Raw genomic sequence first — 72,089 nt, forward strand, 5'->3', positions numbered from 1 at the left:
CGAATTATAATCCCCTATAACCAACTCTGGAAGCTAGTTCAGGAAGAACATAATAAAACTCATTGAGGTAGCAACTCTTTGTATAAATACTTAGATGAACAAATTGAAGGAAGGAATCTGTATAACATAGTTCAATTAGTGACAATGTCAGCTCTGTCTCAAGAATAACCCTAAAATTGAAAGTAGAAATCAAATTGGTACAATTGGGGAGGAAGTTATCTGGGACAGCACTGACAAATAATTTTTTTCTGAATTATTGAGACCAATATTTGTTGGTGTTAATGAATACTTTTTCAGGGTGGCCAGAAGCATTCCCTTGTAGAATAAATAATGCAAGACAAGTAATTGGAACATTGTTAAACAGTGTAATACCTTGTTCTGGAGTACCAGAGGCAATTTCTTCTGACCGAGGCTCAACCTTTAGTACAAGAAATTAGCAAAAATTAGAAATTCATTGGCAACTACATGTTCCATACAGGCCAGTGGGCAAGTTGGAAAGATAATAAAACAACAGATTAGTATGTCAAGATACTGATACCAAGCCTTACCACTGGCTTTATTAAGAATTTGAACTAAACCTCGGTCGAAAGAAGAGGCTATCCCATGTAAAATTTTATATGGAAGACAATATCAGTCCCAGTTTAAAGGAGAAAGTCTTCTGGAAGTGGGAGAAGGTTATCTCCTAAAGTTTCTGATCAATCTGGGAAAAGCAATTAGAAGAAAGAAGAAAATACTGAGGACAAGAGCGAGAGGCGTGGATTATCAGACTCACCCTTTTAGATCCAGAGACTGGGTTTAAGAATTTTTCAGGAGATCCTCTACGGGAAAAGTGGAGCGGACCGTACCAGATAATATTGACCACCTTTACAGCAGTGAAGATAAAGGAACAAAGAAAGCACCAGAACCAGAGAAGACATGGCGGATCGAATCTTCAGGACCCTCGCATATGAAATCATACCAGTCATAATTTGGATTTATGTGATAACTGACATACCACCTTGGGACTAATACTTATACCTGAAATTAATGCAGAATGTTACTAAAGTTGTTAATTGTAGTGACTGTTGTGTGTGTGCACGGTTGCCTGAATCAGGGGAAGATCAGGGCCTTCCATTAATTGGCATTCCAGTTTCCAACACTATCTCATGGAAAGATGTACTACACCAGGAACCAGAATAAGAGACTATGTTTGTTTAAATGCCACAGGTGTAGGTCACTATTCACATTGTAATCACACTATTAATAGAGATGGTATTGTGGTTTAGTGGTGGCCTGTTCCTGAAGGGAAAGGATGGTATTGGTTAAGTGGGGGTTTAACCCTATTGCTGAACAGAGTACTGCATTTCATAGTTTTGTGAGATGGCTAATTCCATCTTTGGGAATAAGTGAATTAGAGAAGGCAATCATAAATATCGCAGCAACCATAGGAAATAGAAAGTAAAACCATTGATATAATCCCAGTGGAACAAGGATCAATGAGAACTCTTGTTCCTGAAACAGATCTGGAGGAAATCTGGAAACCAACAAAAATATTTAATAAAATGGCCAAGGATGATACCTCCTGAGGTTTGAAGAAGTTACCTTCATGGTTACCTGATCTCCCCTGGTTAAGGCAACTGGTTGCAGGAATATTAATGTTAATTGTTTTAATATTGACTACTTCTGGTATAATTTTCTTCCTGGAATTATAAATGATCTATGATAAATTATGAAGATTGAAAAAGAAATGAAATGTAAATATCAAGTAGAAACAGGAAACTATTTCAAAAGACTCTGGATGGTAATAGCAGTATATAACATGTTGCAACAGAATTTTCAAAAGGACAGAAAAAGGGGTATAGACATTTGTTGGTACTAACAGACACCTTTTCAGGTTGGCCAGAAGCCTTTCCAAGTAGAAGCGCACAAGCCAGGGAGGTAACAAAGATATTGTTACAGGATGGTTGTGAGGATTTTGAAGGTATGTGCTCCGTAAATTTATCTGACCATTCTGAATCAATTCATGCTAAGCTGTGAAAATCACAGGAAAACATGCAAGAGCTTAGAGTTGTTGGAGGCGGATTGGATGAATGGCTAAATAACCTAGGAGTTACTGGATGGTTCAGGGAAATACTTAAACAAGGCCTTCTAATGTTGGTTATAGTACTACTCATTTTAATGACTGTACCTTGCATAATACAATGTATATCAAGATCACTTCAGAAATCGATAGAAGGAACATGGATAACTCTGTCATAAATAACATAGTAAAAGAATTTACTCACTTTATAGAAAAAGGGGGGATTGATGCAGAGGGTTGACCAATGTACAGGGGGTTGTACAGGGGGGTTAGAGGAATTTGCTTGCGTTAGAGGAATTTACTTGTGTTAGAGGAATTTACTTGCCTAGACAAGGTATTGTCTGTTGTAAGTGCTTACTAAGCAGAACAAAGACACCAAGTCCTATTGATAAGCAAAAGCAGGCACCTGGTCATATTGATAAGCAGACACCTGATTATAATGATAAGTAGCTATTGATAAGGAAAAGCAGGCGCCGGATACAGGAAGAAGCAGATGGTTTATGGCTGGGGCACCGACCAAACCCTAAGGCCATATGTGTAAAGACTAAAAGGTGACAAGTTCAAGAAGAGGAAGACTCATTTACTTCATCTTGAAGACCCCTACCCACAGGAGGAAGACTCATTTACTTCATCTTGAGACCCCTGCCCATGACCAGAGGGGGCACTGCGCAGGCGCAGAGGACTTTCTAGGTCATTATAATACGAAGCGGGGATAGAATATGAATATGTATAGGCGTATTGTGCAACCTTGTAACTTTAGAGGATAAATGTAGAGGGAAACAACACTGAGGCACGCATGACTTTTGGAGGACCAATCCCCCGTGCGTCTTCAGCTGAATAAAGCATACCTACTTTACAACTTTAACGAAGTTGTGGAGTCTATTCCGTTATCAAGGTAAGCATAATACATAGCATTATTCAGGCAGAGATTTATAAATTCAAAAAAGTGCTGTGAATTCAGTGATCAAAACTTAGATAAGGTCTTTAGAAGTATTAAATTCTTGTTCCTGTATATTACCTATATGCACATAGGAGTAAGCATTTTCACTTCTATGTGTGAGTGCAACTCAATACATTTGATGGGTGGCATCTCAGCTCTGAAGTAGCTCAAACATGCTATGTTCTGAAAATGCAGATATCACAGTTTGTGTGGGATTTGACAAATTAAATTCTGTACAAATCAATGAATATATTATAACTTAAACCCACATGGAAACTTCAGCATTTGCTTTATGAATTTGCAAACCCTCTTGGGAGCATTCAGACAGGCTGCAGATTTCAGTCACTTCTGAAATCTGTCATGTAAACAGAGTTTCTTAAAATCCTTGTAAACCGGAGTAAGTATTTTAATTCTAGTAAAACAGGTGGGAATGGACAAGGAGGGCTACAAGGTAAAAGATAAGGTTTTAAAATAATTCAATTATAAAAAGAGCATGGTACCAAAATTGCATTTGTTGTATTTCTAAATGTAAACAGAATCCAAACTTATTTAATGATTTTATTATTGTAATCAGTCTGTTCAGTATTCATCTTCCAAGAACTTTGTCACCTGTCTTCCTACACCATGCAGGCATTACTTTTTTTTTTTTAAAGAAAATTGCACTTCTAAGTCGTAAAATTAAGTGTTCTTATCCATTGTACCAAAATAGAATGCTTTGTCATTTTAGTGAATCACATAGAATAGCGACAGAGTGCGAACAAATTGTCCCTAGCCAGAGATTTGTAAAAGTTCCCTTCTTCTGATCTCATACACATCTGCTTCTCCAGGTATTAGGATTATATCTTACCATAAGGAGTTAAAAATTTTTGCAATGCTTCAAGTAAAAGGCTGTGAGTTAGAACAACTTTAAAAGAGAATTTGATGCAGTGTAGAAAATTTATCTAAAATAATAAGAAAAGCAGTCTCTTATAGTGAAGGGAACGGTTTTGCTACTATAAAATTTGAAAATATCTAAGTATATGAAACTGAGATAAGGGCACCCAAAATCTCATTGAGAATTTTTATTTTGTCTTTGCAATATCTGTCATTATCAAAAAGAAGTTCAACAGTCATAACTGTATTCCCTGTTGTTAAGGGAAAAAAAAAGTTGCTTTGTACATTTCAGTATGGCAGTAAAAAATTCCTGTGGGGAATTTAATTTGGATCCTTTATAGCAGAAGCATGAACTAATACATTCCAAGAAAGTCAGATTTTCTGTGACTGTTCCAACAGTACATTAGATAAATTTCTTTCCATAAGAAATCCGTGCACAACGGTCTGTGTAATTATTTTTCTGCCTTGCAATTCTCTCTTATCAGACTTCCTGGGCTTTTCCCTGTGCCTCATGTTCATACTCTATGATGCAACTGGTGATGTCTGTGTTTTAAATGGCAGTGGCAATTGTAGAAATCTTTTTTCCAAATCAAAGTTTCACGTATGGCAGATGTCATTGTGTCAACTGAAGACTTAAAGACAGTCCAAAGCCATTGCACTTGATAAAAACTTGGAAATAAACCCTTTTTTTTTTTTTAATGAATAGGCTGATAAATGTGTGATTTAAGGGAAGATGAAGTGTAGGCAGCCACCAGTGGCCATTCCATGTATGCACTTTGCTGGTTGATTTTCTTTTTAATACTTAAGAGTCTGAATGTTTTGCTGAAAAAACAAGATATATTTGGTAGTTCCAAACTATTTTTTCTTATTTTTTAAATGTATCAAATTTAATTTTGATTACAGTCTGTGTTTTGAAAATTATTTTTAATTATATTTAACCGTATCAATATACAGTGAGGCATTTACAGCTTTTATTGTGTCAATAAATTTTAGAATTGTTTTGAAGAGTAAATTTAAAAGAAAACTTTTCTGACAATAAGCCAGGATTCCAGATTTAACTGAAAGCCTTCATTAGGTATCAGAACCCATGAAATAATACAGAGTAGAATCCAGTGAAAGACCATTTATCCCCAAGTCTTCCAAATACAAGGATTTATATATTGTATCAACTTTATTCATAGGGAACATTTACTGGCAAATGAGAAGTGTTGCAGTGGATTTTTCAGTATTTTTTAATGGTATATTACAGTCGGAGATGTTGAAGCATGGATGTCCATTAAGAAGTAAATGAGAAATGGCCACTCTAACACAATACTTTCTGGAACATTACTATAGCTGTGGTTTTATTGATATAGCTGAGGAAGTGTATTTACAAAAAACACTACTTTGCCATATAAATCCTATTTTATAGTAACTGGCAGCACAGGAGAAAGTTCTATTGACTTGGCTGCTAAAGCTCCAGATGTGGTCCTCCTTTCTAGATTTAGGAAACGAGGTGGCCCATATTATTTTTTAGATTTTGAATGTATTTATAGATTTTCTCACAATATATTTTCATCAGAAGAAATGACACAGTCAATTAAAATAGTGTCTGTTTCTTTCCTCCTTTCCTCCCCTTGTCCTGTCCTTGAAAAAATGGCTGTGATTTTTTTTCTATTTTTTCTTTTTAGTATGTTATTTTGTGTCTTAATGAACAGTGGTTTAGTTTGGAGGAAAAAAACTCACCACAAACAAACAAAACAACAAAGAAAACTTTCCCTATTTTGCTATTAAGTTTGTTTTAAAATCCCAGGTAAAAAAATAGTTTTTATGAACCTAGGGTATACTTGGGATTTGCTTGCTGATTGCAATTTCTAAAGTAATGGAGCCTTGTGAGCAAGAACTTTCCTGCAGATGTTGATAGGTTGTGACACATCCATTGCAGAAGCCTATTTTAGCAAACAAATCAAAGATCAGAACAGAAGTACCCAACTCCAGCAATTTGGAAGTTGTCTGCCTGTGTTGTGGAATACAAGTTTGAACCTCACTGCCCTCTGAAACACAGGCTGGCACTGACTGTGTCCACTGGCAGCCCTTCAGAAATGTGACAGTTCCCTTTGCTGTAGACTAAATAAATAGATAAAATGGAACAGCAAGCAACATTTCATAACAAAAGGACCTATTCAATCATTAACTGGTGAAACTTCCAAAGGCATTAAAATAAATGAACTGTAGCTTGAACTGAAAAGGCAAACATTGTAACTTGGGGCTTACACTTTCTAAGTTTAATTAAATATAAATGGATTTCTGAATCAGCATATGACTTCCTATACTGTTATTGCTAAAAATAAATTTAGTGATTTAAAGATAGAAATTTAATCAGAGGTTTGACTGTATCTTACCTAATTCCATTATTCTGTGCTACTTTCCAACAACTAAATAGCATCAGTTGTCACTTTAAATTTCACTCTCTGCAGACTGCAAAAGCAATTCTCAATTTAGAGCATTTTCCAGCTGTTTATACGTATATAAAACCCTGTGTGGGTTATAGAAGCATTTCATTGTTATTGCTTTGTAAAGACTTTCATTAGCATGGAATTAATAAGGAAATAAATTTTGAAGCAATTAGAAGAAATGGAGTAAACATCTTCAAATTTAGCATTTTGCATCTTGGAGGCTCCATTGAACTGCTGTTGGATTGTGGTACTTTGTGCTGCTTTGTTAACCACAAGCAAACTTCTAAGCCATACTGAGAAGTTTTGTTTCTGACATTTCGCCACTTGAACTTTATACGTCCTTGAGTCCTTGAGTAAACTTCTGAACCTGATTAAAGCTGGACAGTCATAATTCCCTCTCCATTCCTATTCATGTATATACTTCCAACAGCAAAAACCTCTGTGAAAGGTGGCACTGAGGTCAGGTAACTAATCATTTGGCATGCCGGCTGGATAAGATGGGTGAAGAGACCTCAAAATTCCCACCTCTTCCCCTTGCATGCACAAATAGCTGCCCACACATCTCTAAAATCACTAGAAAATGCAGGTGACAAGGAGAGACTTCTAATCAGAAAAACATCAGAGAAAGCAAATCCAAGGTGTTTCTATGAGACACAAATTGTTCCATTGATTTTCATGAGTTTTTAATGTTTTTAATTATTCTTGCCTTTAATTCTCATACTGATTGGAAAGGAAAACTAAGCTCCATCAAACTCTAAGTGATGAAGGCTGGCGGTCCATCTAGTCCCTACATACAAACCAAAGTCAAATGCAACAAATGAAGACAGTTTTCCTGAAAGAGCCAAGAGATGGCATAAATTGAAAAGTACAATGAAGTTAACCCTTATTCTAAGAAGTTGTGCAAAAAGGTAGAAGGGAAAAGGTAATCCTTCATGCTTCCCAAGAAACAAACATGTTTGCATGATATTCCCCCAAACAGTTACTGAAACTATTCAAGTATGAAAGATTTCACTTAACCTAAGTGAATAGGTAAAAAATAAGCATTCCCATCTATTTATTTTATCAGAATTGGATGAAAATAAGGGCCCAGTAAAAGCTGTGATATTTTTCTTTGTGTTTGTTATGAACATGGTCTATTTTTGCGTTCCTTGCACATTCAAATTCCCACTGAAGCCAATAGAATTTCTAGATGAAAAATATATCTGAATCGACCTCATAATTTAATAAAAATGTTGAAGTGTGAGTGTTTCCCAAAGTATGCTGTGAGTCAATGTGACAAAAGGAAAAGAATGTACTAAAAGCATAGTGGTGTGGTAGAGAATATGGATGGGCAATCAGAGCAGAAATAGCATGGCTTCAGTTACAAAGACAAAATCTGAAACGTAACCTAGATTGTACTAAATTAATTCTAAATCAACATTATCAACTAAATTGAAAACTGAAATATGTTGTTAGAAGTGTTTTATAATTCCTGATTTTGTCCTGATTATTAAGAATGACAAATACATTTAACAATAACATGGACGGTCACTTTAATGTAGCTCCTGTATGTAGATAAGAGGATAAGGGGTTTCAGATTGAGCAGAATCAAGTATATTGATGAAAAATGTCGGTAGGAGGAAGACAAAATCTGGGGTATTCTGCTGTTGTACTTTGTACGTTACGGACTGTGATTACTTCAATTCTGAAGTAAGGGACTGCAAACTAGCATCATGCTTGCAGATTTAATGCTTCTGCACTGAGTTATGATGAATAAAATCCTTGCTCTGAGTGGACACAAAGGTTTACCCCAGTGGGCTGTCAATAAGTATGCAGTTCATATATCATCATCATCATCATCATGGCTTGACTTCGCGAATGAAAATTTGGGAAGGGCATTTACCCACGCTTACTACAAGCGCGCTGATGACTAAGAAGGCCAATGTGGGATAGGCAAATCCGGCTACAAAAAGCACAGCAGAAGGTCTCCTTGGGTGGAACAGGTGGGACACGATTCTTCCTGCGTTGTCTTTTCTCCTCGAAACTAGTTCTTCGTGAACTCTCAAAGGAGTCAGCGGCATTATGTATGGTGTGCCTCCAAGCCTCCCGATTGGAGGCCGAGGTGGACCACTGATGGTAGTCAATATGGCCAAGGCTAAGGTATTGTTTCAGGGAGTCCTTGTATCTCTTCTTTGGGGCACCTCTCTTGCGGCTACCAGTGGCAAGTTCACCGTAAAACACGATCTTGGGGAGGCGGTGATCCTTCATTCTAGAGACGTGCCCTGCCCAGCGCAGCTGCAGTTTCAGCAATGTGGCCTCGATGCTGGTGACCCCTGCCTGTTTGAGGACAGTGACATTAGACACATAGTCAGTCCAATGGATGTTTAGAATTGTACGGAGGCAGCGCTGATGAAAGCGTTCCAGGAGTCGCAGGTGATGACGGTAGATGACCCATGATTCAGACCCATATAAAAGAGTAGACAATACGATGGCTCTGTAGACACTGATCTTTGTACTTTTCTTCAGGTGTTTATTACACCAGACTCTTTTATGGAGTTTTCCAAAGGCTCTATATGCCTTTGCTATTCTGTTGTCTATCTCTTTGTCGATCGTGGCATCCGAGGAAATGATGCTTCCCAGATAGCTGAACTGCTGAACTGTCTTAAGCTCTGACTCGCCAATGGTAATATGGGGATGGCGATAATCTTCTTGTGGTGCAGGTTGGTAGAGGACTACTGTCTTATTCAAGCTGACTTCCAGCCCAAAAACCTCAGCCACCTCCGCAAAGCAAGATGTTAAACACTGCAGAGCTGCTTCTGTGTGGGCAACAAGGGCGGCATCATCAGCAAAGAGCAGTTCACAGACAAGATGGTTTAGGGTCTTTGTGTGGGCCTTCAGTCGCCTTAGATTGAATAGGCTACCATCGGTACGATATTGAATATAAATGCCGTCTTGTTCGTCGAGGTCTGCTGTAGCCCTTTGGAGCATCATGCTGAAGAAGATTGTGAATAAGGTCGGTGCGAGAACGCAACCTTGTTTCACACCATTGGTTATTGGGAAAGGCTCAGAGAGTGAATCACCATACCTGACTTGGCCTTGCTGATCCTCATGTAACAGAATAATCATTTTGAGGAACTTGGGGGGACAACCTAATCGTTCTAAGATCAGCCACAAGCCTTTCCTGCTCACAGTGTCAAAAGCTTTGGTGAGGTCAACGAAAGTTACGTATAACCCCTTATTCTGTTCTCTACACTTTTCTTGCAATTATCTGAGAACAAATACCATGTCTGTGGTACTTCTATTAGCCCTGAAACCACACTGACTTTCAGTTAGAAGTTCTTCTGCGATAGCAGGTACTAGTCTGTTCAATAGTATTCTTGCAAGAATTTTACCAGCAATGGAGAGCAGAGTTATACCACGGTAGTTTGAGCAGTCTGACTTGGCACCTTTTTTCTTATACAGAGTGACGATGATTGCGTCACGAAAGTCTGACGGTATTTTGCCTTGTTCCCAACAGCACACAACTAGCTCATGAAATTTAGCGTGGAGTGCTTGGCCTCCATGCTTCCATACTTCAGGTGGGACTCCGTCAACCCCAGCTGCCTTGCCAGTTTTCACCTGCTGTATGGCCTTAAGAGTCTCTCCCATGGTAGGGGCTAATTCCAATTCGTTTTTCACCGGATGTTGCAGAATGTGCTGGATTCCTTCGCCTTGGACTACACGATTAGCACTAAAGAGGGTTTGAAAATGTTCAGACCAACGATTCAGGATGGAGATTTTATCTGTAAGAAGCGTTTGGCCATCTGCACCAAGTAAGGGGCTTTGAACCTGGAATGTGGGTCCATACACTGCCTTCAGAGCCGCATAGAATCCTCTGTGGTCACCCAAATCTGCACATAGTTGAGTCTTTTCTGCTAGGTTGACCCACCACTTGTTCTGGATGTCTCTAAGTTTCTGTTGGAGTTTGCTACATGCAAGACGAAAGGCTGCTTTTCTTACATGGCAGAGTGGCTGAGCGAGGTGTGCTTGATGAGCAGATCTCTTTTTTGTCAGCAATTCCTGGACCTCCTGGTTGATATCGTCAAACCAGTCTTTGTTTTTCTTTGAGGAGAACCCAATGGATTCTACGGAGGACTGGAGGATGCTGTTTTTGATATGTTGCCAAAGCGCTTCAGGAGAATATAAGTTGGTCTTCAAGCCTAGTTTGAAGGTTAGCCTGAAAGCTGTCCCTCACTGCAGCTATTTGAAGATTATCAACATTGAGCCTCCTCCTTGGAATGCCGCCCCTCTTAGGTTTGGGCTTGAAGTGGAAATTAAGTTTGCAACGCACAAGGCGGTGGTCTGTTTGGCATTCTGCACTAGGCATCACTCTGGTCTGGCAGACATCACGAATATTTCTCTGGCGCACTAAAACATAATCAATAAGGTGCCAATGTTTAGATCGTGGATGCATCCAGGTTGTCTTCCAGCTGTCTTTCTGCTGGAAGATAGTGTTGGTGATGGTAAGCTGGTGCTCTGCACAGAACTCTAGTAAGAGACGACCGTTATCATTGCAGCTGCCAACACCGTGCTTGCCTAGTACTCCTTTCCAGGCTTCAAAGTTCTTTCCTACTCGGGCGTTGAAGTCACCAAGGATTATGATCTTATCTTCTATAGGAACTTTCTGAGTGAGGTGACGCAGGTCGGAGTAGAATTTTTCTTTTTCTGCAGGGTCAGCTTGCAGAGTTGGAGCATATATGCTGAAAAGAACAACGTGTTGCTTATTATGTAGTGGAAGACGTAAGGAGATAATACGGTCGGAATGACCTATCGGCAGATTTTCAAGTTTGGAGGCTATGGAGTTTTTAATCATGAAGCCGACTCCAGAAAGATGACTTTCAGTTTTGGGTTTGCCTGACCAGTAGAGTGTATAGCCAGCACCATGTTCTTTGAGGCTACCTTCCTCATGAAGGCGAACTTCACTGAGTGCAGTGATATCGATGTTAAGACGTGACGATTCATGGGCAATTAGCGCAGAACGCTGTGCCTCACCTAAAATAAATCCACTGCGCAGGCCCGAAGGGTTTACCCACACTTGCAAAGCCCTGCAGCGACAGGCGAGGGACGAAACGGCAGGTGATAAGGTGCACTGGAAGTCGCAGACCCAACCCTGCATGCAGGCGATTCAGGACATTGGTCGCTCAAGTCTGACCCAGGAGATGACAGTCTTGTTCGGCAGCATCCTGAATGACCAAGCAGCCTTTTTCAAGGACAGCACTGCTTGCTCCATATGGAGAGAGGCCTAGAAAAGGTGGCCTAACCAAAGCTCATCTCCCCCTCCACCTGGTTGGCTAGCCGCGGCCAACGGGCATCTTGTATTGCGGTCAATTAAAAACAAAGAGACAAAGGCATACACCTGCCTCCAAAGGTGTGTCCAGATTGACACTTGCATGTTGGAACATCAGAACCATGCTTGATACAGTGAACAGTGGGCGTCCTGAGCGCAGTTCATATATACATCAGTATAGATGAAGTTTAATGGAAATAATTTTCAGTATAAATTAGCATAGAGCTTTCAAGTCTAGGTTTGAGTTTTGGCAAATGTGTTTTTCAAAATACAAGGAGACATGATGCAAACGTTCAACATTAATACTGACTGTCCTGGGTTTAGCAGTAGCAGTCATTTTTCTCTTTCTTGGTACCTGGTGCAGTGCTGTGTTTTGACTTTTGAGCTGGGAACAGAGCTGATAAAAATGATGTTTTGGTTTGGCCAAGGGCTTTGTGAGCCTCATGCTCTGCCAGGGAGGAGGGGAAGTCGGGAGGAAGCAGAGACAGGACACCTGACCCAAACTGACCAAGGAGGTATTCCATACCACAGCACGTCATGCCCAGGAGGTCACTGGGAGTTACCCGGAAGGGCTAGGTGGATGGCAGGGTTAGAGCAGGTATCAGTCGGTTCTTGGTCGGGCTGGGGGGAGCAAGTTATCGGTCAGCTGGTGATGAGGTGTTGTATTCTCTTCCCTTGTTATTTCCTTTATCATTACTATTATTGTTGGTAGCAGTAGTGATTTGTGTTATACCTTAGTTACTAAACTGTTCTTATCTCAACCCGTGGGAGTTGCATTCTTTCCGATTCTGCTCTCCGTCCCTCCAGGAGTAGGGGGAGGGCAGGAAGCGGGGGGAGTGAGTGAAAAGCTGTCTGGCTGGGTTTAAACCACGACACTGACACAAGTAGTTTTTGAAGTACTGGATACTGCCTGTAAAATTTCTCAGTGACAGAGATGTTAATAAGTTGAAGCATAAGGTTCACTCAGTCTTTGAAAAGGAGCTAGAAGATGTGTGTAAATCCTAACATGTATGGTGAACCACCTTATAGTTGGTTCTTACTCTCTAAAACACAGTAAGCAGCATGAAAGTCTGATTTTGTGGCATCCCTCTACGCTCATTTTTCAGAGATTGCCTACAGTGAAAGGTAAAAAGGTGTTCCTTGAAACGCACACACAAATAGTGATTTGGTTTAATTTGTTTAATACGCTTTTTGTTTTATTTAGTTTTGGAGGGGTTCTGATTATTGTTGTTGTTTGAAACATACATTCAATTTTTTACAACCTTTAGGTCTCCACATTTTTGCTTGCTTCTTTATTAATATTAAAAAGCTGCAAAGCTTGCTTGCCTGACCATGGAGTTTTCTATGCTATCAATGTTCCAATTTAAACTTCAAAATCAAGATAAAAACATGCTGCTTTTGCTAATCAGTTTAAACTAAAACTGTAAAGGCGGCTGTAGACATCAAAATGCATTTCTTCTGCTTGCATAGTTTGCAGCCTCTGTAAGAGCACAAAAAATAAGAGTGGGAAACTGTTGCCTGTGATAGAGAACCATTAAACTGTTCTCCATGCAGAAAAAGCAGTGATCACATCATCTCACATCTGTTCTTGTTCAACCTTGGAGCACAGACAGAAAGGAGATGGGGGGGGAGGGGGATAAAACTCCCAACAGCTTCGATGTGCTGCTGCAGATTCTAGTTTTCTCCCTGCTGTGAAATCACTTTTCATAATGGCTTAGAAACTATAACAAATATAGCTTTGTCCTAAACGTGTATTTAATCACTAGGGAGAAGTAGATCAAACTGCTGTGAGATTGTCTGACAGAATACTTCTCTGAAGGAGTTAAAGCTTATTTATGGCCTGCTTACACCACTGAGTACTGATAAATGTTGCTTGGAAAGGTAAAGACTTCCACATCCCCTCCATTTAAAGACTAATTCAGTGTAAAATCAACATGCTTTCCTTGCTCTGTCAGCATTTGTCATGTACCTACCTAGAACACACTCCAGGGGTTACAAAACAAGTTCATTAATCTTGTTCGAGTTCTAGGGCACAGGAAGGAGCCAGTAGTATTCTTTGATACGTTAATTTAATCTGTGTCCCATACTAAGGTCTCAGGATGGGGTCAGCATTGCCTTGCTGTCAAACAAACTCCACATGCCAAATATGGTAACATTTGCTCCTAAAGTTACTTGGCTGTGGAAGTCTGAGTTTATCCCCTACCAAATTACAAAAATTTGTTGGATATATGGTCAACTTCTTCTCAGATGTTAGTGTCAGAAAAGCATACCAGTCTCCTTGAAAGAACAGAGAGATAAAACCCCAATTGAATTTCAGGATATTTGAGAATAACTTTTGCAACCTTTGTAAACCAAAGTTTACTAGTCTAAAATAGGCACATGGAGAGTAGTTTTTTGAGTTTGTTCCTATTAGCAGATTATTCTTTAACCACAGAGCAGGGGTTTACTCTATTACCACAACATGGACTGCCCTGACCCACGTGTAGGACCTTGCACTTGGCTTGGTTGAACTTCATGAGGTTGGCACTGGCCCACCTCTCAAGCGTGTCAATGTCCTTCTGGATGGCATCCTTTCCCTCCAGCATATCAACAGAACCACACACCTTGGTGTCATCAGCAAACTGTCCATGTCACCACCAAAAGATGTTGAACAAGACTGGTCCTCACACTGACCCCTCAGGGTCACCACTCGTTACTGTTCTCCAATTAGACATTGAGCCATTGACCACAACTATTTGCATGTGACCATCCAGTCAATTCTTTATACACTGAGTGGTCCTCCTATCAAATTGATGTCTCTCAAGTTTAGAGACAAGGATGTCATTCAGGACAGCATCAAACGGTTTGCAGAAGTCCAGGTAGATGACATCAACTGCTTTGCCCCTACACATCAGTTCTGTAGCCCCATCATAGAAGGCCACCAAATCGATCAGGCAGGATTTCCCCTTAGTGAAGCTATGCTGGCTGTCACAAACAGGCTCATTGTTTTTCATGTGCCTTAGCATGCTTTCCAGGAGAATCTGCTCCAAGATTTTGCTAGGCACAGAGGAGAGACTGACTGGTTTGTAGTTCCCTGGCTCTTCCAGTTTCCCCTTCTTGAAAATGGGGGTTATATTTCTGTTTTTCCAGTTGTCAGGAACTTCACCTGACTGCCGTAATTTTTCAAATATGATGGCCAGCAGCTTAGCAACTTCATTCGCCAGCTCCTTCAAGACCCATGGATGGATTTTTCAGATCCCATGGGCTTGTACACATTCACATTCTTACAATGATCTTGAAACCGATCCTCTCCTACAGTGGGCCTAAGGTCTTCATTCTCAGGTGAAGCCCCAGTCTCTGCATCTGCTTTCCAAGACTTGGGCGGTGTGGTCTGAGCATTTGCCAGTGAAGACTGAGGCAAAGAAGTCATTGAGTACCTCAGCCTTTTCCAAATCCAGGGTAGCCAGTTCTCCTGATAGCTTCCAGAGAGGGTCCACATTATCCCTAGTCTGTCTTTTGTTTGCTACATACCTACAGAAGCCCTTTCTGTTATCTTTCACATCCCTTGCCAGATTTAATTCTAATTGGGCCTTAGCTTTCCTGACCTAGTCCCTAACATCCCAGACATCATCCCTGTATTCTTCTCAGGCTTCGTGTCCTGGCTTCCACCCTTTATAAGCTTCTTTTTGCCCTCTAAGTTTCCTCAGCAGTTCCTTATTCATCCATGGAGGTCTCCTGGCCCCTGTGCTGCACTTCCTTCTAGTCAGGACACAACACTCCTGAGCTTGGAGCAGGTGATCCTTGAACATCAATTGGCTGTCTGGGGCCCCCCTGCCCTCTAGGGCTTTATCTCATGGAGACTTACTAAGCAGATTCCAAATGAGGCTAAATTCTGCTATGTTGAAGTCTAGGGCAGTGAGCTTACTGCATGCTCTTTTCACTGTCCTGAGGATCTTGAGCTCGACCATCTCATGATCAGTACAGCCAAGGCTGCCCTGGAGCATCACATTCCCAAACAGCCCCTCCCTGTTGGTGAGCATGAGGTCAAGCATGGCACCTCTCCTTGTCAGCTCCTCTATTACTTGCAGAAGGAAGTTGTCTTCCTCACAATCGAGGAACCTCCTGGATTGCTTGTGCTGCGCCGTACCATCCCTCCAACATATACTAGGGTGGTTGAAGCCCCCCAGGAGGGCAAGGGCCAGCAAGCGTGAGGCTGCTCCTATCTGTCTATAGAGCACTTCATCCACATAGTCCTCTTGATCAGGTGTCCTGTAGCAGATCCCCACAGTAATGTCCCCCATCACTGTTCTCCCTTTAACCCTGACCCACAAACTCTCTGCTGAATGATCACCTGTCCCTAGACAGAGTTCCATACCCTCCAGCCTACCACTGACATAAATAACACCTTCCCCTTCCTGACTGCCTGGCCTGTCTTTCTTAGAAAGCCTATAACCTTCCATTCCAACATTTCAATCACAAGAGTCATCCCACCATGTTTCTGTGATGCCAGTGATATCATATCCCTGTAGCCATGCACACATCTCTAATTCCTCTTGTTTATTCCCCATACTACAGACATTTATATAGAAGCCTCTAAGCCAACCTCCAAATAAAGCCAACTCATTTAGCTGGAGCTGCTGAAATAGCTCCGCATTGCTCCAAGCATTTATTACAGGTGCTGGCAACTGACTGGGAGTATTGGGATGGATTGATACCTCCCTCCCCCAACACATCTAGCTTAAAGCTGCCTTGACCAGCCTAGCAAATCTCCTACCAAAGCAGTTCTTCCCCTTCAATCGGACCAGCTCCACCAGCCTCCAGTAGACTCCTAAATCGAGTCCAGTGTTCAAAATACTTAAACCCCTGACTATGGCAACACCTTTCTAACCATTAACCTGACAAATCTGCTTGGCCTTTGACTTGGAGGATTGATATAAAAAACTGTATCTGAGCTACAGAGCCCCTGACCACCTCTCCCAGGGCTCTGCAGTCTTTCTTAATGATTCCCAGGCTGCTGCTGTCAATATTGCCAGCACCCACATGGACCACGTGTAATAGTCAGAAGGACTTACTAGACCAGGCAGCTTCTCAGCAACATCCCTGATCTGAGCCCCCAGTAGGCAACACACCTCCCTTGAGACTGGGTCATGGCGAAAAGATGGGTGCTTTTCAAAGTGCAGTCACTTACTACTATGACCTACTGGTTTTTCCTGGAGGCACTAGTATTTGTCCTCTTTACTGGTGCATCAGTAGGTTGTTCATTTGGTGCAGTGTGCATTTCCTCATTAGCCCCCTGCATTTTGGAAGAAGCCTCTTGCTTTTAATTGTCCTTTTTGGTGGCTTTCTTTTTTTTTTTTTGTGTGTGTGGTATTAGCTCCCAGCTTCCTGGATTAATACCCTCTTTTTCTGTATGTGCTATGGTGGATGCTTCTGGCCCCTGCACAGTTTGGGCCTGGAGCAAGGAGTCTCAGCTTCCCTGACTTCTTTTAGCCTACTGACAGCGCTCCGCAACCGAGACACCTGGTGCAGGAGGACCTCCACCAGGGCGCACCGAGTGCACCCTTGTGCACTCTTGCCTCAAAAGACCAGTGCAGGCACTTTGTACACTCCCGAGGTCTGCAATGCAGCCTCCCCTCGTATTGGTTCTATCTGGTGCCGACTCTGCCACCGCTGGGGCAGCCAGAGCAGAGCTCCCAGACCAGGCTCTGGCTCTGAAACAGGCAACTACCATCCCCCTCACCCTCTGTGCTTCCCTCTGCTCCGGTGTTGAAGGCGTCCTTTCTGGAGCAACTCATCTCAGCAAATGGTGATGTGTTTTATCAGCCATATTAGCAAGTCGTGGAGTGCAACAGTTGAAAGCTGTGGGTGGTGAGGAGGTCCATGATGTATGTTCCTCAGAACAGGTGCTGAGAGAATAGATCAGGAGCCTCAGATACTAAAGGCAAACATAACTGGAATTTGAGAGAAACATTGAGTATCTTGAACAAATAATGTCACAAAAACAGAATGTATGAAGATAATCAGGGGGACCGAAATATATGTACTCTAGTGAGCAGATTTGTGAGTGTGAAATATGAGCTCACTCCTCTAATAGAGATAGCAGGGTTTTATTGAGGGACAAAGTCAATAAAACAAAAGCAACAGCGCTGGGCACGTGACCGTAGCCAGGGGCACACCGGTTAGCATTTGTTACAGGTTTATATATTTCACTATTGCATTAGTCATTTACATATTCATAATTCCCGTGTATAGACAGGGAATATTATAACTAGCTCCAGGAGCTTATTATCATAAATCTCCTCTTGGCATCTGCTCAATACTCTCCGGTGACTGTGGGCAGGGATCCTGAGGGTGAAGTAAGCAGTCTTCCTCATGCAGGCAGGGGTCTTCAAGATGAAGTAGACAGTCTTCCTCACAGCATACTTTTCACCTTTGGCACAGTTGGATGCCCCAGTAATCACAAAAAAACTAGCCCAAACCAGCCATATCTGTAATTCTTCTGATAGTTGGCAAAGACTTAGAACAGTGTGACCTTCCTGCAAAATTTATTGCAGGATGGGCAGACAAGGAATATCCAAAGCTAGCAGATGTTTGGGAGGCACTGTCTCTAAACTAACTGATAAGTAGAAGGATGGTGTGAAACAATCCATTCATGTTTAGTGGGGCCACTAAATCCTGTTATCTCATCACAGACTTACAACACATTGTTCTTTATCTTCAATCTAAGTTAAGCTAAAGGTACTTTAGAAGGATGGTGTGAAATAATTTGCTCATGTTTAGTGGGGCCACTAAATTCCACAGACTTACAACACAAACATTGTTCTTTATCTTCGACCTAAGTGAAGCTGAAAGTACTTTAACCCCATGTTTTTCCGGCACTAGTTTTTCTCATATCAATCCACTCTCCCCCCCCCCTCCCCCCTTTTACCTTTACAAATTCTTCTGCTATGTGACTCCATTTTGCTCAAGAGTTCTGGCCATTTCCAACTTGTTTTCTAATCTTGTGTCTTCAGCGAGCTTTGTTTCTTTTATTGCGAACTCATAGAATTATATCCACATAGTAGCACCTATGGTTTGTGAAAGTCAATACATTTATCTGTTTATCACATGAGTTAAACAGAGGAGCTAAACAATACATCAGTTTAGTATTTAAGAAACTGAGTTCATAAGTAGGAGGAAATAAGGGGAAATGGAAAGGGAAGAGCAAGTCTGAGTTTATTTTTGTAGAAACACAAACTTAATACTTATTTTCTGTCTGGGTTGCAATAGGTAAAAGCTGAAAAGAGCTGCCAGGTATCTGAATTGATCATGCTCTGTTTGAATAAAGAGCACTTCAGTGATTTGTTTCATTAAGCTCTTCTGAAGTTGTTTGTAGATGCCACATCTAATTGTGCTTGTGTAGACCTTTAATTTGCATGAAAGAAGATAATATATTTTAAAAACTCTGGAGTTAGACAAGTTCAGATTACTAGCAGAGGCAAGTTAATTTGTTATTGATTAAATGTTAATGAACCTGGCACCTATGTTTTATTTGTTCAACTTTGAAATTGGAAAGGTCTTGTAACACAGCTAAGTCTATGGTAAAAAGAGATGTTAAATTAAACTGTTGTTTTCCCTGATGTTCCACTAGAATAAACAAGTTTGTAAAACTAGGTAGCTATAAATATATGTGTGTGGTGAAGCATCCTCAAAAGGCAAACCTAAAACAGGAAGTGATTTGCATATTCAGATTCCTTTGAGAACTGTGGCTGAATTTTGTAACCCTTCAGGGCCTAGTTTTGGTATTGGTTTCCTTACAGAATGAGTAAAGTGTTGATGCGTTAAAACCTGTACAGCTATTCTGGCCTGAAATCCAGGGGCAACGCCTTGCTTCCTCATTTGTTCACACTTGTGTTGCCAATACAACTAGATGTAAGTTCATGAAGTAGTCTTTTATTATCATTGATGTTCCTGATCATGATACTATAAAAGACTAAAACTACATCTGTAGTTGGTCACAGAAATGCTAGGGGAATGCAGAAATCCATGGATGATTTTCCCTTTGACTGCTAAAAAGAGTTTTGAAACAACTATTTGTGTTCATGAAAGTTGTATAACATTTTGGCCTTTGTGTCTTTGTTCCTTTACTCTTTAAAGCAGGAATAAAGGTACTTAGCCAGAGGGGTTAAATTATACGACTTACGCACCTATTTTGTATTTCTAGGTTATTTATGTTATATTATCATACTGAAGAAAATTTAATTATCTTTTAAAAAAAAAACAACTCCAAGGACAGTGTGGTGTCTTCTTTTTCTGAAAAGCAGCTTTCCTTTTTGTCTAATCTTCATTTACTGTATCTTTAAAGTATGCACAGCCTGGAAAGCAATCAGAGCAAAAGTCTAATTGAACATCCTACTTAAGATATAACTCTAACTTAAAAATACTGAAAAATATCCACAGATACAGGTCCACAAATCATCTCACCCATGCACAGCACTGCTTCTACCAAGTGTTTGAAGGACAGCTCCTGAAGGTTTCTGAATGTGGAATGAAAGGAATAAAATACAGAATTAAATACCTTGACTTTGAAACCTACTAGTTTGATTCAAGATTCACAGTGTGCATGCACTCAAAATATTCATATGGTGCTTATATGGAAATGGTTACATATTGACTGAAAGTTGAATAGAAATTTTTGTACTATTGCACAAACTCAGGTTAACTGAAGGATGTTCCTGTCTGAAACAACACATTTTAATAATTTAGGGGGGAAAAAGTTACCTGTAATGTATGTACTGTAATTCACGGTTGCTATTTCTGAGTAATGTCTTGTAAACAGCTTGAACCTTTCAGTCATGAAAATTGAGAATACATCTCCAAATAACCTCTAACTTCATATACTTGCTTAAAATCCTTGGTGGCAGAGGGAAGAGTGTGAAGCTGTGAGTATTCTAGTGGGGAGAGGGTTTGCTGTTTCCTTTCATATTGCTTGTCAGTGCATATTCCTTGCTGCTGAATCAGAAGTCATGTACAAGTTATGTACATGAAAATTACGATAGACAAACTGATTTCCCAGTTACTGCTCTAGTCTTGGATCAGGATATCCACATGCTGTGTTGCAGAAGGTTAACTGGTACATTAAAGGTGAGCATCTGATACTTAGTTATTATCTGTGCTTTATTCCGATTACATCATTCTGTGGGATATGCGCAATTCGGTGAGGAACATGATAGAATCAGATTCCTGGCAGTTTCAGCTAAAAAAATTTTGCAGCATTTTAGTGCCTCCTAAGCATGTTTCTTATCCTTGCTATATCTATAGCTACAGACAAAAAAATTAAAATGGTTAAAGCTAAGCTGCAAATATATGTTTTTCAAGTTATAAGCTACCATGAAGATGCGATTTGCAAAACTTTTAGGTAATTTTATTTGGCACTTCTGTTGGTATTTCTTTTAAGTAAGGTGATACTTTGTGGCTCCTTAAAGCAGCAGATCATGATTTTGTGTAGTTGTGCAACCCATTCCATTGGAATTGCTAGGTCAATTACTACTGCACTTCTACACATCAAGCACCATCCTTTTGATGCTGGCCTACCTATCATAGACAGTTAGCTGATACCATTGCTATCTTCATTAAGGAAAATTTCAAGGAGCCTTAGACAGACATCTGTATCCCATTACAGCTTTGTTATTAGGCTGAATCATATTGCTAGTAAACAATGAAATGTACAATTGTATCAGCATCTTCTAGATATCAGTAAACCCATCTAATATGGAAAAGTAACATCTAAACAAAGATTTTGTGTGAAACTAATGTGCTATTTCTGCCAGTTGGCATACATTTAGTTCCTGTTTAGTGTAAAACTTAGCCTTCAAAATTAACCCTGGCTGTAATGAAATCGGTTTAATAAATTTTAGAGTTTTATAATGCATCTCAACAAAATAATAATAGCATTAAATGATAAAGGCCTAAATAAGTTGTCTTTAGTAGAATATTTGGCTTTTCAGTCATTAGCATGAAAGATGGAAAGCGTAAGGAAGTAAGGAAGATCAGTTTTTCAGGGGCAGAAAAAGGAAAAAGTTTTCAGATACATCTTTCAAATAGTGAACTGTACACTAAGATATTTTCAGCTAAAAGATAGAGCATGGTAGTCTTCAAATTGCCTCCTCGTTTAATTCAGGAAAGTATCCCCCATTTAAGCTCAACTGTGTTCAAAAGTAACATGACCTCTTGGGTACCTTCTCGAAGAAACTGGAACTCCAGAATTGTCAAGCCATTTGGTTTGCCAATAACTGAAAATGTATCTGAACTATATAAACTTTTAATCCCCAATCCTATAGTTGTTTCTTTTTTGCAGACAGATGTTTGTACATGTTTGAATCAGGCATTGCAAATGGCAAGATGACGATTCCCTAACTGAAGTAACTCATCTGAAATACCTGTCAAATGGAAACCATTTTAAGTATATACAAACTACAAAAATATCCCCCCCCCCGAAACAAACCCACCAAACCCCAAAAACTCTTAAGGATGACAAGGGGAAAAAAACACAACCCCAAATAGGGAGGAAGGCCCATCTCCATTCTAACTCAGTTTCTTCCCTTCCAGTTTTTTTCTACCTCTACACTAAGACCATACTGGCGATATCTGACTAAACCATTGCACATCTCCTTCATTAAGAAGAAATTTGGATTATTCATACTTGGTTATTAGTGGTCATGGAAAGCCCGATTGCCCTGATAATGGCTTTTGTCCATTTTTCAAATCTTCCCCTTTTCCTCATGGTGTTCCTTTTTTCCCCATTTTTTTTGTGTACAATATAATTTATTTTGATCTATGAGGACTCAGATATTTTCCAAGGTATTGCAATTTTTTTAAACTCAATTTCCTCACAATTTATGTTTAAAGCTTAACTCTTAGATACACTTTGTTTTTGAATGATAAAAAAATAATTTAATTTTTAAATTAAAAATAGCATTCAAGCTGACGGTTTTTTCGTTCTTTTTTTTTTTTCTTCACAACACTTAAAAAAATAAGTTTTTGTCCTTAAAAGCTATAATAGTTACTGTAACATTGAAAATCTAAGCCAGGTGCTCAGTAGTTGTAAATAAGTGACACTCCACTGGAGTCAGACAAGAACCTGAGCTAAAATGTACTGTTATACATTATATTTATCTGTAGTTTTAACTTCATTTCCTTTGTGTGACTGTAGAACCTTTCATAAGAAGATATGGAAGCTTTTACTGTTTTCAGTCCTCTTTGAAGTAGGGGCTGAGTTAAGGGAACAACAGCCTTGTTGTTAAGAAGCTACAGTGGCACAACTACTTCAGAATAAAAATGTGGAGTAATGTAGTGAGAACATTTGCTGCACGTATCGATTTGGTGGGATTTATTTTCTGACTATTAATTTTTAAAGCCACTTACCTCATTTTCTGCTGATTTTTCATTTTATCTTGACAGCTCTCGACTGTCTGACAAGGACTCCCTGCCATATGTTGGCCCTGTGCTAAAGAAAGAAGCTTACTGGAGTTGTCTCACTTCTCGGTTTGGTCAGTGTTTAAAATCTCTGTATGGAGTTTACCAGGGAGAAGTGGAGCTCAAAAAGCATAACACACCCCACACCTGAAATCTGTTGGACATAAACTTTCTTGCATACAAGGAGTTGAAGGTGAGAGCAACCAAGTGCCATGGGTATAGCGCCATAGATGTGCTATTAACGCATTCGTGGGCTGGTTGGTGGTCTGTAGGTGTGACGTTGGGTTAAGCAGGACCACTAAATATTGCAGGGGTGAAAACCACAGTGTCTCTCCATTGGTAACAGCTCCGAAGTTATTTGAACCTTAAAAAGAACCAAAACCCAAACCCAAACAAACAAAATTATTTTAAAGAATTTTGGAGTTGCCGTCTGTTCAGGAAAAAAAATAACGGTCATCTCAAAATCAGACACATCTCTCATTTAGCTGTTTAAATCTTAGACGGGTCATGTATCTTCTCATTTAGTTAATATGGTTCCACAACCCCCCTTCTGTTCATTTAGTCTGTATCTATGTAGACAGACAAGATACATTGTATAGTAAGGAACTGAATTTAAGATTCTATGCCAAAAGGAAGCAATGAACACAGCTAAATATGTTCTCACTAAGACTGACTATACATAGCTTTCATGTGAGCTTTTATACCAGATAAACCTAAACTTCTAACAAGTTTATTACAACTCTGGTCTCAAATGCATATCTGTGCAGGTAAGCCACTGAACCCATAGAGAGCCACTGCATTATTTGGGCTAGTTCACCCTGATTATTAAAAAGAACAGCCAATCTCAAACATCCCTGGAGCGCTTCCACTCCTAAAAAAAAAAAGGTAACATTTAAGTCTATATCCTTATTTCTGAAAGCACCAATGGGACTGTGTTTGGCCAGGTTGCTGCAGCTTTATGTATCATCTAAAAATAAAACCAGATGTAGGGGATGTAAAGCATAAATGGCCGTTGCCTTACTGTAGCTAAATACAGTACAGGTTCAGCTGTAGCAGTTTTCTTCTTCCTAGTAGCTGGTGCAGTGTTGTGGTTTTGACTTTAGTCTGAGAACAGTGCTGATAACACATGGATGTTTTTAGTTGTTGCTAAGTAATGTTTACTCTGATCAAGCACTTTTTCAGTCTCATGCTCTGCCAGTAAGGAGGAGCATGGGAAGCTGGGAGGAAGCAGAGACGGGACACCTGAGCCAAAGTAGCCAAAAGGGTATTCTGTACACAACATATCATACCCCATATATAAGCTGGGGGGAGTTACCTGGAAGGCCCAAATCTCTGTTTCGGTCAGGCTGGGTGTTGGTCAGCGGGTGATGAGCAATTATATTGTGCATCAGTTGTGTTTATTGTTTTCTTTGCATTTTCCCCTTTTAGTTTTATATTCCCTCCCTTTGTTATTCCCCTTATCATTATTATTACTGGTGGTAGTAGTAGTAGTTTTGTATTATACCTTAGTTACTGGACTGTTCTTAACCCATAGGATTTACATTCTTTCAGTTCTCCTCCCCATCCCTCTGGGTGTGGGGAGGAAGAAAGAGGGTGGAGTGAGTGAGTGACTGCATGGTTCTAAGTTACCAGCTGGGCTTAAACCACAACATAAACGTAATGCTAAGTCCCAGTTGAGGACTCACCTGGCCATATGTCACATAAAAAGCCCTGGAGCTTTTTGTCTGCTCTGCTGGGAAGGTCTGAACTGTGGCACTTTGTCACATGGCTTTTCAGACTGAACTTTTGCAAACAAACCCTGGGTGAATCATGGCCAGTGGATAATTTTCTTTCTTCCTCATAGAATCACAGAATAGTTAGGAAAGGACCTTAAGATCATCTAGTTCCACCCCACCTGCCATGAGCAGGGACACCTCGCACTAAACCAGGTCAACCAAGACTCAATCTAACCTGGCCAGAACACTGCAAGGGATGGAGGATTTACAACTTCCTTGGGCAACACATTCCAGTGCCTCACCACCTTTACAGTAAATCTATACCTAACTTAAACTTCCCTTGTGTAAGTTTGAACCATTACCTCTTGCCCTATCACTACAATCTCAATTGAAGAGTCCCTCCCCAGCATCCTTGTAGGCTCCTTTCATCTGGAGGAGACTTTCATGTGGAGACAAGTGGATGTCTCCACACAGCCTTTTGAACAGCCCCAACTTTCTCAGCCTGTCTTCATATGGGAGGTGCTCCAGCCCCTTATCATCCTTATGGCCCTCTGGACTTGCTCCAACAGCTCCATGTCCTTATGTTGAGGACAGAACTGTACACAATACTCTAATGAGGTCTCATGAGAGCAGAGTAGAGGGTCAGGATCACCTCTGCTGGTCACTCTCCTTTTGATGCAGCCCAGGATATGGTTGGCTTTCTGGGCTGTGAGCGCACACTAAAGCTGGCCTATGTTCAGTTTCTCATCAACCAACAAACACCTCCAAGTCCTTCTCCGCCAGTGCTGCTCTGAATCTCTTCACTGCCTTTTATTTTCTCTATAACATCAGTAAGCAGCAAGAGGTCTTTGCTGATGCAGTTCCAAGTGGTTTTAAGATTAAATTTTGCTAGCAAAACAGATAATATACAGTTCTTTGGAAAGCACATCCACTGAATTGCTTGCATTCATCTCTTGTGACTGGGAGAGTTCCCAACTCTATTGGTACTGCTGCGTTTATACCATGGAAGAAAAATAACTCATACACATGCTCTTTACACTTGTCTACAGTATATGTACAGGACTGCAAAAAAGAACTTTTTCACAATGTGCTATGTTCTTCTGTTTCTTTTCAGAGGATCCACTTGTTTATTTTCTCTCAAGCCCAGATACATGTTTTACATTGTCATGTGCTGCTTTTATTAATAAGATGAGAATGTCACAAGAAATAACTTTTATTTTATTATGGTTGTGATGGGGGGTGTTTGCTCATCAAAGTGAGTATGTGGTGAATCTCACTGAGCCAGTTCTTGTTTACACATCAAAGCATCCTCGAAGGGGGGTAGCTATACAGGGGGGATCAAAGTTAAACCGTTTGCTTGTGTATGTTACTGCCTGAGCTCAACATTTACCGTGGTTGCCAGAGCAGGATGAGAGGACCAAGGCCATTGATAAGAGGAAGGAGCCATAACTTAGCTCCTGCTGTCTGGACCCTCCAAACCAACCGCGACCAGATTTACAGTTTGGACAGAGATCAAACTACCAGGGAGCATGCGCAAAAACTGAAGGTGAAAAGTTCAGACCCGAGGAAGACTCATTTACTTCATCTTAAGACCCTCACTCACGACCACCAGATGGCACTGCGCATGTGCACAGGACTCTTAGCTCATTAACATACGAAGCGGGGATGGGTCATCAAGCAATCTAGGAGGTTCCTCGATTGTGTGGAAGACAACTTCCTTCTGCAAGTAAAAGAGGAACCGACAAGGAGAGGTGCCATGCTTGCCCTTGTGCTCACCAACAGGGAAGGGCTGGTTGGAAATGTGGCACTGCAGGGCAGCCTTGGATGCAGCGACCACGAGATAGTTGAATTTGAGATCCTTAGGACAGTGAGAAGAGCGTGCAGCAAACACACTGCCCTAGACTTCAAAAAAGCAGACTTTGGCCTCTTCAGGAACCTGCTTTGTAAGGTTCCATGGGATATAGCCCAAGAGGGCAGGGGGGCTCAAGACTCTTGGTTGGTCTTCAAGGATCACCTATTACAAGCTCAGGAGTGTTGCATCTCAACTAGAATTAAGTGCAGCAGGAGGGCCAGGAGACCTCCTTGGATGGATAAGGAGCTCCTGAGGAAAATTCAAATGAAAAAAGTTTTATAGAAAGTGGAAGAAAGGACAGGCAGCCTGGGAAAACTACAGGGTTGTTGTCCGGGAAGCTAAGGACCAGGTTAGGAAAGCTAAGGCCCAGTTAGAATTAAATTTGGCCAGGGATATTAAGGATAAAAGGAAGGGATTCTACAAGTACGTAGCAAATAAAAAACAGATTAGGGAGAATGTAGGCCCCCTCCGGAAGCTCTCAGGTGAACTAGCTACACAGGATTTGGAGGAGGCTGAGGTTCTGAATTACTTCTTTGCCTCGGTCTTCTCTAGCAAAGGCTCTGGCCACACCACCCAAGTCTTGGAAGGCAGACGCAGGGACTGTGAGAATGAAGACCATGGGCCCACTGTAGGAGAGGAATTGGTTCAAGACCATCTTAAAAATCTATACGTGCACAAGTCCATGGGTCCTGATGAAATCCATCCGCGGGTCCTGAAGAAGCTGGTGAATGAAGTTGCTGAGCCGCTGGCCATCATATTGGAAAAATCATGGCAGTCAGGTGAAGTTCCCAAAGACTGGAAAAGGGGAAATATAACCCCCATTTTCAAGAAGGGGAAAATGGATGACCCGGGGAATTACAGACCAGTCAGTCCCACCTCTGTGCCTGGCAAAATCTTGGAGCATATTCTCCTGGAAGGCATGCTAAGGCACATGAAAAACAACAAGGTGCTTGGTGACAGCCAGCGTGGCTTCACCAAGGGGAAATCCTGCCTGACCAACTTGGTGGCCTTCTATAATGGGGCTACATAACTGATAGACAGCGGTAAAGCAGTTGATGTCATCTAACTGGATTTGTGTAAAGCGTTCGACACTGTCCCACACGACATCCTTGTCTCTAAATTGGAGAGACATCAGTTTGATGAATGGACCACTCGGTGGATAAAGAGCTGGCTGCTGACCGCATACAAAGAGTTGTGGTCAATGGCTCAATGTCCCGCTGGAGACCAGTAACGAGTGGTGTTCCTCAGGGATCGGTGTTGGGACCGGTCTTGTTTAACATCTTCATCGCTGACATGGACAGTGGGATTGAGTGCACCCTCAGCAAGTTTGACGATGACACTAAGCTGTATGGTTTGGTTGATATGCTGGAGGGAAGGAATGCCATCCAGAGGGACCTTGACACACTTGTGAGGTGGGCTGATGCCAACCTCATGAAGCTTAACCATGCGAAGTGCAAGGTCCTACACCTGGGTCAGAGCAATCCCAGTCACAGCTACAGGCTGGGCAGAGAAGGGATTCAGAGCAGCCCTGCAGAGAAGCGCTTGGGGGTGCTGGTTGATGAGAAAACGAACATGAGCCAGCAGTGTGTGCCTGTAGCCCAGAAAGCCAACTGTATCCTGGGCTGCATCAAAAGGAGTGTGACGAGCTGGTCAAAGGAGGTGATCCTGCTCCCCTATTCTGCTCTCGTGAGACCTCACTTGGAGTATTGTGTGCAGTTCTGGTGTCCTCAACATAAAAAGGACATGGAAGTGTTGGAACAAGTCCAGAGGAGGGCCGCGAGGATGATCAGGGGACTGGAGCACTTTCCGTATGAAGATTATCTGAGAAAGTTGGGGCTGTTCAGCCTGGAGAAGAGAAGCCTGCATGGAGACCTCCTAGCAGCCTTTCAGTATCTGAAGGGGGCCTGTAAGGATGCTGCACAGGGAATCTTCATTAGGGACTGTAGTGAAATGACAAGAGGTAACGGGTTAAAACATAAACAAGGGAAGTTTAAATTGAATATAAGGAAGAAATTCTTTCCTGTTAGGGTGGTAAGGCACTGGAATGGGTTGCCCAGGGAGGTTGTGAATGCTCCATCCCTGGCAGTGTTCAAGGCCAGGTTGGACGAAGCCTTGGATGGCATGGTTTAGTGTGAGGTGTCCCTGTGCATGGCAGGGTGGTTGGAAGTAGATGATCTTAAGGTCCTTTCCAACCTTAACTATTCTATGATTCTATGATTCTGTCTTGCCATTTAGAAATATTCAAAACCAGGAATCAATTTTATTAGTTTCCTCACACACACAAAAGTGGCTGTCCAGAATCTGAGAATGCACCTATGAAATATGATACAGAAAATTAAGTTCTATAGCACAAAATTCACCTTGGATTTGGGCTTCAGAAGCCCTTAATAATCATGCACAAGAGCACTCAGGATTATAAAATAGTAATCATCCTCACATCAGTCGACAGTAAAGGTTTTATTTTTAAGGTAGTCCTTTGAGAAGGAATAAAAAAAGGTAAGAAATTCAGAAGTCAAATAATTTAATTACTTATATATGTTTCTATTTCCAAGGAAAATTTCCTTACACATCCTTTTTTTTTTTTTGCTTGAGTTTTACCAAAAGCATGAGCAGACTCTGTCATGATGAAGAATCATTCCTTAGCTGTAGGTAATGAAGTTCCAGAACCTGGTGCTGAAAAGGTGGAGTTTCCTGTATGAGAGTTCTTTTTACATAATGACTTTACTACCTAACAAACCTTGAACCATTTAGCATGGAAGGCATTCTCATTTTTCAGACAACAAAAATTCAACTGCAGTATTTTTTCTGTAGCTATGTAATGAGGCTTGTAGAAACATGACACAAAGAAATGGAATGAATAAATCAAATTGTATGGAAAGAAACTTGAGGATCTGACAGTAGAAATGACAAACAAGAGGGAGCTCTGCAGTTTTTCTCATTGTCAGCAGAAACTCATTTCTTTCTCTGCTACTTAAGAGAATATTTTAAGAGAATGTTCTCTCACTATTGTATTGCCAGAGCAAGTTAGGGGCTCTAAGAGGGGATGCTTAGACACCTCCAAAATTCATTTTGAGGGTTGTAGTGGAGAAGTTGTGGCCGAAGAAAGGTTGGATTAACTGAGGTTTCTATGAGGAATTTATAGGTGGTAGCTTTGCACCTTGCAAAATGCTTTATAAATATAAAAATGCTTGTAACATACTTGTAGGATAGAGAATCCATGTCTTTAAGCTTGTGAATGGTAGAGGAATCCTCCCTAGGAAGGGAGAGGAGTTCAAGTAGCCTGACCAGGTCTGATGGCTGGTGATTATATGTAGTTTCTCTTCAGTGCACAGGCAGTTTGCTAGTACAAACACCAAAGGGGAAGGACCAGCTTTTGTTTCCAGCAGCTGTCTAAAATCGCTGTTTTAATGAGTCTGAGCTGAAACATAATCAGATCTTAATGTGAAGCCACTTCTTCACTCTATCAGAGAAGCTGTGAAAAGCTGGGGGTAGAATGAGGCTTCCATATGTTCACGGTGCACAGCAGAGTTATTCAACTGTCTTTCAGATGAGGTGGATAGCATTAAAGAAGAAAATAAATGACCCAGAGCTATAGGAGAATGAGCTCCAAAAACATTCTGATACATTCAGACCCTGAAGACAGCAGGTCTGGCTGGGCTGCCTGCATTGGGATGTATGAATACCTCTTCTCCTGAAGCTGGCAGGTTGCTGGCTGCTGGGGTTGCTCTGCAGCATTTGGGGAGCATTTTGATCTATAGGCTATTTTTGTAAGTAACAGCCTAAGTTATTTAAAGATAGAAGCACACACAAAAAAAAAATGAGGGTACTCTATTGCTGCACTGATTATTATGCTGCTTGGCTATGACATCTTATGTAGTTTCATAGTAACAGTTATCTTTTATGCTTGAATATTATGTATTGCCACTGAAAGCTTCATTTTCAGTAGCATTTACTTTTATGTGAGGTCAAATTCCATTAAGGGATACAAGAAAATTTGTCTTCTGCTAATGCCAGTGGAAACAGAAAAAATCAACCAAAGGCTTGAGTTCTGTGTACAGAGATATTTTGCTTTGTATTGGGATTTTAGCTAAATTCATGCTACTAGAAAATGTACTCAGGGTTTCTTTTTTCTGGTTTGGATTCCCAAATAAAGTAACATACATACTTTTTTTCAAAGTTTAAAATTCATGTTTAAACTGCAGCACTGTGTGGTTTTATGCAGATGCTACCATCTGCATTTTAAAGTCTTTGTAATCTGAGGAGTAAACCCAGCATTTCATATCCACAGTGCTGCAGTTTAGACATGAATTTTAAACTTTAAAAAAAATACAGTACTTTTTATTGGTCTTTAGTTAATGAAAAGTAAAAATTGAAAGTTGCTGCTACCTTTGCTGCTGCTACAGTTGAGACAGTTACTGAAACTGCTCTATGCATGCAACAAAATTTCTTATAAAAATAATTGAAAATTGAGCCCTTTTTTTTCTAAGGGTCGAACAGTGAAAAAGAACAAACATTGCAAGTGACTAATCAACTCGCCTAGATGTAATTTGCCCTGAGTTAGTCAAACTGACTAACCATTTCATAATGTTTATTTAACACTGAACTTTTTGAATCATTCTTGAAGATGTATAAGTTTGTACCATCTGCAACACGTTATGAGAAATCATGACCAGAAAATGAGGCCATAATTTCTGTTAGTAGTTTAATACATCTCATATTTTTCTTGGAGTCAGAACAGAATGCATGAGATATTTCGTACACTGCCTGGGAGCTAAAGCAGTCAATGGAAATGCAGAAACCTAGCTAAAGACAGAACACTGTTTCTCTGTGTGTTCAGTTGATTGTCTGCAGAGATTAAGCTTTTATGTTTTTTAATGGGAAAACGGGGTTTGGGTTTGTGGTTTTTTTTCCTTGTATTTGGTTATTGGTTTTTTTTTTCCCCCCAATGTTGTTTTGTTCTAGTTCAAGCAACGCAATTTTGACGTGTTGGATTATATGTGTCTACTGCTGATTTAAAAAAACCCTATAGCTTTATGCTTTTCAGCCTTCATTTGTTTTGTTTAACAGAAATACATGGATTGTCCCTACCTGGTGTGTACCTTCTTTTCCTTTCTGCTTCCCTCTTCTAGACCACCTCATCACTCTGTTTTCACTTCTTGTTTTTATCTATAGTTTTCATTTCGGTTTAAATCAAAGTGTCCCAGAGTAGTGAAGCAGCTTCTCTGGGTAGCATTGCTGGACACACAAGCAGAAAGAAATCTGTGATCGTGACTGCTTTGTGACTAAGTAGCATAAAAGGTCTCAGGATTTTAGATTAAAAAAAAAACCCTCCAAACTATTCAGAATAAAAAATGTAAGCTATAAATCTCAACCTGAATATGTACATATTCTTACTGTAACTGAAGCAGAAACTACCACCTCTCTTTTCATTTTTCTTTGTAATTTTTGCTTTTTTTTTCCCAGCAAATGAATTAATCATGTCATAAAAGAGCACTTGATGGTCTTTTTTAAATTAGCTTTGACATTGAGAAGTTCCAAAATGCGCCTCTAATGTGCTTCTTATAAAGCAGTTTAATAAGATGTCATAATAAACATGTAAAATTAGATTTATTGTGTCAAGAGGCAAAATAACCTCATTATGCAGAAAGCTCTGACAAACTGAGGCTTCCCTAATATATGATCCAGTAGTTTAATTTGTAAAACTGATTATTGCTCTTAACAGAGTTCATTAGTACCTCAGAGTCCTCTAAGGCATTTGAATAATACTTGTTATAATTAATATTTAGTTTTTAACACTGTTCAGAGTTTCCCAAACTTTCAAAATGGCTCTTGTAATTGCTCCTTTAAAATTTGCCAGCTGTGCAAACCTAATTGCTACGAAGATACAGAGGGGCTTCACGGATGCAGCGTGGCATTGCATTGATTAACTAACTATTTGTATACTTCCACAGTAGAAGATTTGAATACTCTTTCTGAACAACACTGCTTCCTCTCATTTACAGGTAAATATTATTCCTGTATCCATATTTATGTCATTCAATAAATCTGTGGTGTTCTGGATTCGGCTGGATACATACGGACATGGACTGATGGTCTCCAGGGAGTGACACTGGAGCATAAATACTGATTCTTCACTGAATGTCAGTGAGTGTAAAAAATCTACAGAAAGCACAGTCCAAAATGTTGACAGACAGGGAAGTGAATGTGGCAAGTTTCTATGTCACTGAGATGTACAGTTCAGGTGTGATTTACATCAGTGCTGTTCGTACACTGGTTCAAAAATTCCACAATTTACCAACTCTATGAATGCCTGCGGTTTGCTCCGCATGAAATTATGAACTTAAAAGCTGCCATCTATGCTTTTTTGCTTCAAAACAGAGCAAAACTCTGTTTCGGAGCAGACTCCCATTAGTGAGTCTGCTGCTCTGCTGCTGCAGCTTTACAGCATTGTGGGGTGTTGTGTGGCTTTCCTCATATCTGCTTGCTCTGCACATCAAGAACTTCACGTCAGCAAATTTTTCTGCCTTTGCCTCCACCGTCTTTCAGGCTGGAGTGACTGCCCTCGAGCTCTTGAGATAGTGTGGGACGGTAGAACTTCCCTGCACTGCTCATGTTGTGTGACAGCATTAGAATAATTAACAGAAGGATGTGGCTGAACAGTTCACAGATATCTCCAGAAGTATCACTTCTTTGATGTTAGCAGCAATTGGTGCCCGTCGGGATACTTCCAAAAGCAGATATGGAAAGTGCTATGGAAGCAATGGAGTTTCCTCCCCCTAGGACAGACAAAGGGGCAAAACTCCTAGGCAAAGGATTCAGTGGGTGGAGGAATTGGAGGGACGGATGGACAAATGGATGGACAGAAGGTAAAGAAAGATGGATGGATTGTGGAGCAGATGGAGGAGAAGGATGGATGGATGGATGGCAAATTAAACTTGGCTAGGGATATTAAGGATAAAAGGAAGGGATTCTACAGGTACGTAGCAAATAAAAAACACACTAGGGAGAACGTAAGCCCCCTCAGGAAGCTCTAGGGTGAACTAGCTACACAGGATTTGGAGAAGGCTGAGGTTCTGAATGCCTTCTTTGCCTCAGTTTTCTCTGGCAAAGGCTCTGACTGCACCACTCAAATCTTGGAAAGCAGACTCAGGGACTGTGAGAATGAAGACCATGGGCCCACCATAGGACAGGAACTGGTTCAAGACCATCTTAAAAATCTGAACGTGCACAAGTCCATGGGTCCTGACGAAATCCATCCATGGGTTCTGAAGGAGCTGGCAAATGAAGTTGCTAAGCCGCTGGCCATCATATTTGAAAAATCATGGCAGTCAGGTGAAGTTCCCAAAGACTGGAAAAAGGGAAATATAACCCCCATTTTCAAGAAGGGGAAAATGGATGACCCGGGGAATTACAGACCAGTCAGTCTTACCTCTGTGCCTGGCAAAATCTTGGAGCATATTCTCCTGGAAGGCATGCTAAGGCACATGAAAAACAACAAGGTGCTTGGTGACAGCCAACATGGCTTTCACCAGGGGAAATCCTGCCTGACCAACTTGGTGGCCTTCTATAATGGGGCTACATAACTGATAGGCAGTGGTAAAGCAGTTGATGTCATCTACCTAGATTTGTGTAAAGCGTTCAACACTGTTCCACACGACATCCTTGTCTTTAAGTTGGAGAGACATCTATTTGATGAATGGACCACTCGGTGGATAAAGAACTGGCTGGATGACCACACACAAAGTGTTGTGGTCAATGGCTCAATGTCCCGCTGGAGACCAGTAACGAGTGGTGTTCCTCAGGGATCGGTGTTGGGACCGGTCTTGTTTAACATCTTCATCGCTGACATGGACAGTGGGATTGAGTGCACCCTCAGCAAGTTTGACGATGACACTAAGCTGTGTGGTTTGGTTGATATGCTGGAGGGAAGGAATGCCATCCAGAGGGACCTTGACACACTTGTGAGGTGGGCTGATGCCAACCTCATGAAGTTTAACCATGCCAAGTGCAAGGTCCTACACCTGGGTTGGAGCAATCCCAGTCACAGCTAATGGCTGGGCAGAGAAGAGATTCAGAGCAGCCCTGCGGAGAAGGACTTGGGGGTGCTGGTTGATGAGAAAATGAACATGAGCCGGCTTCAGTGTGCGCTTGTAGCCCAGAAAGTCAACCGTATTCTGGGCTGCATCAAAAAGAATGTAACCAGCAGGTCGAAGGAGGTGATCCTGCCCTTTTATTCTGCTCTCGTGAGACCTCACCTGGAGTATTGTGTGCAGTTCTGGTGTCCTCAACATAAAAAGGACATGAAAGTGTTGGAACAAGTCCAGAGGAGGGCCACGAGAATGATCAGGGGACTGGAGCACCTCCCGTATGAAGATAGGCTGAGAAAGTTGGGGCTGTTCAGCCTGGAGAAGAGAAGGCTGCATGGAGACCTCCTAGCAGCCTTTCAGTATCTGAAGGGGGCCTATAGGGATGCTGGGGAGGGACTCTTCATTAGGGACTGTAGTGATAGGACAAGGGGTAATGGGTTAAAACTTAAACAGGGGGAGTTTAGATTGGATATAAGGAAGAAATTCTTTCCTGTTAGGGTGGTGAGGCACTGAAATCGGTTCCCCAATGAGGTTGTGAATGCTCCATCCCTGGTGGTGTTCAAGGCCAGGTTGGACGAGGCCTTGGGTGATATGGTTTAGAGCGAGGTGTCCCTGTGCATGGCAGGGGGGTTGGAACTTGATGATCTTAAAGTCCTTTCCAACCCTAACTATTCTATGGTTCTATGATTCTATGATTCTATAAGAACGTTGGGTGGTGGGGTGGACGAAGAGACTAGGTTGGTGGATGGTAGGGCTGGTGGAAGAGCAGGACAGGTAGGTGGTGGGGACAAAATGGAGGAGAAGGTCAGGTGGTGGGACAAGTGGAAGAGGAGGTTGGATGGATGGATGGACAGACAATGGTGAAACAAGAGCAGACGGATGACTGAAAAGTGGGACAGTGGGATAGGGGGCAGCCCCACCGAGGCTACTCTCAGGTGCCACTATTGCCCCCTGCAGGAGAAACAAGCCAGAATCAACTTGGCCATGTTCCAGAAGGCACAGCACTAGCTGGATGAGGAAGAGGAGATCATATCACTGAGTCCCAGGTCAACAAGCTGAATGCTAAGGGTGGCAACATTGGAGCCAGGGCGGGACGTCTTCCTTCTGCCCCACAGCTGCCCCATGACCAACCCACAGCCATCCCCTCACCCTCCATCTCCTCTCTCACCCCACCCCAGAAGCTGTATGATGAAGAGTGACCCCACTACTGCCCCTACCCGTAAGATGGGGGCTTAATGATTTAGGAATAGTTAATCAATGACTACTGGAAGAACCCAGGCGTTGGTTGGGTTGGGGAAGGGTCACAGTGTCTCCTCACCCACCCCACCCCAAGAAACACTACCACAGAGAAACGTCAGTGGTGGAAGAGGTTTAAATGGTGCCCAAAACTGGGCAGTTGGGGGTTTATGGGGTGGTTATGTCTTGGGTCTGGGGCAGGGTACAGAGGAATTGTGGGACATCACTTTGGGTGAGTGTTTCCAATTAGGTTGAGTCCACATCAGGGTCTGGAAGAGAAAGATGGGGATGTTGGGGAAGATGGTAGACAAGAGGATACAGCTGTTCAGGGTTCCCCTCCCTCCCACCTGAATAAACCCTTCCCCTCAACACAAGGGACTCACCCTGTCCCACCGCTGGGGCCACCTCAGCACGGTAGGTGACAAAGGCGTCAAAGGCGAAGAGGAAGGAGAGGATAAGGCTGAAAGTCTGGGGAGGAGAAAATGAAGCAGGACCTGGTGAGGTCGAAGGAGGCAAGACATGGGTTGGGGGTGGGGTTTTGGGGGTTTTGATGGGGGGGGGCATGACACTCACAAAGGTGGTGGCAGCCAAGGCATCTCGGGAGGCAGCCAGGGCCACCAGAGCCACAACGAGAAAGATAATGGTCCCACTGGCAGCCCGGAGGAGGTCCTGAGGAGGACACCGTGGGGAACAGCATGGGGATAACGCAGTGGTGGAACACCAGGAGATGCTGAGTTGAACAATGAAGGTATGCCATGGGGGACACCAAGGGGACAACACCATCGAGGAACATAGAGATGCCAGGGGAGATACCCAGAAGGGACTCCAGGACACGTTGAGATGGAAGGGGTGATACTATGAGGGGACACCGTGGGAGACCAAGGTGGACAGCATAGAGGAACACCAAGGTGGACACCGAGAGGTGACACCATGGCGGAACACCAGGAGATGCTAACATGGACATCAGGTTCATGCCCAGGTGTAACACCTGGGAGGACACCAGAGGATGCCAGAGGTTCACCAAGTGGCAACACCAAATTGGGCACAAGAGACGCCAGAATGCGGGACATGTGGGGCAGAGGTGGGGCCATGAGGGGCTGCCATGGGACCACGTACCAGGCAGGGCCCATAGCCGTGGGGAAGGCGAGGGGGGCTCCTCAGCAGCCGCACTCCCAGGGCTGCTGCCACTGCCAGGGCTTGAAGCAGTGCTGGGGCCAGTGTGGGAGGTGCAGGGGGGGCCAGCAGCCCCACAACTGCTCCACACAGCACCTAGAGGGACATGGAAACAGGTTGGAAGAGCACAGCAGACCCACAGCATCCTGTGGGCGTCTGTGGCACTCCCATACAGACCCACATTGCCCCATAGCACCCCGGAGAGCACCCATACAGACCCATAGTGCCCAAGAGCACCTCTTATGGCACTTACTGGGGATTTATGGCACCCTGTTAGGGACCCACAGCACCCCAGCATCCTTATAGCACCTCACAGGGCCCTCATCAATTCCCACAACACCACCACAGAGGCCCACACGACCCCATAACACCTCCCAGAGCCCCTGAGCACCCCTTTATCATGCCATAATACTCCAATAGCCCCACAACACCTCCTTAGTGCCCCCCAGAGCCCCACAGTGACCTCATCACACCCTCTGGAACCCTAGAGTACACACAGCAAACTCATCACATCCCCTTAATGCCCCTCAGAAATCCTATAGCCCCCAGCAACCCCACAGCACCCCCACAGAGCCCCATAGCACCCACTACACCCCATAGCACCCCGTAGAGCTCTACAGCACCGTGTATCCCTCCCCTGTACCAGCTCAGCCCCCAGCAGCAGCCCCTTGGGGGTGCGCAGGACCCCCAACTCAAAGGCTCCGTCCAGCTCCTGCTGCCCCATAGTGGGAGGGAACGTTTTGGGGCTGGAGGGGGAGACAGTGATGACATGTGGGTCCCTCCCCCTGTGACAGGCAGCACTGGGATGAGGGACAAAGGGATATTGTGCAGGAAAGGAGGGGGGGGAGGGAGTAGCTGAGGGGGGACTGGGAGTGAAAGAGGGCACTGCTAGAGACTAGGAAGCACTGAGGTGACTGAGGGGGGACTGGAATAAAAGGGGGGGGCAACTGAAGTTGACTGGGAGACACTGAGAGGGACCCTGCTATGACTGGGAATGACTAGGAGGTGACTGAGAGGGACTGGGGGCAAATGAGGGGCATTGGAAGTACCATGGGGTGACAGGGAGCAACATGGGAGGCACTGAAAGAAACTGGGGGGAAAGTAGGAGGCACCCTGGGATGACTTGGAGTAACTGAGGGGCAAATGGGAGTTACTGGGTCTTTCAGGTTAGAGATACCTCACCCGGTTGACCAGCCTCCTGCCAGATTCCCTTGTTTCATCCAGACAGGTGGGTTTCCATCCCTCTTTACCAAGCTATAGCCGTCAAAGTACATCCCATTGTCATAAAAGCCAAAACCTTCAGGATGGCACCAGCCACGAAGCCAGCAGTTGATTTGCAACATATGCAAAATTCTGGCTGCACCCTTCCCTCTAAATGATAAAATGGAAGAGAAGGTAATAATGAAGGAAATTGATTTGGGGTGTCTCAGTCATTAACGTACAGGTCTACAGGTCCAGGGAAGAAGATAGTAAGAGAAATGTTAAGAAAAAATATGGGCTGCTTTTTAATATGAAAGGAATGTACTGAGTCACCTTTATAGAAATACAGATTTTCTGTGTAAACTCCTCTGCTAAGAGGCTTCATCCAAAGAAGTTGAATAAATCTAATAAGCTGTGCAGAAGCTGTATTTGATAATGTTAATGAGCTGGAAGTCAGGCAGTAAATGAACCTCTCCTGTGCCAGGCTTTCTGACTCTGAGCGATTTCTGAACAGCATACATTTGCAGCAATAAAACTTCAAAAACCCCTCAGAGTGGCAGACAGAATGCTCAGAAGCCAGGGAAAGCACCTAAAGGCGACTATCTGGAATTCTGAAACTCCATTTGAAAAATGAAAGGCTTGGAAAGAACTTAAATTTAGAAACTAACAAATTACAAATGATTTGCTGTTTTGAAAGATTACAATTAATCCATTAATCACGGAAAGCAACTTGCCTTTGAGGAGTATTTCTGGGGCAGTGCTGAAGTTTCAGTTTGCTACATTCCATGTAAAACAGTACGTGCCATGCAGGTTTTCTTTGAGCATTTTTAGAGGAAAGAAATGATGCAGCAGAACTTGATAGGCATGTGCAGTGGTGAAGAGCACAGATGAAAATTCTGTTCTTAGGAAATGATGTAACTAAGAAGCAGTTTAATACAATAGTGCACCCAGTTAGAGCACAAGTTTGAAGAGACCGCTGATCTTACTGTTCCAACAGTGAAAGACCGAGTAACCAATGTCCTTTCAAAAAAAAAAAAAAAAAAGGGTGTAGGAAGATGGTTATCTAATTTGCTTTCCTAAACTCACCATAGTTATAAATGCTATAACTAGAGAGTAAGCTGTATTTTTAAAAGCATAAAGATATATTTCTAAAATGTGTCCAGTTTTATAGGGCAAAAGCTTTGAAGCTGGGCAGATTAAATGGGGAAAGCCTCAATTTCAACATAGCTGAGTCAATCTAGGCCACTGCAGGAGGAACACTGCAGGAGTCCTTTTAGACTGGTAGACACAAAGTTGGAACCTAGAAGTTTTCTATATTTTGATGGTAGGACAGAAATCCAGCTTGGCAGTTGACTAGAAGATATGGCTTTCGTATTCATACCTGGACCTTAGAAGCATCACATTGCTATTACCAAAGGCCAGTGCTATAGGGCCACAAAGCAGCCCAAGATGAGTGGTGGGTCTGTGCAGTCATTTTTGTTTTGGAGAATACCCTTTATCTCCTCTCAGAGAGATTAAAAGAGTTTTAAACTAGAAGGAGCTGTCTTTGAATAAAAAGGGCTTTCCTATATGCTGGAATATAGGCCTACATATTTAAAATTTTAAGTCAGGAAAAGCAGTCAGGCAAGACCAAACAGAAAGAAGGCTCCACAAACTAGAACGTGAACCTCCTGTTCACTGTGCTTTTCATTTCCACTGAATTACTGAGTTAAAGCAAAAGCAACCTACCAACCGATACCCAGGCTGACCTGAGCAGCAATCTAGCCCTTCTGAGTAACTGACTCAGTTTACACACTGGTCATAATGTGCTCTGGTATGGAATACCCCTTTGGTTAGTTTGGGTCAGGTGTCCTGTCTCTGCTCCGGCTTCCCCTCCTCCCTGTCAGAGCACGAGACTCAGAAAGTCTTTGGTCAGAGTAAACATTACTGAGCAAGAACAGAAAACACCAGTGTTATCAGCATTGTTCCCAGGCTGAAAGTCAAAACCACAGCACTGCACCATCTACTAAGAAGGAGAAAGATGACTGCTACTGCTGAACCCAGGACAGTATCCACTCCTTATTCCATACCATTCAGATCATGCTCAGATCCCGTATTTTTCAATATGCCATTGCTTTTGTCTCATAGATATGCATATGCATATATATATACACACACACAAAGAGAGAGATATCATTCCATATAAAGCTGATGAATTCATCCAGTCCATGATGTTGGGCTCCATCTCCTGTAAAAGTTTTTCAGAGCAGAGAAGATGGTGTGCAGTGTTGGATTGTTGCAATGTTGATGACTCCGCAGAACTCATCTGATCACTGCTGAGCTAGCCTGGTTTTGTCAAAGTTCATTCTTTGTTGGGATGATGATTGGAGGTAGTCAGGGCCAGTCGCTGGTGACCTGAAGACATCTAATTGGTGGGCTATAAAAGTGCTACATAGGCAGCAGCATATAATAGAGTTCATCGGCTGTTTTACCCTAAAATCAAATCCCCTTGAGGTACACATAGAACTTCCTCATCTTCCTGCATTACCCAGCAAGTATGTCCAGGTCCCTGAGCAAAAGCAATCGCATGAGTGGGTTTGCCTTTACCTGAAGCAGGAATAACCCAGACTGTCTTCCCAAACAAATTCTTTACGTGTACCACAGGATTTTTATCCCCCTCTACAGTATGTAAAAGTTCTGACTGTGCTGGGCCAGCCCTGTTGGCAGATCCCCTAGTGTTGACTGACTGGGTGGCTTTTGGTAAATGTGTATCCAAATGTTTGAAAGTCTCATCACCCATTGCTGTCACTGTAGTAATTAACAGCCCATTGTACCGTTCTGTTTCCCCAGAGGCTGGTGCATAGTAGGGGATGTGATATACATGCATAGTAGGGGATGTGATATATCCACCTATAAGGTTGTTCCAGAAAGGAGTCCCGTTGTTTGACTCAGTTCTCTCTGTGGTGCCGTGTCGCCACAAGATTTGTTTCTCAAGGCCCAGGATAGTGTTCTGGGAAGGTGGCATGGGGCACAGCCTATGTATCCAGCCATCTGGTGGTTGCTTCCACCATGGTAAGCACATGCTTGCCTTGGTGGGTTGGTGGGAGTGTGATATAGTCTAACTGGCAGGCCTCCCCATAGTTGTACTTCAGCCATCATCCTCCATACCAGAGAGGCTTTAACTGCTTAGCTTGCTTAATTGCAGCACATTTCGCATTCTTGAATAACCTAGACAATAGTGTTCATTTAAGTCCACCCCTTGATCACTAGCCTATCTAGTTGTTGCATCTCCGCCCTGATGGCCTGAAGTGTCATGGGCCCAGTGGGCCAAAAATAATTCACCCTTATTTTACCAATCTAAGTCTATCTGAGCCACTTCAATCTTAGCAGCTTTATCCACTTGTTGGTTGTTCTGGTGTTCCTCATTGGACTGACTCCTGGGTGCATGAGCATCTACATGGCATACCTTCACCACCAATGATGTAGAGGAGGCAGGGCCTTTGAACATCCAGCCCAGCACAGGCAATGGGGGTGCCAGGAGGATCTGTACTTCAGTGCCAATCACTTCTGAAGTAGCTCAAACCCCTTCGTAGGCTGCTAGTGTCTCTTTATCAGCTGGGGCAGATATGGCTTTGGATCCTCTGTATCCCCAACTCCAAAAGCTGAGGGGTTGACCTCGAGTCTCCTTTGTAGCTTTCTGCCAGAGACTCCAGGTAGGACCATTCTACCTACTCCTTGGCTGCAGTGTAGAATACATTTTTTTACATCTCTCCCTGTCTGGACTGGTCCAAGGGTACTGCATGAACTATCTCTTGTTTAATTTGTTCAAAGGCTTGATGGTAAGGACTCCATTTAAAATCATTCATCTTCTTCTGGGTCACGTGATAGAGAGGGCTTACAATCAGACTGTAATTTGGGATATGCATTTCCCAGAACCCCACAACACCTAAGAAAGCTTGTGTTTCTTTCTTATTAGCTGTTGGAGACATTCTGTTATCTCGTTGATCACATCTGTGGGGATGTGGCGATGTCCATCTTGCTATTTCATTCCCCAAAATTAAATCTTCTGTGCAGGTTTCTTGACCTTATTCTATTTTATGGCAAAACCAGCTTTCAGCAGGATTTGGATTATTTTCCTCTTTTTCTCAAAAACTTCTTCCACTTTATTGCCCCACATGATAATGTCATCAATGTATTGCAGGTGTTCTGGAGCTTGCCCTTGTTCCAGTACAGTCTGGGTCAGTCCAGCTGAGGAACTATTTCTCTTTTGCAATCGCTTTGTCAATCCCCCCTTCCCTAGCAAGTGACCCCAGGTGCTTGACTTCCCTACCTTCTAGTTTGTGTCCCAGCATCAGAGCAAACAGCTGACAACATGCTCCCCTGGATGATGGGTGAAATCTTTTCGCATATTCTGTAGCTCGGCTGAGGTCCGGGGTTGAGAAGTCACCTCTTCTTCTTCCTCTTCCTCTGATCCATGTAATAATAACTCTTGTTCGGATGCTGTCCCCTGTAGTAAGTGCATTGGTTCTTCATCTTTCCTCACTGTATGGGCTGCTCTTTTTGCCTCTTTGTTTGCTTTTCCCCTTGCTTACAGGAGCAACTGATATTGGCATGAATTGGTCCTTAGCTGCAGTGATTATCACTGTGGTTGGAGTGGCTGCAATGTCTGCCACTAGGATTGGAGCAGCTGCAGTGTCTGTTGTTGGGGTTGGTGCAGCCGCTGTACTTGGGGGTTGAGTAGAACCAGCAGCTCTGTTGTCTTGCTGTCTGGGCTTGAGTAGCTGCTGTACTTGTCGCTGGGGTTGGTGTAGCTGTTCTTGGATTTGAAGTAGCTGTGCTGTCAGTTGTAGTCAGTATCTGAGTAGCTGCTGTACCTGTCATTGGGGCTGGTGTAGTTGCTGTGCTTGGAGTTGGAGTAGCTGTGTTGTCTGTTGCTTTGCCATCAGATCCAGAGGCATTTTTTTCCCTTTGAAGGTGCTGGATAGTGTTGAACAGGGCTCTGTAAACATAGGCCAAGCCGCAGCATTTTGCCATGATTTGTCCCTCTCTGGTATGACCAGGATGACAACACACCTTGTTTAAATGTTCTACTATTTTTTCTGGATTTTGCAATTGTCCAGTGGTGAAGATCCAAAAGCACTGGAAGGGCCTACTGGCCTAGATACTTGCCCATACTATCCCACACACCCTGCCACTCATGCCTGCCCAGGCTCAGGGAAAATCTCTTGGTCCTCCTGTACTGTAGTCTAACCGTAAACAAGACCAAAACCCAACTGTGCTTAACTTCCTAGATCAGATGAAATGGTCATGAATGAAAAGCACACTCTATGTGTGCCAACGTGCTGATCTGCATCACAATCAACAGGCAGGTCTCAAGGGAATTCAAAAGTCATCCAAATCCTCCAGAAATCTCTTATGATGCTGGAAATAGTCTGGTGAGGGAGCTGCGGGTGTAAGGGAATGTCTTCTTCATAGGTTGACCACCCAAGGAAGCTAAAAAAGATGTGTAATTGCTAAACACTTCCATTATATACCTCCCAAAGTGTAGAAGTGATGACCACACTGGGAACACAAGCCAGATTAGTTTCATGATCAATGAGTCTATTATATTACAAGTCATTACCATAAAGTACAACGAAACAAGAACCTTAGCCCAGTCCCCCCAGCCGTTAAACACTAAACCAGCAAATACTGGCTGGTAAGTAAGTAAGGTACAGCATGCTGAAATTCTGAGATCAAGAGCAACAACTTTGAAAGCCAATAAATCAGCATTGTGAACAGTGACTATTAATCCGAAACAATGAATGCTTATCACAAGTATGATTAGACATGCTGTGGTCAGATCTGTAGTTATTTCAACACTTCGGGCACCAGAAAGAACTGTCATAGTTTAAGCCCAGCCAGTAACCCAGAACCAGGCAACTGCTCACTCTCCCCGCCCTTCCTGCCACAGCTCACAGCAGGATGGGGAGGAGAATCAAAAGAATGTAACTCCATGGGTTGAGATAAGAACAGTCCAGTAACTAAGGTATAGCACAAAACCACTGCTACCACCAATAATAATAATGATAAGGGAAATAATAAGAGAAGAGAATACAACTGCTCACCACCTGCTGACCGATACCCAGCCTGACCTGAGCAGTGATCTGGCCTTCTGGGTAACTGACCCCAGTTTATATACTGGGCATGATGTGCTGTGGTATGGAATACCTCTTTGGCTAGTTTAGGTCAGGTGTCCTGTGTCTGCTTCCTCCTGGCTTCCCCTCCTCCCTGGCAGAGCATGAGACTGAGAAAGTCTTTGGTCAGAGTAAACATTACTAAGCAACAACTAAAACCATTGGTGTTTTCAGCATTGTTCCCAGGCTGAAAGTGAGAAACACAGCATTGCACCAGCTACTAAGAAGGGGAAAAAATTACTGGTATAACTGAACCCAGGACAGCGGTATACCATACAGTACTTAACCTGCAGAATGACTTCAGAAAAAGCTCACATTTTTTTCAAAAGAAAATTAGGAAGATGAACGGCTGCATTATAAGAAACTGATGTTGGAGTTGTTGGTTATGTGCAGGTAGATAGAGACAAAGTGCATCAGCCATAACCCTGCTTCTTAAAAAAAAAAAAAGCGTGTTGTGTGTGGGAAGCCATGACAAATGGTACTTCAGAGAAATACGTGTCATCTCCTGGCCATCTGACATGGGAAGTGTATGTGACACAGAGGCATGTGGATTTATCAAAGAGTGCAAAGCCACCTGCGGTAGCCTTGGAGGACCATGGAAGATGGCACAAGGCATCTTCATGCTTCATATATGGGACTAAAGATTTTAATTTGCTGTGCACACACTCTGAATAACTTATGAATCTTAGCTGAAAGTAACAAAGCATCAGATTTAAAAAAAAAAAAAAAAAAAGTAAATGAGCATGCCACTGATGGGCCAAGGCCACTTCCTCTGCAACTTCAATCAAGGAACTGTTGGCATTTTCTGTCAAAAACTTCACCAAAAAGATTGCTTTCTTCTAGGGCTAAGCAGAAGGATGAAAGAAGAAAGACAAATTTCAGCATGTCATGACAGAGCTCAGCATGAATATCTACAGGAAGAGCTACAAAGCATACTTCATTTGAAGCAATGAACTTTAGTAGGAATTTCATTTTACACATGAATGTACCCTGTGTGATAATCTCCAGTCTATTTATTCACCAGCTGCAACTCAGGATTTGAAGGTGAAGGTGACAGGAACAGTGAATTCTATGTTTCCGAAGTGTTGGGAAAAGGTATTAACTTTTTAATTCTTCATTCTTCATTCAAGCCCGGATTTCACAGCAAAAAGTAAACCAATCTATTTTCCCTGTGATATTAAGCATGAAAGAAGATCCTAGTTCATAGCAGGAGAAATGATCAATGAAAGATTTTAAGCTATTTCCATCTGTTCAGGAGGAGTCGTGTAAATGACACCGAAACAGTGGCATCACCAATTTTGCAGAACAAAACCATATTCAGGGATGGAAAACTTAGCCTAAAGGCCTTTCTATTGGTCCTGATCAAGACAAACACCTTTCAGAAGTATCTTGTTTTCAAAATATCTAGGATAACCTAATTCAAATTATAAGTAAATGTACTGTGAATTCTTCTAATGTGATTTACTAGGGGGGTGGACAGGCTCAGGGAACTGATAATGGATGTTATGAAGAAAAACTGTGTGAATTTCTTTGAAATCAAGTACAAAGCAAGAATTTGTCATCCATTCTGATTTCCCTTTCCTGGGGTGTGAACCACAGGTGGTTTAAAAACAGAAAACTGTTATGCATAACCCCCATCAGACTTTTTTTTTTTTTTTAGTACACTAATTTTAAACCAACAGCCTTGATGCAAAATAGGTAAATAGCATCTGAAAAATATTTCTTGGAGCTGCAAAATATCCAGTTTTGCACTACTCAGGAAAATAACCTAATAAGCATAGCAAGAGATGTTTTTCTCTGTGCTCTACAGGCTTTTAGCAGGAAGAACACATTACTTTCTATGTGTTACTCACCCAGAGGAGGAATTAAATACATTATCTATTCAGGGCTTTTCCTGCAGTTAGTCTTTTCACTGGACTATTAATATATGGTATTCTAGATGAGTCTTTTTATTTCTCTGTTTAATTATTCCTGTCACCTGCCCATGGGTTAGCCTCACCTACTAGGACTTTCTGACAGGAGCAGCACACGCCTTTCAGGAAGGCATTGCCACCCTGTGACACACCATGAGCTAACAGCTTTCTTGGCAGTATCAACTAACACATTTGAGACAATAAGGATGTGGAAAATCACAGCTCCTCATTCAATACTCCCCTCAAAATAAATTTCTGGGATGGAATGTTGTATTTTTTTCAGACACGTTTGCACTATATACCTTACACGAACCACTGGAAAAATCAGTTCATCACAGCTAGAAGCTGTATAAACTGGTGCTATTCTTGTGCTCTGTGCAAAGAACAGCATGCACCGCTCTTACACGATGTCCCTTCATCAAGCACAGAAACTAAGAGCTATCTGCACATGCCATATCATATAAATACTTGGAATTTAAGGTGTTAAGGGACCTGAGAAACATTCACCTTTCAGGTATCCGTATGCTAAACTAGTGTCTGTATGCTAATCTGTATGCTAAATCCCACTCCCTCTGCTGAGCCTGTGGGATCCTACCAGGCATGTCCCATGACTGAGTAAAGTCTTTGTTCATAACAAATTTTCCAGCCTGCTCATCTTATTCCCAAGAGGTCCCTGAGCCAGTCAGCCAGGGAGTCAGGACCACAGGAGCACTGGAGGCTACATGAAAGTATTTTTTGTATGCTGATATAAGACTGCTTGCAGAAAAGACACATATCTTCATATCAGTTATACTTGATGACTTTAGGGATCATTTCCAACCAAAATGATTCTATACTTCTATATCCTTGGTGATCTCAGCATTTTATCCCCTACTTCAGATATTCAAAATGCTTTGAAGATGTGTGTGTCTTGTTTGCTGTCATGCACTTCAACAGCAGGGCTGAGGACAGAATTTATTGGGATGCTGTAGCACTCTCTAGTATTAAAGGTGAGATTCTCATTGCAAATGACTTCACTGTAGTTCAGACAAAATTTAAATTGGACAGGTCATAGGTTTGCTTACTGACTTCTGACAATGAAACCAGTCTTCTTGTTCTTCCCCATATCATTAATGGAAGTACAGGTCTCTCATACAGCTCTTACACAGCACTCACAAAGGAAAGCAAGTAGCAATACAGTTTCTTTATAGTGCAGAAAGACCCTCTTTTATTTTTTTTGATATTAGTTAATAATTTTTCCTCTGGAAAACTGTTGTGTAGATCTCAGGAATACCAAAGGATGTCATGTTATGTATCAGCTGCTATGGTAACTAATCCTTTCTAAAAGGGAGAAACAGAATTATAAAGTCCATTTCTTACTATGAACAACGTATGCCACTAAATAGTCTTTATCTTGCAACCCATTGCCTTCCATTTTTTTTTATCCTTATTTATAAATGATTGTTACTGATTTAGTGCAGGACTGCATTTTTTTTTTTTTTTCTTCCAGTCTGAATATTCTGAGCTTCCCATGTTCATGGACTAGCAGAAAAACAATTTAATTCCTGATACTGGATTGATTTTTTTTTAAAATATGTGTGAATGTATAATATTAATGAAGAGTCTTCATGGGACACACTTTGGGTTGGAAACAGTTATATTTCCCAGAAAAATTACATCTAGTGAAGAAACTTAGGCTAATATATTAGCAAGTATACTAATTGGCTTTTTAAACAATCTACTAGCAAAGAAAGCTGAGAGAAATTTTTTCAGCCTACTTTGCCAGGCTGAAAACTGAAGAATAAAGCTGTTTCCACACAGAGCTGTGGAACTGCAGCCATTCACTACGTGGCACCACTTGGCATAACTCTGGGTATTTACATTATCAGATTTACCAAATTACCCATTTGCCAGCCACAGTTGCCTACAGGAGTTAAATGCAGCTCAGCTGTAACAGTACCTTCCTTCAACTGGTAGCAGGGCAGAACTGGTACACTGTAAAGCACTGAGAACTCCTTAGACCTTCTAATTGCTGGCATAAAGAACTGGAAGCAAGAACAGAAAAAAGGTATCTAAAGAATCCTACAATATGCATCATGAACTTCTGTATTTATAACAAATTATAGAACAAACCAAGTGTGTATTGCAGAAAATGTTTCTGTGATCATGACTTATTTTCCAGTATCTATATCAAGACCTGGATTAAGTAATTTATTCCCTCGGCTAACATACTCCATATCCCCAGAGACATTGCAGCAGAGATGAGATTTCACTGGAGAAGCTGTAAGTGTAGAAGACAAAATACTATTCTATGGAATATTTTTTTTAAATTGAGACAGCACTGTAGTGCTGCAGTGTCAACAGAGAAGCTTCAAGAAGGAAAGAAAACCAGGAGAAACTAGCCTAGAAGTATGTTTGATAGGAAATAACCTAAAAACTGTTGACTGCTGAAAAAGTGGCACAGAGACACCTAAAGTGAAAAGGAAGAGCTGCAAAAGCTTCTAGAAGTTTTTAGGGTTATTTGAGACCAGGTAATTACACAGTTCGAGCTGAGCTCAGGCAGGATTGGTGATGGCAACAGAACTGCTCCATCTAGGTCACAGAGCTACTACAGCTCCGGCTTTTCTACCTGAGAGACTTTTATAGCTCCCATCTGCATAGTGTCCAAGAGTCTATGCTCTTTCAGTCTGTGTACTCTCCAAATGTCCCTGTGAAGCAGGGAAGCATCATTATCCCATTTTACTCATAGAAAAGTAAGGTGTGGAGACTTTAGGGAAGATCCTTATCTGGCATGAATTATCAAAGCTCCATTAAAACCAAGAGCATCTGCTGACTTTCCAGGAAGGTGGATGGAACTAAGATGATTTAAACTGGCTGAGGGGCTTTTCCCTGCATGATTTGTCCTAGTTCCCATAAGATGATGACAGTATTGGAAAAGTAAACCAGTCTTGTAAGGAGCACTGATGACTGGCCAATCACTCTACTTTTCATGTCTGACATAGGCAAACGTGATTGAAGAGATAAACCTGAGCCTCTGCTGTAAAACACACAAGGGAGCAGATGCACAGATTTACTTCTGCTACGGTAGCATTTCTGTGGTCCTTTCTGACACTTTATCAGTTGTTGGGTTTGCTGGCTTTTTCTTTTTGTGGTTGGTTGGTTGGAGTTTCTTCAGTGATAAAGTAATTCTCGCTGCGCTTCAGATTATACATTTCCCTGATTTTCCTTCAGAAAATATCAGAACTCAACAGAAGATGCTTGTTTCTCATGGAAATGAAGTTGAGAGGTAAACATATGGAATTTTTCCAAAATTAATATTCAGTTCTTTTAAAAGTGCTTTCACTGCATTTAAAGCACTTTGAATTTCAGATTTATGAAACATATAAACTATTTTGTACACTTTTTATACTTAAGCAGCAACATAATGGAACCAAACTAGTTGCTTCCTGCAAGTTGCTGTGCATATTAACTGCTATTCTAGGATTAATCTTATCTGTTGATGCCACATCTGGCAGACACGAACAACATTCATTACATTTGAATTTTTAGACAGAAAACTTGTCAAGCCTTGAAACACTGAGGAGGGATAGCAGCTCACAGTCATTTCCTCTAATGGGTCAAATGCAAATTTTGCTTGACTGGTTTAGGCTTTGAAGCATTTAAAGCAAAACAAGAATTATCACTACAGTATAAAATCAATTAAGATGCATAAACTAAATGTCAAAGACATATATATACCAATTATCTAAAATTACTACCATGTGAGCAAAGTACCAACTGGGGCAGCCAAAGGAGTACACCACTATCAAGACAGAAAAAGTTTTGTGCTCTTTTTGGAAATACTTTTGCAGCAGTCAAAAGAAAATCCTTAAACTTGACAAAGAAGGTCAGCTCTTTCTTTGATACTACCAATCAAAAGACTGGTGTCCTGACTCTGATAAGTTATATCCTAGTTTCACCCTTGGACAAATACCAAGTCTTTTTCCTCCTCCTGTTCTGAAGAACAACTGATTTATGCTTTTTTTAGGCATGATCTTTGGACTGTAACTCATGCTGAGGGCAGGACCCTTGCAGTGTCATGGCTGTCCATCATGCTGAAAGACTAAGATAAATTTTGTTCCCCTTGGCAGTGATAAGCTTGCAGCAGTGGCTTCTGCCAGTCTGGTTCAGCTCTCCACCCACTGTCACAGCCAAAGCTGAAACTCCACCACATGTTGTTGTTCCTGACAGTGTCTGTCAGAGGCTACCCGCCAGCTTTCTGTAGTTTTGATCCTCAAACACTGAGCCAGTGTCTCCAGCTTACCATGCTTCAGCATGCTGCCATGATGGGTATAATAGGAAGAACAAGGATTTTTCTCTCAAAATCTGAATTTTTCTCTGCTTCTGGTTTTTAGTCTTCCTGAAATTATTATAAAACACTAATGTTAATCTACTTGAACATAGTGAAGTACTACTCACAGTACTGCAGTCATTAAAATAAAGTCCTCCCTTAGCTCCCGTTTGGGAAATTTGAGGTTATGAATGCTGATCTGTCAGTGATAAACAGGCAGTCACGTATTCATGCATAAGGACAATTTTTGCTGATATCAGAGTGAAACATTGTGGATAATGGGCAACGTTCAACTTCTTTTGATAACTCTTCACAGTTGATTTCATGCCTCTGAGTTCAACTTGAACAGAGTCCTTAGAAGCTTCTGCCATTTTAGAATGAGAAAAAGAAACAATCTGATTTAATCTTTGAGATGCTTTGAAACTGTAAGTACTAAATAGTATATTTTTCTCATTTTGTTGGTATGTTTGAATACAAGTAGTCATTCCTGAACACAACTACTGCTGTTTGTTTTAGAAAAAACATGAAAGATAGAGGAAGTGATTTCACTTGTTCCATGCAAAGGTCTTTTGCTTTTGTTCTTTTTTTTTTTTTTTTTTTTTGTTTTGTTCTTTTTTGAGTAAGCAGCAGTTTATTGCTTTACTGCCTCAAGAATTTTGGAGAGGCTCTCAAATTAGGTTGGACCTTTGCCCATGTCAGTCAGAGAGAACTCATTGATTTCACTGTCTGCAGATGGGTGGGAGATCAAGTATCACCTACGTTTTTTTTCTCCCTCAAGTCAACGTATTGGTAAAGCACATGAAAAATTTTACGAAACTTCCAAAGATAGGGCAGGGAGTCTCTTTAACATTACTGATGTTATGGGCCTTTTTGCATCTTTATAAATGTCTTTGAGAACTGATAGAGAACTTAACAATGCTGTAAAAACTGTTTTCTCCCTTATAATAAATATGATAATGTCTATACATTTACTCAATAGATAGAATTTTAAAGCTAAAATAAATAGATGTAACACCCCACAAACTCCATGTATTTGGAGTAAATAAGTTTATCACAGCAGTATATAACAGTTTTTCCCATAAGGTTCAATGAGCTAGTGGGGAAATGCATGCAGGAACTCAAGAAATACATTAAATTAAAATACAGAGACAGTATACACAACATAAGATCTTACCCACTCATATTCAAAGGGAATCCAAAAGAATAAAATCTCAATAGTACGAAGTCACAGCAAAAGCAGGAAGCATACCTGTACAGAAAATGCTCTCTGCATTTCTAATATGGTATAATACATAAATAATATTGAGATATCAAAAAACCCAAGCCAAACCCATGTTGCGGGCTATCTGTGCTCCTTGTATTTACTTTAATATAAAAGAACCCTGTGAACAAATGCTACAGAGTTTGGACAGTGTAGAAGGGAAGGGTGGGTAATAAGAACACATATTGGAGGAGGCTAACTGATTAATGATTAAAGTTCAAACAACAGATAGCTAACTGACAAACATGCAAGGAGTAACAGGTTAAAACTTAAACAGGGGAAGTTTAAATTGGATATAAGGAGGAAGTTCTTTATTGTAAGGGTGGTGAGGCACTGAAATGGGTTGCCCAAGAAAGTTGTGAATACTCCGTCCCTGGCAGTGTTTAAGGCAGGTTGGACAAAGCCTTGGTTGACATGTTGTTCCTGCCCATGGTGGGGGAGTTGGAACTAGATAGAATCATAGAACAGTTAGGGTTGGAAAGGACCTTAAGATCATCAAGTTCCAGCCCCCCTGCCATGGGACACCTTGCGGGTGGGACACCTTGCTCTAAACCATATCACCCAAGGCCTTGTCCAACCTGGCCTTGAACACTGCCAGGGATGGAGCATTCACAACCTCCTTGGGCAACCTATTCCACTGCCTCACCACCCTAACAGGGAAGAATTTCCTCCTTATATCCAATCTAAACTTCCCCTGTTTAAGTTTTAACCCATCACCCCTTGTCCTATCACTACAGTCCCTAATGAAGAGTCCCTCCCCAGCATCCCTATAGGCCCCCTTCAGATACTGAAAGGCTGCTAGGAGGTCTCCATGCAGCCTTCTCCAGGCTGAACAGTCCCAACTTTCTCAGCCGATCTTCATACGGGAGGTACTTCAGTCCCCTGATCATTCTTGTGGCCTCCTCTGGACTTGTTCCAACACTTCCATGTCCTTTTTTATGTTGAGGACACCAGAACTGTACACAATACTCCAGGTGAGGTCTCACGAGAGCAAAGGCGCAGGGTCACCTCCTTTGACCTGCTGGTCATGCTCCTTTTGATGCAGCCCAGAATACGGTTGGCTTTCTGGGCTGCAAGCGCACACTGAAGCCCGCTCATGTTCATTTTCTCATCAACCAGCACCCCCAGGTCCTTCTCTGCAGTGCTGCTCTGAATCTCTTCTTTGCCCAGCCATTAGCTGTGTAGCTGTTCCTGAGATTGCTCCGACCCAGGTGTAGGACCTTGCACTTGGCATGGTTAAATTTCATGAGGTTGGCATCAGCCCACCTCACAAGTGTGTCAAGGTCCCTCTGGATGGCATTCCTTCCCTCCAGCGTATCAACCAAACCACACAGCTTGGTGTCATAGGCAAACTTGCTGGGGGCGCACTCAATCCCACTGTCCATGTCAGCAATGAAGATGTTAAACAAGACCTGTCCCAACACCGATCCCTGAGGGACACCACTCGTAACTGGTCTCCAGCGGGACATCGAGCCATTGACCTCAACTCTTTGTGTGTGGCCACCCAGCCAGTTCTTTATCCACGGAGTGGTCCATCCATCAAATTGATGTCTCTCCAATTTAGAGACAAGGATGTCGTGTGGGACAGTGTCGAATGCTTTACACAATTCCAGGCAGATGACATCAGCTGCTCTACCCCTGCCCATCAGTTATGTAGCCCATCAGTTATGTATAGAAGGCCACCAAATTGGTCAGGCAGGATTTCCCCTTAGTGAATGTCAACGTGGGTGTCACGGACAACGCAGGAACGATCAATGTGATCAGCGAATGCCAATTTATTACAAAGCTTTAACTCCTTATATACCATTTCTTACAGGCGCTTACAGTGATTTGGCATATTATGATTGGATATATGTCTTGAAGACCCTTAGTGACTAACACACAATTGGTTAAGCACAGGTGTGAAACTTGATCTCAAAAGCTTGCCAAGAGTCCACAGTTCTCATTAACTCAGTGAATTACAGCTTCTTCTTATCTTGCTTGCTTAAGCTTCCTCGGGCCTCTCACGGCCTTGCTGTATCTTTCAGGATTATTCAGTTTTTGCACCAATTATGCGTTCTCCTGTGAGAACACTGTTTCCACATCTCCCCCTTTTTGTTTTATGTGTCTTTTGGATGACACCACTTGAGCAGGGGATTTGGGCTAGATCATATTTTCAACATATACTGCTGGGCCTGCCCATTTTTTCTGCTGTATGGCTCTCTGGTAACAGGGGAGGCCATCCTTCACATCAAGGTCAGGCATGGCATGTGTCCCCACTGTTCCACGCCTGCTGGGTTGCAGCCAGCAGTGGAGCTAAAGGTTCTTCTTGGTGGCAAACACAGAGGCCAACCCAGTCGTGCCCTTGATTGTGGTAGCAGGCATTTGGTCACCCTCAGTCCTTGCACCTTGTTGTCAATGCAGTTTCACCTGCTTCACCCAATAACAAGTTGTTATTACGGCAAGGCACACACACAGATTTACATTAGCAGAGTAACTATTACAGGGTGCAGCAGCATGTTGAAGATGCTGATGCCAGCAAGGGACTAGCCAAAGAAATTTCTTACCAGTGGAATTCTCTCACCCTCTTAATTTGTTCCATTACCTGCTTTATAACACTACCATTGTATTAGAATCTTTGTATCTTTTGCCTTAGCATTTTCTAGCAGCTACTACAAATTTGCATACTCTAACATCTCTTTTACAAGTGACAAATCCATATAATACAAGGTGTAGTTTCTTATTAGCAACTGGCTAGTAAATACAGGTGGTTTCATACGTAAAATCAAAGCCTCTAACAATAACTACTTTACAAACACACATATTCAAGCTGTTACTTTTCAGTTGCCCCAAAATGATTTTTAGCAATCATTGGTTTTTCTCTTCCTCTGTTTCATTCTGCTTGGGGTATTCACATTCATCTCCTGCAGCTGAGGCATCAGGTTCCTCCATTTGTCTGTCCGGCTCATGGCAAGGCTTGACAAACTTTGCAGGCAGCCGCCATGGACCTGTAGGCAGGAGGACACAAATACACCCCCTCCAGGTTATCAGTTCTTGAGAAGTAGACAGGTTAAACGAGGAGTTTGCCGCATCATTGCCCCTCTTTATTTTTTTCTTTATTTTTTTTTTTTTCTGCCACCCTGATGCTGCTTAGGTGATGGCTCATAAAGCTTGTGGTTGCACTACCCCTCTTGCCTTTTCACTTAGCAGTTCTTGTTTCAACCAATCTATCTGCTCCTCCAAGTCTTGGATTCATCCCCAGGTTACTCTAAACATTTTAAGCTTGGTTTTGTTTTGTTTTTTCTCTCCTCGGCTCTGGTGTTCATCCTGGTCCTTCCACCGGTGAAGCATCGGGAGCCGAACCAGAGGGCAGCTTCTTTTGAACATGGGGACTGAACTCTCACCAAATACGTTTTTTGTTGGTTGTTTTTTTTTTTTTTCCCAAGGTCACTCACCCTGCTTTGCACAGCTACGAACGCCTGCCTGTTGGGCAGCAGCTACAGCTGCCTGCCTGCTTCAGCAGCAACCATAAACACCTGCCGGCAACCGCACTTTTGATTAACCCTTTCTTGCCTGAAATGTTAAACTACTATCTATTAGAAACTTTTACATGAACCTAACAAGAAAAATAAATACACAGAACACTGTCTGCCCTTAACACACACACACACACTGTCCTGGGTTTAGCAGTAGCAGTCATTTTTCTCTTTCGTGGTAGCTGGTGCAGTGCTGTGTTTTGACTTTCAGGCTGGGAGCAGAGCTGATAAAAATGATGTTCTGGTTTGGCCAAGGACTTTGTGAGCCTCATGCTCTGCCAGGGAGGAGGGGAAGCCGGGAGGAAGCAGAGACAGGACACCTGACCCAAACTGACCAAAGAGGTATTCCATACCACAGCACGTCATGCCCAGGAGGGAACTGGGAGAATTGCCCAGAAGGGCTAAAGGGACTGCAGGGTTGAAGGAGGTATCGGTTGGTGCTTGGTCAGGCTGGGGGGGGGGGAGTTATCGGTCACCTGATGATGAGGTGTTGTATTGTCTTCCCTTGTTACTTCCTTTATCATTACTATTATTGGTGGTAACAGCAGTGATTTGTGTTATACCTTAGTTACTAAACTGTTCTTATCTCAACCTGTGGGAGTTGCATTCTTTCTGATTCTCCTCTCCATCCCTCCAGGAGTAGGGGGAGGGCAAGAAAGGGGGGGAGTGAGTGAGTGAAAGCTGTCTGGTTGGGGTTAAACCACAACACACACACACGGGATCCCACAAGCACACTCCACACAACTACAACATTTGAAGCACAAAATCCCAACAATCATTACTTCCACTACACAATCCCACGTACAGAACGCGGCACAAGGACCCTGTGGAGACTAACAAGAAACCAGCTCCGAGAAGCATCATCGCAGTGCGAGGTAGCAGGCTCAACCTTAGCAGGCGTCCCCGCAGAGGCTCTGCCTCCCCCACATCGCACGAGGCTTGGGCTTTTATACTGACCAAAATGCACACTCATTCCGACACAGGTGGCCAGCCTATGTTGGAAGAAGTAGCCAGCAGTATTTATAAAGGTCTCCAAAGGTCGATAGAAACCTGGACATACTTATTTTTACCAGCTTCTAGTACATGAGTATCACAGAGAGAATGTATTAAATGAGTTGTATATGGGGTCATAAGTCCACAGTCCATCACAGTCTGCCCGATAGTCCTAATAAGAGCATACGAGAGACCTTCCACTGTGGGTCTTTATGCAGAACATACACCACCAGGAAAGCACACAATACATCTGTATCCCCCACTGGTCTCACTTCTCCCTTTACAGCTGTGCATTTAACATGATGTCTGGGGGATATAAATCAGGCCCCTTTTCCAGATGAATAGGCTTCAGGTCAAAAGGACCATCTAGGTCAGCATCAGAATTATCAGGCATCAGAACCTTAGGAGCAGCGCACAGACTCCTTCTCGGGGTCAATAGGGCCTGAGTCAAAAGGATAATCTTCATCTCTGTCCTCAGTCTTCGTAGCCACAGCGGCAACCGGCAAAGGTTGGGAGGGGGGTGGTGGGGTGGTGGTGTTTTTGGTGTTGGTTATTTTTTTTTTCCTTTAACGTAAAACGGTAGCTCCCTTCACTTTAAGAAGGACTGAAACCATCCATAAATGGATGTCCTAAGCTCAAATTTCAATTCATTCAATCACTGACAAGGGGGGTGTCCTGGGGCAGTGCTGACTCTTTCCAGTGTTTCACCCATCAAGCTGGCACCCACCACAGACCAGAATCGGTAATTACACACATATAGAATCATAGAATCATAGAATAGTTAGGGTTGGAAAGGACCTTAAGATCATCAAGTTCCAACCACCCTGCCATGCACAGGGACACCTCGTTCTGAACCATATTACCCAAGGCCTCATCCAACCTGGCCTTGAACACTGCCAGGGATGAAGCATTCACAACCTCCCTGGACAACCTATTCCACTGCCTCACCACCCTAACAGGAAAGAATTTCCTCCTTATATCCAATCTAAACTTCCCCTGTTTAAGTTTTAACCCATCACCCCTTGTCCTATCACTACAGTCCCTAATGAAGAGTCCCTCCCCAGCATCCCTGTAGGCCCCCTTCAGATACTGGAAGGCTGCTAGGAGGTCTCCACACAGCCTTCTCTTCTCCAGGCTGAACAGTCCCAACTTTCTCAGCCGATCTTCATATGAGAGGTGCTCCAGTCCCCTGATCATTCTTGTGGCCCTCCTCTGGACTTGTTCCAACAGATCCATGTCCTTTTTATGTTGAGGACACCAGAACTGCACAGAATACTCCAAGTGAGGTCTCACGAGAGCAGAATAAAGGGGCAGGATCACCTCCTTTGACCTGCTGGTCATGCTCCTTTTGATACAGCCCAGGATATGGTTGGGCTGCAAGCTCACACTGCTGGCTCATGTTCATTTTCTCATTGACCAGCACCCCCAAGTCCTTCTCTGCAGGGCTGCTCTGAATCTCTTCTCTGCCCAGCCTGTAGCTGTTCCTGAGATTGCTCCGACCCAGGTGTAGGACCTTGCACTTGGCATGGTTAAACTTCATGAGGTTGGCATCAGCCCACCTCACAAGTGTGTCAAGGTCCCTCTGGATGGCATTGCTTCCCTTCAGCGTATTGACCAAACCACACAGCTTGGTGTCATCAGCAAACTTGCTGAGGGCGCACTCAATCCCACTGTCTATGTCAGCGATGAAGATGTTAAACAAGGCCAGTCCCAACACTGATCCCTGAGGGACACCACTCGTAACTGGTCTCCAGCCGGACATTGAGCCATTGACCACAACTTTTTGTGTGCGGCCACCCAGCCAGTTCTTTATCCACCGAGTGGTCCACTCATCAAATTGATGATGAAATATTGATGATGAAAAATTGATGATCAAATATTACCTTGACCAGTTAGGTTTACTTCCGCAGGACCTTTCCAAATGCCAGTTTCCAAATCCTTGTACTGGACCAGAATACCCAGTGTTTTAGTCATATAACCTGAACCTAATGCCTGACCATCTATTATAGCAGGGGGGTCATTAAAATCTCCTGTCAACCGCAAAAAATTCATAACATATACAGCTTTCTGTATCCTTGCTATTGGTGTAAGTCCTTCTTCCCCCATTTTTTGTTTTTCCAACAACTGTTTCAAAGTTTGATGTGTTCTTTCAATAATAGCTCGTCCTGTAGGAGAATGAGGAGTACCAGTGATATGAGAAATACCCCAAGTATTCAAAAATCTAGAAAGTGTAGCTAGATGCATTGTCTGTTTTTAGCTGTAAAGGTACTGCCATAGCTGCGAAACAACCACGTAGATGTATGATTACATGGCGCACAGTCTCACCAGCCAGGGGAGTGGCCCAGACAAAGTGAGGAAAAGTGTCAATTGTAACAGAGACATATTTCAATTTCCTGAAAAAGAGTACATGAATCACATCCATTTGCCAAAGCTGAAGAGGCTGGAGGCCTCGAGGGTTGACTCCAAGGCCTACACGTACTGCTTGGCCTTGACAATAGGGACAACATTGCACAATGCCTCTGGCATCTGTTAGGGACAGCCCGAACTGTCGAACTAACATGTTTTCTGACTGATGGAAGAAGGCATGGGATGCTCAAGCTTGTTGAAAGGTATCTACAGACGGTCCTGCCCATGCTGGGGCAACTAATTTATCCACTTTGTTATTGCCTTCACTAAGGCTTCCTGGAAGGCCTGAATGACTGTGAATATGCATAATAAAATATGTACATTTAAAGTATTCACAAGATGTAATTAGGCTTTAACAAGATCCACAACCTGTGATTAGTGACTTCTTGTAAAATTGCCCTTTCTATACATTGAACAATGCTTACAACATATAAAGAATCGCAGACAATACTAAGAGGGGTGTCAGGCCATCGTTGAAATACAGCAATAACAGCACTTAGCTCTAGTGTTTGTAGCAAATTGGAAAAATGACCAAATATCTTCTGCTCTTCCCAACCATCGTCTGCTTGTCAAACATATCTGGCTGTGTGATTGATTTTGCTTGCACCTGTAAAGACAGTTAATCCTACAACAGGTTTACTAGGATAAAAGGTAACATCTTCAAACTGATTATTCTTTAGCATTGTAAACATATTATGAGGTGAAAATGGATATTAAGAGGACCAACAAAACCTATCAGAGCAAACTGAACAGCAGAGCTAGATTGTTGTGCCCAGTCTAACCATACCCTGGTAAGTGGCAAACAAATTTGTGATGGATCACAGCTCATAATTTCCTAACAACGTGAACAACCTCGTATAATCAAAAGAGCAAATACTTCTAAGTAGTTACAGTTTTATGTAGGAAAATCCAATCTAAAATGCATAATGAATCAGTCTTTTGAATATCCCACTGTGCTAGTAGACTAAATGGATAATACTCACTGTTGACAATAAACAGAATAACCTGTAAATCTGGATTCCATTGAGCAGTATAAGAGGTGGTGGGTTTTGTCATGATGTGATCTAAGGCCTCATTCTGAGCTTTTAATAGACCTTTTTTTTATTCACCCTTTAAAAGGGGCATGAGATCAGTGAGATCATCATTTGTGATTCCACACAAAGGGCAGATCTACTGAATATCACCCATCAATTTCTGCACATCAGACAAGGTTTTTAACTGTGTAGTAATTTTAACTTTTTGAGGCCTAATTTCAGTTCCGGAAATGATCCACCTGAGATATTTCCAAGGGCTTCACGCTGCTCTCTGTCTGGTGCAATTGCCAGTGCTGCGTTCGCTAATTCCGATTGTAGCAGGTAGAGCAGATGGTCCTTGTTTAAATCTTTGCCTGCAATTCGGACATCATCCATATAGTGATAACACATTTTTGCAGTTTTTATCAGATCGGTTGCAATACTCAGGCAACATACAGTTGACAAAGAACAGGAGAATTTTTCATACCTTGAAGTAAAACAACCCTTTCATATCTCTTAGCAGGCTCTCCTTTGTTCATTGCAGGGACAGAGAAAGCAAATTTTTCACAATCGCTTGGGTGTAGAGGAATTGTGAAAAAACAGTCTTTTAACTCAATTACTATTAAATCCCAACCCTGAGGTATCATTAAAGGGCTAGGAAAGCCAGGTTGCAAAGCAACAACATTCAATTGTCTTGTGTCCAAATTTGGCACATCTAATACATTTATCTACAAAACCAGTAACTCCACTGGGGGGGGGGCTGCTGAACTGATTTTCTTTACAGTACACTGTTTCTTTTTAAAATGTCCTGTCTGTCCACAATTATAACGTCTCATACCTTTAGTACCCTCACGATCGCCCTAACCTGATTGTAAAAGGGGTTTAACAGCAGCAGCAAAGGCAGTAGCCTTGTACCCAGCCTTTTCCTCTGCTGTGCCCCCTTTAAACCACATCTGAAGGTGGGGAGTAAGCAATGATTATCATACAGATATCAGGGTTATCAGGGTTATTACCATAATCCCCTACCCTGTGCCCAACAAACCCCTCCCACTCCCCTTTCTTTACTACTGGATTGTAGGAGGGTGGGGCAGAGGGTCCAGAGGTTTCTTTTGTCTCCAATACTTTAATTTCTTCAGCAGCTGTCGCAGTTGACCATCAGTGAGGCTGGTTTGCATCTGCCGACGAGCCGAACTGTCTGAATTGTCTGAGTCTGAGTCGGGATCAGGAAGGGGAGGGTACAAGTCCGGTTCTGCTGGAGTCTCTGGGTCTGGTTCCAGTTCTGATTTGGGGTCTTCTTCCTCTAGGTCAGAGGTGACCACGTTTGCACTTTCTACTTGTACTTTTGGACGTGAGCGCCGTTTCACTTTATCTTCCCCCTTATGCTGAGGAGGCTTCTGTGGTGCAGTGCCAGGCACAACAGTGGGGGGTAAATATCATAGAGGTCGCACTCTTCTCTACCTCTGACTGACTTTGTGAAGGAGCAGCATCCAGGAAAACAGATGCCACTGCTGCCTGTTCCGATTTCATTTCCTTTAAAATCTCTATTATCAGTCTCCATAACGAATACTTCAGGACTTCCTTTGTCCCTTTACTAATCTCATCCCACAATGCCTGGCCTATACGTTCCCATTCAGAAACTTCAAAGATGGCTTGCTGTGTGGGGATAAAGCCACGATCCCGGGCCCACTTTAACAGCCTCTGTGAGGCAGCACTATCATGTTGCAGTCCTCTCTTAGAAAGAATATTTTGGAGGAGCTCCATCACTGCCTGTTCCTCTTTGGAAGGCAAGTGCCCCTTCTCCTCCCCGCCGCTCACCTCATCAGGGCGAGATCCCACAGTTATTCCACTGTTTGCAGACATCTGACTTTCACAGCGCCGGGGCAGCGCTGACTTTCAGCCGGCTCTCCACCCCCTCTTCTTTGATCGGACCTTCAAACTCGCATGCCACAAGTTACCGATCTGAGGGTCCCTGTTCAGGAGCCATTTGTCAACGTGGGAGTCACGGACAATGCAGGAACAATCAATGTGATCAGTGAATGCCAATTTATGACAAAGCTTTAACTCCTTATATACCATTTCTTACAGGCACTTACAGTGATTTGGCATATTATGATTGGATACGTCTTGAAGACCCTTAGCGACTAACACAGAATTGGTTAAGCACAGGTGTGAGAACTTGACCTCGAAAGCTTGCCAACAGTCCACAGTTCCATTAACTCAGTGAATTACAGCTTCTTCTTATCTTGCTTGCCTAAGCGTCCTCGGGCCTCTCACGGCCTTGTTGTATCTTTCAAGATTATTCAGTTTTTGCACCAAGTATGCGTTCTCCTGTGAGAGAACTGTCTCCACAAGTGAAGACATGCTGGCTGTCACTAAGCACCTTGTTGATTTTCATGTGCCTTAGCATGCCTTCCAGGAGAATATGCTCCAAGATTTTGCCAGGCACAGAGGTGAGACTGACTGGTCTGTAATTCCCCTGGTCATCCATTTTCCCCTTCTTGAAAATGGGGTTATATTTCCCTTTTTCCACTCGTCGGGAAATTCACCTGACTGCCATGGTTTCTCAAATATGATGGCCAGCGGTTCAGCAACTTCATTCACCAGCTCCTTCAGGACCCGCGGATGGATTTCATCAGGACCCATGGACTTGTGCACGTTCAGATTTTTAAGATGGTCTCGAACCAGTTCCTCTCCTACAGTGGGCCCAAGGTCTTCATTCTCACAGTCCCTGGATCTGCCTTCCAAGACTTGGGTGGTATGGTCAGAGCCTTTGCCAGTGAAGACTGAGGCAAAAAAGTCATTCAGAACCTCAGCCTCAGATGATCTTAAGGTCTTTTCCAACCCTAAGTATTCTGCGATTCCATGATTCCATGCAGTGTTACTAGGGTTTCAAAATGGAAATACACAACAGACAGAGTCTGCCCACAGACTACACAACCTAGATTACGGCTGCTTAAAAGCCATGTAAATCCAGATCAGAGCCAGACGAAAAGTAATTTTTTTCCAGACCTGATTCAGTTGGGAATAATTATGGATCCATAATATGGATCTGTGAGCCTGCCCATAGTGTTGGGTAAAATAAAGAAACAGCTAACCTGGAACTTGAATACAGCTAGTAATTAAAGACAGGGGACTGACTTTGTAGAAATTATGTTTTCCTAGAGTTCATGGGAATTTGGGTTTGTGTCAAGTTGCAACCAAGAAGGTTACAATAATGTTTTTAAGCAGAGGAATATTCTACGCAAGTGGAAAGATTATTTTATATTTGACAGATTGAGTAGCACACTACAATTTTGAATTTGAACCACATCTAAAGATTATAGGTATGACTGCAATAGTCAGCTGAAAGATTCACTTGGCCTGGTATCTAGACTTTAATAATGTCCATTCATGAAGGCTCAGAAGTATATGAACCCAGGACGGAGTGATGTTTCCCATCTTTAAGCTTCCAGGATTTCCCAAACTGACACTTGCCTCAATGGTATCATGATGATCCAGCTCTCCATCATTCATTTATTTATATTTTGAACCCATCAAATCTTGTGGTATCTGTAATAATCAGTGGGTATGAGTTTCATTCTCAATTACTCATAATACAAAAAAAGTTCTTTTCATTCAATATAATCTGTCTGCCTGATCATTTCATTTCACATTCCATGGTTTATGTCCTTTGAATAGTGAATAATCGTTCCTTCAAAACTTCCCCTGTGTCATTCAGGATGGTCTAATAACAGTTTGCAATAATTTCTTTTCTAAGTTGTAGAGTCTTGGTTATTCCATTTTCTCTGTGTAAAGAAGGTGTTCTGTACCTCTGTCCTACGTTCAGCTGTAGCAGTCATGGTTTTTTCTTTCTTAGTAGCTGGTGCAGTGCTGTGTTTTCAGCTTTACTCTGGGAACAGTGCTGGTAACACACTGATGTTTTTAGTTGTTGCTAAGTAATGTGTACTCTGATCAAGGACTTTTTCAGTCACATGCTCTGCCAGGGAGGAGGGACACAGGAGGCTGGGAAGAAGCAGAGACAGGACACCTGACCCAAAGTAGCCAAAGGGGTATTCCACACCAGAGCATGTCATGCCAAGTATATAAACTGGGGAGAGTTACCCAAAAGGCTCAGATTGCTGCTTGGGTTGGACTGGGTATTGGTCAGTGGATGATGAGCGATGCATGACTTGTGTTTATTGTTTTTTTTTTCATTTTCCCCTTTTAGTTTTATGTTCTCTCCCCTTGTTATTTCCCTTATCCTTATTATTATTGGTGGTAGCAGCCATAGTTTTATGTTGTACCTTAGTTACTGGACTGTTCTTATCTCAGCTTGTGGGATTTACATTCCTTCGATTCTCCTCCCCATCCCTCTGGGAGTGGGGAGGAAACAAAAGGGGAGTGAGCAAGTGACTGCATGGTTCTGAGTTACCAGCTGGGCTTAAACCTCTAAATATTATTCTCTGTGTTTTTTTAGGTTACTGTATCCTTTTCTGAAATGGGGTAAGCAGACTTGTAGCTTATATTTAAATGTCAGTTCCCCCAAACTGTATGGAGCATGTTTCATCCTGTCCTTTTCAGTATTTCCTAGCACCTTCACTTTCCTGCCCAGCACCCAAGACCTGGATAACACTTATAGGTAACTACAGACAGGTTTATAATTCTCGGCGTATTTAGAACCTACCATGATATATGAAGATCTAGTTTGCTTCTTTTTGCCTGCATGCATTGGCTTTTTATTTTTCGACACTGAATTTCACCTGCTGCTTACTTGGCACTGTGAGATGTAGCACAATGGTGTACAGCTGTATCTATCATCAACAAACTTTCCTGTTCATCTCTTTTTCATCACACAGGCATATTTTAAATAACAACCATTCCAGAATATCATTTCATTGTAAAAATAGACTATTTCTTCTGACTCTACTTTCTAACTTTAAAATAGCTATTGGTTTCCGAGAATATAGTTTATTTTGTCTTGTGACAGGTTAGTTTCTGTAACAGCCATTGGCAAAGAACCTTGTCATGCACTTAGGTGTGCTTCAGGGAGACAAAATGCAGCTGGTGCCAAACAGAACTATGAAATTAATGAAGAGTCATAAATACTTCCAACTTTGTAATGAGGGTAAAAAATAATCAAGGATCATGTTAAAAGAAGAGCTATTGCAATTAAATATAACTTCTTACTGAAAAAAACCCTCAAAAACTGATAAAAATTACTGCTTAATCTGAGAAAATGTGTGCTGGAAATTTAAACCTGATTTAGATTAGAAATAGAGTGCATTGGTTTTAAATGATAAAGACAATCATTCAAATAAATAACCAACAGCAGTGGTGGATTCTATATCATGTACAATATTTCTCAAAAGTACCTTTCAGTTAAAATTATTTCTTGCAAGTTCTGTATTTTATATTTTGAAGAAAATTACATTAGTCTGTTCTGATGGTATTTTATGAGCTGAATCTAGAATCTACTTAATGATGTACTGCTTTATTAATTCCCTTTTTGGTCCAGTTCCTGAAAAATGTAGTACAATCCCCTTCTGTACCAGCTCAGCCTAGAAATCTTACAGATAGCAGTTTACTAAGAATAGTTAATAGTTTTCTCTCTCTAATCTCATACAAGCAATGCACTCTATTAATAAACATTTTCACAGTAGTATTCACAAGCAGTCTACCACTCTGGTACAGACTTCTTATATGAACACTTTGGCTTAAAATACTAACTGCTACCAAATCTCTTCCTGGAATTCTTTGTCTGGATAACCCATATGACAGAAATATGCAAAGGTAGTAGCTGGCCACTTTCTGATTTAAATTTCAAGTTAAACCACTACAGAAATCCCATGACAGATATGGAATATAACAGCTGCTTAAAGGAACAGCTGTTCCTATAAGAAACACTAGACTTCTGCTCTCATCTCCTTGAGTGATGGTGGTATAATGCGTTCATCCTAAAATTGCTGTGAAGATCTTCCATGTGGCAAAAGGCAGCTAGCATAAACAAGGCTTTCAGCCTTGTGATTATACAATTATCTCTAGCTGATAAACTTCCAGAATGTTCCAGAATCATCTAAGCCAAAAGCTGTAAGTGTCCAATGCTGTATCAATTTGTGTAATATTTTTTCCTCTAATCAAATGGCATATTTCTGTTCTAGCCAACTTTAAACTAAACTAAAACTTTTAAACTAAACTTTTAACTAAAATTAAATCACTTGGCTTCAGATTTTCCACGAGCCATATGATCTCAGTATGTATCTACATCTCAGTATGTATATACATACTGAGAGTGATTGTCCTTGCTCCAAGCTCCATAAACAAAAAGAAAATATATTTATTTGGAGTGCATCAGCTACATTTTTTCCCGCAAAATGTGCCCAAGCACATCTCAAGCAATGCTTCTAATTTGTATTTTACTGTTGACACTGCTGACAGTTTTGAGATCAAATAATGATGTGTGAGAGGTGTGCTGATCACTGCAGACCTCGTCGTGTTTCATTTCAAGAGAAGATATGCAGCAGACTCATCAACATCCTCCACCACTCTACAGATTATTATTTGGCAGCTTATTGGTCCCTTATCCTATGTCAGGAGTTGTGTTTACACAAGAGCTTTCAGTGAAGGATACAAATACCTGTCTGGTCTCTTTTCTGACTGTAGAAGGTGCTCATTGCCAAACCCAGGCAGGGCTCTGGGTGGATGGATCCATAAATTAATGTCATTTGCCTCAAAAAAACCAAACACCTAGGAAATCACATAAGCACATAAAGACTCACCATGTCATTTGGGGTTCAGCATGAGACCTTTCTAAACACTTCAGCATTTCCTGATATGCAACTTTTTTTCCTCTTTCTTTTTCCCAACCAGGAAGAAAAAGAACTATTGATATTAAGAAAAAAATTAAGTGGTCCAAGATAAAGGTAAATTCAGTTAAACTGCTTGTCTCTAAATTGTGCAATCATGAATATGAATCTCTCATTTTCTAGCTCTGAAAAATAAACAGGTAAGTTATCTGCTGGCTTTTTACTCCTAAGCATTTGGGCAGCACTATTCAGGACTTCCTACTGCAAGCAGCAGTGTCAAGAAGAGTAAAATCAGGAGGATTTGCCAGAGATGTCAGTTTGGGATTGTATGGGGGCAGTAAAAATGGGACTACATGATGAACACTCTCCTACATGCATGCAAACATAGGGAAGGGTGGGAAAGTGATATTTCAGTGTGATTTTCTTGACAAAGATTTAGTGAAGATCCAAAAACAGCCTATTAAGTTTTAGCAAAACCGCTGTTCTCAGTGAGGTTTTCTTGTTATTGAATTATAGATACAATGCAGACCTGAATTGTGAACTGAAGAGACAACAGTAATGAATTGAATGCAATGAGCAAGATCAGACAGGCCATTCATGAGCACATAATAGGGGTCTCCTATTAAAATTTTCTTTTGGACATCTGAAATTTTGGAGGTTCCAGCTATGATTTGCCATGATTTGAAAAGTTGTTAAAAAAAATAAACAAACAGCTTCCATAGAAAGCATCCAGAACAGTCATTCGCCATACTTCCAAATGAGCTCATGCTGTGGGGTTATGTTTCATACTGCCTACTAACAGATCAGGAGCTCCAGACAAGCCCCACACTATGGAGACAAGAAAGCACAGACTGGAAAGGTTGTCAGCTACAATACAGGACTTCCTAGGAATGTCAGTCTGTTCCCAAACAATGGCACAGAGTGCCAGCAATGTTACTGTTTGAGAAAACAGCTGTCCCACTGTGAACACTTTACTTGTTGCATACTTTACCTACTGTTAACTATTTCACTATCAAAACAATATTCTAATAAACCTGTGATGAAATGGCTTTTCATTATACACAGTTCATTTATGTGCTTTAGAAACTGTGCTGCTGAGTGATTATCTTAATAACAGGGTAAGTGAGGGAAGTAGCTTAAGCAGCCCATCACACCTGCTATTATTATCTGGAGAGTGCAAATCACATGTTAAAAAAAGCAGCTACCCAGGAAGGAACAAGCAGTGATGGAGCTGCAGGCAGGCGAAATTCACCTACTTCCCAGCTCAGGAGAGAGTATCACCTTTATCCTTGTCTAGTCTGCTACACCTTACTAACTTACTGATTTAGCTTACTAACACCCTACTTTTAGGAAATGGAAGAGGCTACACAATTTCAGTATGGATTGATGAAACAGTGTTCGGGGTGAGGGGAAGAGTGTTTAATTATAAGGGGAAAACTTAAACTGCTACTAATGGAGCCTGTCCTGTATGCTCTTGTCCAAAGTGAGGTAATGACTTCCATTGTAGCCATAGGTACAGCTCACCTCTACAGACAACATCAGAGCTTTGGTTTTACTTGGTGGCATTTTAGTGTGTGAGTGCACTGTCACTGAATATCCTAGTGCCTGAATATACCCATGCCTGTAATCCAGTGCTGCATTGAAAGGTAACAGTTAAGTCATATCTGGCAAGATAGTTGTTTGTTTTTAACATGGTACATGAGATTCTGTGTAGACATGTACCATGTATTTTCTCAAAACTGTGTTAAACAAACAAAAAATATTAACTATATAGCAAATTTTTTTGGAAGCTTTTAAAATCACTGTTGAGTAATGTGACACAGCAATGTCACCGTGTGTATCATGTTTCAAGCAGAAAAAAACCCCAAACAATCAAACCCTTCAAACAGAGGTTTGCAGAGTATCCTGAATTATCATCCCATGAAAGTTAGTGCAACATGTTGTAACAGAATATAAAGTTTAGGCAGGATAATGCAATTTTCAATAGTCTTTATCGAAAGTCAGGAGACCTTGTTTTGAAAAGAAACGTTATCTGTCAGTGCAATAAAGAGTGAATGATAATCTCTATTTAAAAACTGCCACGGAATGATTCAACATTCATCAACTCACTTCATTCTCATTAACAAAATTTAAATATCCAATTTAATAATCTTTCACTTTTCCTTTTTAGATGGTGCTTGTTACTAAACTCATTTTATAGAGAATAATTGGTTATAATACTTCCTTTCTTTCTGTGAAATCCTGAGATGACTCATGAAATAACTTCCATTTCACCTGGAACATTTTCCCTTCTGCAGTACCTGTAGAATCAACACAGTTGTCTGTCAGTTTCAGAAATATCTAGTGCAAACCATCTCTTCAGACTCTTACTGCTTCTGAAAGCCCTATCTGCTAATGGATGGGATGTAATTGAGTAATTGCTATTTGCAATAAGCAGACCATCCAAACTTCCAAACAGTTAAACAGCATTGAGTTACTCTGAGCACACAAAGCAGCTTGATATTATTTTTAATTTTTATCTGTTGGGCTTGAAAATTGCAGCCATATGAAAACATTACACTATCCTATGGCTTGTAGGCTCAGTTCAGACCATTTTGCCTGAGTTAGAAAAGTAAAGAAACCACTACATTCCATAGAACTACAAAGATATTATGCTCTTGATCTTACTTGGTGCAGATCTCAATGGGATTTGGAATGGACCTTCTGTAAGTTACAGAAACAAGATCCAGTTTTTGTGTACTTCACCTGAGTTCTCAAAACAGGAACTAATTCATATTTTGACATTTCAGGGTAGAAGTTGGTATTTTATGGAAATATTTCCAGAGATCATTGCACTTGATATTGATCAATATGATTAATGACATCAGAAATATGTCATTTCCATACTGCTATGGAGCAATGTGCTCAGATCAGCTGTACTAAAGGGCAAAAAAACCCCAAACCTGTTTTGAAAATTCTGTAAATAGATAAAAACATCATAAATCTGGCCTTTTATGAATATTCACTAACTTTGATATTTATGCTTAGTTAATATGAAAAAAAACAAGAAACAAGTTTGGAAGGAGGTAAGACTGAGAGCAGGCTTCTTCTTGGAGTTTCAGAATTCACTTTTTTTCCTCTCATCCAGAATGGAAATTACTCGCTAATTTGCATACCATCAGAACAAAAATTTCCTTTATTTTTCAGTTATGTAGGAACCTCAAAGGAACTTACACTTTAGGTCTGCAACTCCAATGTTTTGAGTATTCTTAGATAAATTTCCTGTTGAAAATGCATATTTCATTGAAGTTAAATGAATTTGTGCACAAATGTTATACAAAGGATTCGCAGGTGAAGCATTCTAGAAGAGTCACTGGTGGAATATAGATGCACTAGGCTAATGAAAACAATCCACAGCTGTTCAGTTTCTGATACCCACTCATCTTGGATTTTGTTGCAAGTCTTTAAAATAACTTAAAATAACTTAATGCATCAATAAATACCTTTCTTCTAGACTTGCTAGAGTGAGAAACCAAATAGAAAAGCAGGAGCTGCTAAAAGGCTAAAATTATTATTACTAATCTGCTGACTGCTAAAATTATTATTACTAATCTACTTTTCTTAGGGCTTTTCACACTTTTTCATCTTAACTTGGATGTGTCTGAAGAATTTCATATGAACTCTGAATGTGCATCCTAAGGTTTACAAATTGCATTAAACTGAACCTTGAGTATGGAACTCAAAACCATCTGCACAAAACCAAATGATATTCAGTTGTTTGGTTTTTTTTCAAGCCTCAGGTTTCATCCTTAGGAAGTTGGGGGTAAAGTCCTAATGTTCAGGTTATGCTGCTATCACATAGCCACACTGGAACTATGATGGTGTCTTGGTTGTGCCTCCAACTTGAAAAATCACATTAAAAAAAAAAAAAAAAGACTAAGCAGTTTGTGTGCAAGACAATGCCTGCCTTTTCAGAAGAAGAGTTTTTTAGCTGTTTTTACCCTTTGATATTTCTCTTTTGAAAAGGGAAAGAAAAAACAAGTAGTCGGCAAGGGTGTCTACACATCAGACCAATATTGCAACATTTGGAATACACACCTTTTGCAGTTTTAAAGTCTGCTACATATTCTACATATATGCAAATATATTTTTTAAAACATAATCTTGGATGAAAATCTAGGCAGTAAACTTCTGAAGCTAACACTTCTATCACCTTCTTGTCTTTTTTTTTAAAAAAGAAACCTATGATGATTGAAAGAAAACTAATGCACAACAAAACTACTTCTACTGTAGTTCATCAGGTAAGAAATCTATCAATGTTTTTCAGTACCTTGATTTTTTTTATTCACTTTGCTGTACTTCTGTATCCTCCCAAACCTGATACCTGTTCTTAAATTCTGCTTTTGCTGCTTTTTCCTTTATCCTTTTTTATAAATGACAATGTGTCAATCACGTGACAGTATGGGAATGTCCCCTAGCTATCAGTCAAAAATCTTGTTCCTCACTAGGCCTACATCACTGGAAAGCAATCTGCCTGGTCACTCAATTATTTTCCCACGGATTTTTTCAGTGAATTGTATCAGAACTGTGTATGCAAAACTGTCTCTTAATGTAGACAGTTTTTTATATTTAGGGAGAAAAAAAATTAACTGCATTACTTATTGCTGTAGGATTGTGCAACAACCTGTTAACAAGGGACATTAAAAAATCTACTTTAGATTTGAGGTTTATCATGCAAAATCTTAATATTTAGATAACTATGGTAAAGACATTCCTGAATGGGAATTTATTCCACTCCAAGTTCATCTGCAAACTTGGATCAATCTCTTAGATCTGACTAAGTCTAAGCACGACTGATATTTCTGAATTCAGGAGTGTTGTTTTCTCCCCAGTCAGTGTTCCAAGGCAATGTCCAGAAGGTAATAGAGATGTCAAGAGGGTTCAACTATCTCTGGAAGTGCCTGTTATTCTTTAAAAACACCCTGAAGTTAACCAGGGTGATCATGGCCTTCGGTCAGACAATCACGAGAATTTAAGGTGTGTACCTTTCTGTCATTTCCACATATGCCTAGGTAAAGTGCCAATGTTTTATTTGAATGAAATGTATATACTGTCACATTTTTCAGATACATAGGGATGCTGTTCACTGGGCCACAGGCACTTGTGGTCAGATTTTTAAAGGCACAGACAGATGTTTGAGTTTTAAGACTTCCTTAGGCTCTTGTGTAGCAGTTGTCAAGAACTCAGGCACTTCTTTGCATCTGTAAACAAAATTAGAAATGCTTAAATCAGAATGATTAACAGCAACACTGTAAGCACTGAATAACTTAAGATTTGCACCCACACATCAAGAACAGCTCAAAACGAAAATGCAAAAGTGTAATAGAATTGGCCCTGGCCCCTAATATGTATTTCTGTCACAGGAGAGATAGCATCTAATCAGTTATTTAAGTTA

At 41.7% G+C, this 72,089-nt stretch overlaps 1 protein-coding gene across 1 annotated transcript; it reads right to left on the reverse strand.

The window, feature by feature from the left end:
- Positions 1-36,053: 36,053 nt before the first annotated feature.
- On the reverse strand, positions 36,054-37,882 carry LOC133221785 (CKLF-like MARVEL transmembrane domain-containing protein 5). Its single transcript, XM_061370955.1, has 5 exons — positions 37,752-37,882; positions 37,052-37,204; positions 36,509-36,604; positions 36,319-36,403; positions 36,054-36,204 (listed from the first exon to the last, which is right to left on the reverse strand). The coding sequence occupies exons 1-5, from the start codon at positions 37,830-37,832 to the stop codon at positions 36,182-36,184; spliced, it is 438 nt and encodes a 145-aa protein (XP_061226939.1). The 5' UTR covers positions 37,833-37,882; the 3' UTR covers positions 36,054-36,181.
- Between the last annotated feature and the right edge of the window lie 34,207 nt (positions 37,883-72,089).

The sequence above is a fragment of the Neopsephotus bourkii genome, unplaced genomic scaffold (genome assembly GCF_033783945.1).
Source record: "Neopsephotus bourkii isolate Nb327-2 ecotype Australia unplaced genomic scaffold, CSIRO-AGI_Nbou_v1 NB_1551, whole genome shotgun sequence".
Lineage (NCBI taxonomy): Eukaryota > Metazoa > Chordata > Aves > Psittaciformes > Psittacidae > Neopsephotus > Neopsephotus bourkii.

Excerpts from the sequence above, each read along its gene's own strand:
- LOC133221785 (XM_061370955.1), bottom strand. The coding sequence starts at position 37,832 with ATGGGGCAGCAGGAGCTGGACGGAGCCTTTGAGTTGGGGGTCCTGCGC. Across the intron at positions 36,404-36,508 it reads CCTTGGCTGCCACCACCTTT|ACTTTCAGCCTTATCCTCTC; the intron begins GTGAGTGTCATG and ends TCTCCTCCCCAG. Across the intron at positions 36,205-36,318 it reads GGCCCCAGCGGTGGGACAGG|ACCCTGATGTGGACTCAACC; the intron begins GTGAGTCCCTTG and ends TTTCTCTTCCAG.